This window comes from Malus domestica, chromosome 16 (genome assembly GCF_042453785.1).
Source record: "Malus domestica chromosome 16, GDT2T_hap1".
NCBI classification, from domain to species: domain Eukaryota; kingdom Viridiplantae; phylum Streptophyta; class Magnoliopsida; order Rosales; family Rosaceae; genus Malus; species Malus domestica.
The window spans coordinates 18,098,327-18,170,415 of NC_091676.1; the positions used below are offsets into that span (position 1 = coordinate 18,098,327).

General features: G+C 36.7%; 4 protein-coding genes and 1 long non-coding RNA gene across 6 annotated transcripts; 3 read left to right on the forward strand and 2 right to left on the reverse strand.

Moving 5' to 3' along the window:
• The first annotated feature begins 4,940 nt into the window (after positions 1 to 4,940).
• LOC139193031 (uncharacterized) lies at positions 4,941 to 5,486 on the forward strand. Its single transcript, XM_070815989.1, has one exon. It carries the CDS (start codon positions 4,941 to 4,943, stop codon positions 5,484 to 5,486), a length of 546 nt encoding a protein of 181 aa, XP_070672090.1.
• Positions 5,487 to 15,922: 10,436 nt separating this feature from the next.
• LOC139193032 (uncharacterized) lies at positions 15,923 to 17,128 on the reverse strand. The gene is made up of 3 exons (XM_070815990.1): positions 17,036 to 17,128; positions 16,565 to 16,630; positions 15,923 to 16,213 (listed from the first exon to the last, which is right to left on the reverse strand). Exons 1-3 carry the CDS (start codon positions 17,126 to 17,128, stop codon positions 15,923 to 15,925), a joined length of 450 nt encoding a protein of 149 aa, XP_070672091.1.
• Positions 17,129 to 30,520: 13,392 nt separating this feature from the next.
• Positions 30,521 to 32,133, reverse strand: LOC139193207 (uncharacterized). Its single transcript, XR_011577622.1, has 3 exons — positions 31,846 to 32,133; positions 31,590 to 31,710; positions 30,521 to 31,164 (listed from the first exon to the last, which is right to left on the reverse strand). It is a non-coding gene; the product is annotated as an uncharacterized lncRNA (long non-coding RNA).
• A 3,258-nt stretch (positions 32,134 to 35,391) lies between these two features.
• LOC103416863 (magnesium transporter MRS2-I-like) lies at positions 35,392 to 43,911 on the forward strand. Its single transcript, XM_008355076.4, has 11 exons — positions 35,392 to 35,787; positions 35,877 to 35,906; positions 36,268 to 36,421; positions 36,586 to 36,707; positions 37,174 to 37,248; positions 38,095 to 38,322; positions 38,404 to 38,448; positions 43,060 to 43,104; positions 43,181 to 43,210; positions 43,366 to 43,485; positions 43,571 to 43,911. The coding sequence occupies exons 1-11, from the start codon at positions 35,542 to 35,544 to the stop codon at positions 43,655 to 43,657; spliced, it is 1,182 nt and encodes a 393-aa protein (XP_008353298.3). The 5' UTR covers positions 35,392 to 35,541; the 3' UTR covers positions 43,658 to 43,911.
• A 5,946-nt stretch (positions 43,912 to 49,857) lies between these two features.
• Positions 49,858 to 59,331, forward strand: LOC103403976 (E3 ubiquitin protein ligase DRIP2-like). Of its 2 annotated transcripts, none has more exons than XM_008342828.4 (8): positions 49,858 to 50,247; positions 54,850 to 55,024; positions 55,831 to 55,930; positions 56,444 to 57,014; positions 57,101 to 57,546; positions 57,646 to 57,696; positions 58,206 to 58,278; positions 58,875 to 59,331. In XM_008342828.4, the coding sequence occupies exons 2-8, from the start codon at positions 54,910 to 54,912 to the stop codon at positions 59,049 to 59,051; spliced, it is 1,533 nt and encodes a 510-aa protein (XP_008341050.3). In that variant the 5' UTR covers positions 49,858 to 50,247; positions 54,850 to 54,909; the 3' UTR covers positions 59,052 to 59,331. The 2 variants fall into 2 exon arrangements, with proteins under 2 accessions (XP_008341050.3, XP_070671274.1); XM_070815173.1 differs by having other exon boundaries at positions 54,867 to 55,024.
• The last annotated feature ends 12,758 nt before the right edge of the window (positions 59,332 to 72,089 follow it).

Consider the following 72,089-nt stretch of genomic DNA (forward strand, 5'->3'; position numbering starts at 1 on the left):
AGTCGAATTTGGCCAGGAAAAACTTCAAATCGCCACGAACTTGCCAGCATCCTAAAATTTAGGTGTTCTTCAATTCGATCAATCCGTAACACCACCACTTTTAAAATTATTTCAGCTTTGTTACTGACCTCCAAAGAAGTGTTTTGGTGGTGGTGATTGAAGGTAAGTGTTTCAGAAATGGGTGGATTGCCGCCAAGGACTTTCTAGAATGATTTGAAACCCGTTGATCAAAAGTTAACCGTCGGTCAAAGGTCGATGGTAGGGTCCATAACCCTATGTAATCTGCAGCTTGGATTTCTAATATGTAACTTCCAAATATCCACATTATGCTTCTAGAATATCATACTAAAGTTTCATTACGATCCAACTGTTGAATCTCCGTTAATTGCAAATTCAAGTGGCAGTCAACGTTTTATTTTAGGATCTTACAAATCCAATTCAGGAAGATTCATTGTGGATTCCCGATCTGTAACTTTCTAATATCTTCAAATATTTCGTACTATAACGTATTAAAGTTTGGTGACGATCCAACAGTTTGATCGTCAATTCATATAAGGATCAAGTGGCGGTCTCTATCAAAACTATGTTCAAGCAATGAGATTTCATCAATCAGACTTCACATATAGAATTGGGGTATCAAATTTAAATCAAGTGGCGGTCTCTATCAAAACTATGTTCAAGCAATGAGATTTCATCAATCAGACTTCACATATAGAATTGGAGTATCAAATTTAGCCTAGGAAGGTAAAGGGTGCCTCAACCCACGCGTCGCCGCACTCGGCAGTCTGCCGCCCCAACTCGCCGGAAAAATAAACTATTTCTAAAAATTCTCAAAATTTACTGGAATGAAGATCTCAACGAGTATAGCAAGTTTCATACCTATGGCCAAGTCCAATTTGGCTGGGAAAAACTTCAAATTACCACGAACTTGTCTGAACCCTAGAATTTGGGTGTTCTTCAATTCGATCAATCCGTAACACCACTGCTCCTAAAACCATTTGAGCTTTGTTACTGACCTCCAGAGAAGTGTTTTGGTGGTGGTGATTGAAGGTAAGTGTTTCAGAAATGGGTGGATTGCCGCCAGGTTACTCACGAAGTCCATGGTTAAATCTTCATGAAATAAGAGCCAAAATGGTTCGGGTTTTGATGGAAAAAGGGTAGAGGGAAGGATCCTAGGATGATTCCAAGTGATGAGGAGTCTTAATTTACTGGAAAACCACAGAAAAATGCTTCGAAACTAGTGGCACCGTAGGTCGGGTTTTGGGTATATGGGTCAAGGGGATGGAGGTTTGGTTTGGGAGCCACTCGTCGCTTTCCTTTCCCTCCCTGATCCCCCCCTTGATTGGTTCCTCACTTCCCTCTCTACTTTGATTGGTCTTCCCCCTTCTTTCTTGATTGGGCAGCCAATGCCCTCATCTCTTTCCTCTGCTCTGATTCTGCTCCTTCCTGATACTCTCACTACCTTCAAATCTCACAAAAATAATTTAAAAATAATAATATAATAATTATGAGAAATATATAAAATAATAAACAGTAATCTTTACAAAAGTACTTTCAAATTTTTAGTTCCGTAAAACCTCCATTGTAGTTTCGATTTCAATTTTGCTTGCATTTATGTGTTCACACTGTCGAGTACTTTTGGAGTACGATAAAGGAATATTTCATACGTCTCACTATAAATTGGTTGACAAAAGTCAATACCCTCGCCTCTAGGGCATTCTCGTAAATTCATATTTTTAAAATTTATAAAATCATAGAACTAGGGACGGGTTGTCACATTGGAGGTTTCAAATTCCAAGTTTATTTCCAAGTGGATGTTTTAAATTTCTATATTTATGAATTCAAGGAAATTGGAGGTCTCAAATTCCAAGTTTATTTCCAAGTGGATGTTTTAAATTTCTATATTTATGAATTCAAGGAAATTGGAGGTCTCAAATTCCAAGTTTATTTCCAAGGAAATTGGTGCATGTCAATTTATATATTCAAATTTTTGTCAAAATTCCAAGTTTTTTCTCTAATCCAAACATAGTGTAAGATTATGTATGGTGAGGAATTCGTCAGTCTTAACGAATTGAGACCTAGTTAGTAAGTCATGGATCATAACGTATCATGAAAGAGGATTAAAAATGTACAATATGAACATAACAAAGGCATGCATGAAAGATTTGAAATGACTCATTCGAAGTATGAAAACCTGCAAATCTTGCCCACATGCTTTTGTGATGCTCAAATGGTGCAATTTTGTTTAGTACAACGATATATTTTACACTAAGGGGAGGGGAGAGTTTGGCTAAGCCACACAATGGACAACCTAATTTGGTATTGAATTCGCCATCCACGAGATTCAAACCTAAGACCTCTCACTTACAAGTGAAGAGAAATACCACCAAACCGTAGTACTAAGTGGCTCAAATGGTGCATTTTTAATTTCTCGTATTTAACATTTTGTAATCCATTCTTATTTACTTGGCATCAATCCCTTTATACTTGAAAATTCTTCAAACTTAGCCTCATGTTTTGATGAGGAACTTCCAAATTCCAAGGGGTTTATAAAATATGAGGAAGAAATGGATCACACAAAGTTAAGTAGAAGGGATTAAAAGTTGACCACATGAGCATTACAAAGATGCATGTGTAAGAAGGATCTATAAATGACTTCTTTCAAGTAGTCATTTGCAAATTTCTGTTACATACATTAGTAATGCACATGTTGTGCATTTCTTATCTCTTTCGTCTATCTATTTGTAATTCATTTCTTCTTTATTTTACTTAAATATCTTGAAATTTGAAAGTCTTTCGCTCAAAACTTCCAAAGTGAGGATTTACAAATAAAAGCTAAAACCCCCGATTTTGGTATAAAAAATGGATCGTATTGAAAACCCTTATTTTGAGGACCAAAAGAAGCTGTTAATTATAGGGTAACTAGGTCATTCAAATGCTATATATATTGAACGGCAACTTAGATGTAAAAGGATGGAATGGGTTGGTTAAAGGAAAGAGTTGAAAGACAGAAAAGTTATATAGGGAAAATGTTTAATACTACTTTTTTTTGTTTTTCAGAAGTTTGTAAGCCAGTTTGCTTGTTTTGATCTTCTTATAACAATTTTTCTCTAATCCTAGAAACAACTAATTAAGTTTCTGAAATCGGCCTCGTTTCTTTTCCCTCTAATCGTAGACAGTTTTGAAACCTGCTAAAAATCTTGCGAGTAAAATGTGTATTTAGTCATCTGCGCCGAAGCAGTCCTTATGGGACTACTCAAATATCAAAATCAGAGGACCAAATTCATTACGGAAATGGTTGGGCTTGCAAGCCCAATCATGTGCACCTATGTTCAGTGGGGATCTTCTATACTGATTACTGAGAGGTGTTAAGCATGTAGGGTCACCGTTCGACAAAATCATACGTCTAAAACTCAAAAACTTAGACACGGTATAAGAAGGTCGAAATATCATTGGACCACAATACAAAATCGCTATTTTAAGAAGTATTATACTAGCACGGTTTGGATCTGATTAATGGCACTAGTGAATTACACGATGGTGGTAAAAAATGCTCAAAAGTCTCTGTGAGTCATCCTGCCGTTGAAAAAATGGATTGCCGTGACAAAAGCACTAGTGAATCCATTTTTTTAAAATAAATAAATAAAATAAAATAAACTTGGAGTACATAGTTGTAAAAATATAGTTCATTGAATTAATAATTCACAATGAGTACAAAATATATAGGGCTTGACATAATCCATATGTGGAAGGAATCTTACAATAAATACAATAGTAAAATTGCACTCCTAAATCACGAAGAAGGTTCCGATTATTGATTCTATTCTAGCACTAGTTAGTATCCTCAAACTCTGTATGTTTCTCTTGATCAATGAATATCGTACTGTTTCATAAAACACTAGTCTGTATTTAAATATTATCCAATAACAAATATCTCATTCCACTACTTCTCTAATTACTATTTAATCTACACTATATATTAATACAATCCTCTTTGTCAACTAAAAGAGAGTGAAAAGACTATTTAGTCTTCTATCACAACAAAAAAGTAAGGGCAGCAACGTAGTTTCACAAAACAAAATTTTGCTACAAGTGATTTTAACATCTCTAATTTTAAAAAATTTTAAAAAATATCTCTCCTTCTCTCCCCACTCCCACGTTCTCTCTCTCTTCCTCCCTGATAAACTATAAGTCTCCAATCCATATCCTCAATGTTGTTTGTTGTGACTCCTTCACTCAAGTTACCTCTGCTGAGAGTTATCTGATATGCTCTCTTGTATTATCTCCTATCTTTGGGATTTATAGAATTGTTATTTGTATCAAGCACTACTTGTAACTTATTGATGTAAATCATCTCTATAAATACAAACTTACTATCTCTCTCAGATTTAACTGAGTTTAGTATCAATAACTCTTTTAGCCTTTTACAATCTTATGCTTGATTTCTCTTTCATGGTATCTAAGAGCTAAGAAAGTCTCACGACAACAACAATTTTTTTTCGACATGGCCTCCTCAACCTCTTCCTCCTCAGACTCATCCTATTTTTGCCCTACCCACTTCCGCTCTTCCTAATGTCTCCAATTTTTTGACGATCAAACTTGATCGTACAAATTATCCCCTTTGGCAGGCATAAATTCTACCCCTGCTTCGTAGTAAGAACCTAGTTCCATTTGTTGATGGCACTAGTCAATGTCGTTTGACGTTTCTCAAAGATACCTCAGGAAATCTCACTAATGATGTGAACCCAGCCTTTAAAGTTTGGATGCAGCAGGATGCCATGATTCTTTCATGGATCAACAGTTCTGTTCACCCCACAGTTTTGGCCTCTTTTATTGGCAAAACTAGTTCTCACTCCGCTTGGACTTCTCTTTGCGAGCGTTATGCTTTGACGTCCACTGGTTGTCATTTGCTCTCCGGAGTGACCTAATAAACACTCATCATGGTGATTCATCCATTGCTTATTTTTTTGGATCGAGTAAACTCTCTCGCTAACACCCTTTCCCTCTCGGGGTCTCCTGTTTCATACTTGGATTTAGTGGCTATCGTTCTCAATAACGCTGGTCCTGTGTATGAAAGCATAGTGTCGTTTGCTCAAGCTCGAGAAGATGCCATCTCCTATGGTGCTTTGGAAGCCTTGCTTCTCAGTACAGAACGTCAACAGAAAATGAGTCATGTCTTCCACGTTGATGCTGCTTCTACTGCCTTCATTACTGGACATGAAGGGTGTGGTTTTCAGGTCGGGGCTAGTCGTGGCCTTCAGCCTACTGGACATGGTTTTCAGGCTGCCGCTAGTCATGGTGGCCATGGTGGTCGTGGCATGTTTCGCCAACTAGAAGCTTGTGCTCCTAACAATGGCATCCTTGGTGCGGCTCCTCAGCAAAGGAATGCCTTTAATCCAAATAGACGTGTTCAGTGCCAAATCTGCCACAAGCCTAGTCATTCTGCTATTAATTGCTACAATCGTATGAACATGGCATACGAATGACGTGTTCCCGCTCCCAAACTTCAAGCTTTTACCACTGCTGCTCATGCCCATGACCCTCCACCCGTGGCTGCTCCCCAAGTTCAAAATTGGCTCTTTGACTCCGGAGCTAATGCCCATATTACAAATGACATGGCACATGTAGTTGAACCTCGAGATTACAATGGCTCTAATCATCTGAATGGTGTAGTTGGAGGCACGGGTTTGCTCATTTCTAAAATTGGTCACTCCAGTATTTGCACTCCCACAAATACCTTTAATTTTTCCAATACTTTATACTGTCCCAATGCCTCAACCAATGTCATTTCTATAAATCATTTTATCATTGACAACAACTGTTTAGTAACCTTATATCTCACCATAGGGAAGATCCTTTTGCAAGGCCAGAGTAAGAATAGGTTCTATCTTTTTCCAGTATTTCATCCAAACAACATCATGGCGTTTTTGCATTTTTTGGTGGTCGCGTGTCGGATACAGTGTAGCATTCTAGACTGGGCTATCCATCTAATTCTATTTTAAAGTTTTTAGTTGCTAAGAATAAATTGCCTATTCATGGTCCTGTGACTTCTGCTCTATGTCATTCTTGTCCTCAAACTTCCATTTTCGCTTTCTAGTTCAATTTCAAAATTTCCTTTAGAATTACTTCATTATGATGTATGGACTTCCCCATCTTACTCGATTGATGGTTATAAATATTATGTGGTTTTTATTGATGATTATTCACGTTACTCTTGGATATATCCTCTAAAACTTAAATCTGACGTGTTTAATATTTTTGTTTCTTTTCATAAACTAGTTGAAAATATGTTTAGTAGGAAAATAAAATCGTTTCAAACTGATGGAGGTGGAGAATATATGAGTCACATTTTTAAAAATTATTTAACATCTAAAGGCATTCATCATCGCTTTACATGCCCTTATCACCCTGAACAAAACGGACTTGCAGAATGTAAACATCGTTGGTTGAAATTGGCCTTATTCTACTTGCTCATGCATTAATCCCAACCATGTTTTGGGTAAAGGCTTTTCACGCTGCCAATTATTTGATTAATTGCTTACCCACCAAAGTTTTGCACAATGAATCGCCTTTTCAAAAATTATTCTCTACTCCTCCACAATATGATTTTTTAAAGGTTTTTGGTTGTGCATGTTTTCCATATCTTCGCCCATATATTCAAAATAAACTTCAATTTCGGTCTAAAAAAGGTATTTTCCTAGGATATTCTTTAAATTAGCAAGGTTATCGTTGTTTTGATCCCTCCACGGGCAAAATTTTCATGTCTCGCCATGTTATTTTTTATGAAAAATGTTTTCCTTACAAGGATATGCTTCTTACTCAGACACAAACTTCCACATCCACAAACGTGTTACCTTTTGACACTATGCTACCACCTTATCCCATAACTCTACCCCACCTCCACCTCTACCTAGTCTCCCTATCTCGGTCACCAATACCCCAACTACTCAACCTCCAGCCACATCACCTCAATCCCTACCTACTATTCCTATCTCGGCTTTCCACACACCTAATACCACAGACTCTCCTATTCTTTATACGACCCATCCTTATCCTTCTCCTACGACTATTGGGACCTCAACTACCGTGCCTGTGATGACTATTCCTCCATCTCATCCCATGATTACAAGGGCCAAAGATGGCATTCGAAAACCAAATCCTCGATATGCCTTAATTCCTGACACAACTACTTTGGTTGAGCCTTCAAGTTTTACACAGGCTAATAAATGTCCACAGTAGCATGGGGCAGTGGTTGAGAAGTTCACGGTATTACAATGAATTGGTACCTGGACACTTGTGCCATTTCAACCACATCTTAATGTTCTTCCAAATAAATGGGTCTATAGGATCAAACTCAACTCTGATGGGTCCATTGAACGGTTCAAAGTCCGTCTTGTTGCTAACAACTTCCACCAACAGGAGGGCATCGACTATGCAGAAACGTTCAGTCTCGTGGTTATGCACGCCATCATCAAATTAATTCTCTATGTTTCTTTTCACTATAATTTGTCCATTTGCCAGTTGAACGTACATAATGCGTTCTTACATGGTTCTCTCTTTGAAGATGTTTATATGCGCTAACCCTAGGGCTTTGTTTATCCGCAATTGCCTACTCATGTTTGCAAACGACAATGTTCTCTTATGGTCTCAAACATGCTCCACGAGCATGGTTTCATTGTTTTTCCAATTATCTCGAGGAACTCGGGTTTGTTGCCTCTCAAGCTAACTCATCTTTATTGACCTACTTTGATGGCACCACAATTATTTATCTGTTGATTTACATTATGACATTTTAGTTACTGGCAATAGCAGTTCACAGATTACAAAACAAATTGCTCAGCTTCATTTAATATTTTCCATGAAAGATCTTGGGCCCCTCCATTATTTTCTGGGTATGAAGGTTACTCGCACAGTTTCTGGCTTTCATTTAGCTTAGGCTAAATACATCAAGGACCTTCTCACATGCACAAACATGGCAGATAGGGGTGGGTTGGAAAAACTGAAAACCAAAAAAAAATCGGGCAAAAAATCGAACCGAGACAAAAAAAAACCGAACCGAACCAAATCTAATTGGTTCAATTTCAGTTTTTTAGGTTCGGAAACCAAATCAAACCAATATATGAAAATCATATATAAATCCTCAAAACCTAGTGGTGTGAGGATTCGAACCCCTTCCCTTCAGGTTGGGGATAGTTGCTTTAAGCAAACTTGACTGCTAGTTTTGTTTGCTATAATTGTACAAATATGTTACTTATACGGATTCTAAAATTTAATGCTTTATAAAAAAAAAAATTAAGTTTACAAACCCTACCCTAGCCGTCACTCGACTCACTCCCATTCTCAAACTCTCTATCTGTTCCCTCATCTGCCTTCTTCCTCAGTCTCTCTCTCTCCCCTTCCCATCTTCCTCCAAATCACTCTCTCTCCAGTCTTCTTATGTCCTTCTCACGGATTCCTTCTTCCAAACCATCATTTTCCCTCGTCCCTTTCGAATCGGAACCCCCTTCAAATTAGAAGTTTCTAACTGGATTTTCCGATCTCTCACAGGTAATTTTCAAATCAAAACAAATATGATTTGTATTGTGGTTTTTCTGAATTAAAATGGGTTTTTCTTTTAATTATTTTGTTGGGTTTTTGCATATTGTTCATATTTTGGGGTTTTCCATATTGTCTATTCATTTTCTCCATTAATTTCTAGTAACCCAACAAATCATTGGTGTTAGGATAAATAAATTATGCAATTTATTTTGACATGAAAGCAAAAAATTAATAAACCAGTGTAGTAATCCTACAAATTTTATGGAAAGGTGATATATTTATGTTTACTTTCATGTGTTTAAACATCCATTTCAAAAGACAGTTGATGGATCTCGTTTTAATTTACAAGCACACCTCTTCCATTGTTGTGGGAAACCATGGAATTCAAGTGGTTGTTGCTGGGCATCATTTCTGAAATGCAAGTGGGAACTGTGGGATAGCACCTCGTTCACATAAATAATTATAGATCCTCGTTGCAAATTTTTCTACAACTAGAATGTAAGATCCCACATCGCCCATGGATGAGGATCCTATAAGCCTTATATGTATATTCCTATCTCTACCTAGCACGAGGCCTTTTGGGAGCTCATTGGCTTCGGGTTCCATCGGAACTCCAAAGTTAAGCGAATTCGTGTGAGAGCAATCCCATGATGGGTGACCCACTAGGAAGTTCTTGTATAAGTTCCTAGAAACAAAACCATGAGGATGTGGTCGGGGCCCAAAGCGGACAATATCGTGCTACAGTGGAGTCGAGCCCGGGATGTGGTGGGGGCCCGGGCCGGGATGTGACAATTTGGTATCAAAGCCACTCCTTGGCCTAAAGTGTGCCGACGAGGACTTTAGGCCCCTAATGGGGGTAGATTGTAAGATCCTATATTGTCCAGGGGTGAGGATCATGTAAGCCTTATATATATTTTTCCATCTCTACCTAGCACGAGGCCTTTTAGGAGCTTATTGGCATTGGTTTCCATCGGAACTTCGAAGTTAAACAAGTTCGTGCGAGAGCAATCCCATGATGGGTGACCTACTGGGAAGTTCTCGTGTGAGTTCCCAGAAACAACACTGTGAGGGCGTGGTCGGGGCCCAAAGCGAACAATATCGTTCTACGGTGGAGTCGAGCCAGGGATTGGTGGAGGCCCAGGTCGAGATGTGACATAAAAGATTCACTAACCCTTATCATTTGTGACGTTTTGAACTGAATCAACAACAATGTTTTATTAGGAATTTTTTTGCTATTGAAAGGAAAGAAAAAATAAATAAAAAACAAAACCGAACCGAAAAAAATTGAAAAAAAATAGAATCAAACTCAACCGAATCGAAATTTCGATTCGGTTTCGGTTTTGGCAGAAAACCTAACCATTTCGAACTGAACCCAGCCCTAATGGCAGATTGTAAACTTATTCACACACCATCTTCTCCTAGCCGTCACCTTTTCTTGCACGACGAGGAACCTCTTTCTGATGTCACACAGTTTCACAGTGTTGTAAGTGCTCTTCAATATCTCTTCACTTGTCCTGACATTGCTTTCTCCGTCAACCAGGTTTGCCAGTTTATGCATTCTCCCATAACAGTACACTTGGCTGCTGTCAAATGCATTTTGCGTTACCTTAAGGGCATTCATGATCATGGCCTGCTCTATCGTCCGAGTTCTCTTTCTATTACTGCTTATGCCAACGCCGATTATGTCGGTGATCCTAATGATCGTCAATCCATAAGAGGCTACTATATTTTTCTCAGTTCTAATTTGATTTCCTAGAGCTCGAAGAAGTAACACGGCGTTTCTCGCTTAAGAACTGAAGCCAAGTATCGTTAACTAGCATATACTGCCGCTACTTTGTCATGGTTTCAAAACTTATTTCATGATCTTCATCTTTATCTTACACCACCTCAATTATGGTGTGATAATATAGGTGCTCTTGTCATGGCTTCCAATCCTGTCTATCAAGCACGAATGCGACTTGTCGAAGTTGATTATCATTATGTTCGTGAAAAGGTTACTCGAAAGGAAATTGTTGTGGGCTATGTTGCTTTTCCAGATCAGGTGGCTGACTTTCTCACAAGGGGTTTGTCTTCCACTCGGTTTCGTTTCCTTCTTTCCAAGCTTCCCGTTCTTTGTCGTCCGTTCAGCTTGCGAGGGCGTGATAAACTATAAGTCTCAAATCCATATCCTTAACATTGTTTGCTATGACTCCTTCACTCAAGTTACCTCTACTGAGAGTTATTTGATATACTCTCTTGTATTATCTCCTATCTTTGGGATTTATAGAATTGTTATTTGTATCAAACACTATTTGTAACTTATTGATGTAAATCATCTCTATAAATACAAATTTACTATCTCTCTCAGATTTAACTGAGTTGAGCATCAATAACTCTTTTAGCCCTTTACAATCTTATGCTTGATTATTTCTCTTTCACTCTCTCCTTCAATTTTAAAAACAAAAATAAAAAAATTTCACACCCACACACAAGTGTGTGAGCATATACTAGTTCTAATTAAGATTTGGGGGGACTACTCTAACAAAGGTCTTTGTCAATCCCGTATATAATACACACAACGACGCGAACAACAAAAATTGATACCATAACATGTCATATTAGCATTTGGACAATAATATAGCAACGATCTATCAATGCCACAACTAATCAATTCTTTAACAGTAAACACTAACCTACCTCTTCGTCTGTTTTTCCTCTGTTAAAACTGGTTGCGTGTCCTTCTCTAAGGGAAAGGATCCTCTCCAAATCCTGAAGTTTGGCTGCAAGCCTTGCCTCCAACACAACAGCGAAGCCATTGCAGCTTCATCTTCTTCCTCGAACAGGTCCGCAAAGCCACAATCTCAACTTGCCTCCACCTCCGCACCCTCTCAACCCCTCCCGCCGTCAACACCATCGCCGGGGATTCGATGCAAATGATGCGGTGGCCATTGCTGCCATCACAGCTTCTTCCTATTCCGATGGCGCCAAAACATTTTCTTGACCGTTCAATTTTCTTTTGAACAGTTAAGATTGAAGAATCCTCGGGATCCGGAGAAGATCCTATTCCCTTCCCTACTCTTGTCCTCCATTTTTTCTGGTGCGAAGAAAAGAATGTTGTGTCCAAATACAATTATAAAAGAAATAATAATTCTCTTTGATAAGAAAAAAAATTCATTTCTCTTTAGAAACAAATTATAATTTAGAAAAAAAAAAAAAAAAGCAATTTCAAGGAAAGCAAATTCTTATAGAAAAGTTTAGTGTAATATTTCATAAGGATCTTTGTTTGCATGTAAATTTCAAGTGCTTCTAACAATTACTTGTGTGAAATTGTTTCTGTAAGAGCTAAAATCACTTTTTGACAACTAAAAAGAATTCTGATGCACAATTCTCTATCCTCATTCATGATAGTGATGGAGAACGATGACAATGAAAATTTAGCAGTAATAAAAGAAAAGACCGAAAATGAAAATTAGAAGTCATAAAAGAAAATTAGTACAACGCTTATGAGCAAGAATATTTTCTTACAGAACGAGTCAAACAACAAAATTGGTTTTTACAACACTCCTAAACCACGCCCTAGATCTTCAACGAGCAAATTAAATTTCACTACAAATGGCTAATGTGCCTGCATATATAAGTGGAGCCCAAATAAATGGGTTTAGGCCTACCGGGCATTGTTTCCTTCTTTTTGTGAATACAAAGAATAATACTTGGGTATTGATAATATACTGAATTTGTGCTGTAATCAAAAGATGTTATGTGTGTTTTTTTACGGTCGAAATATTATGTGTGTTTAGAAGTTCAAGAAAAACTAAATATATAAATTACTATTGTAAACAATAAATTTAAAATATTATTCAACCAAATTACTAAATCAGTATTATCGCCAATTTCGCAATCTTCAACCAACTCTATTTTGGTCAAAAGAGCTTATTCTTCCCCGATTCCTGTTTTAGAGCTGAATCAAAATATAATTGCTCGCTCGAAGCGGAATTCAGGATATTTTTATCCAGGAACCTAAGCACGAATGTGCGCTGAGAAGTATCACACTCAAAAAAAAACTTTTTTTTTTAACAAATGATATTATTCACCCTAAAGGGGGAGCTGGTGGGCTTAGCCTCACAATAGGCTAGCAATAATATGGTTCAAATTTATCTTTGACAAGAATCGAACCTAAGATCTCTCACTCACAAGCACTGTTCTAAAAAGTTGTTCATAGATTCATTCTTTATCATATTTTCATGTAAAGAATTGATTATAAAAGAGCCTTATTACTTCATTTCCTTAATTTCAGCCAATCTGCACACTTAGAACGTTTTTGGTGATAATTCGACTTTCCGGAGGAGTTTATGTGCAAGGCCAATTGGAGAAGGAAGCTAAGAGGCTGAATCTTGTTGTTTCCGAATTTCATAATTTTCCATGGCGCCATATTTATTCCAGTTTTACAAATCAATCCCGCAGAAGTTGTTTTCCCGTCAGAACTGAGCAGATATAGGAGAATGATGATTTCAAGGCTTTCCCGATTTTTAATAGTAGCGTGCGATATATTCTTGGAAAGATAAGAGATAAAGCTACGTTTCTCATATTTTTACACAATTTTCTAGAAGATAAATCAACTCCAATTTGGCATGCAAGACAGGTGACGTATTCCCAAGTCAAGAAGGATTCTTTCCTAATTTGCGTTATTAATTGTTTAGGAGTTTGTTTTATTTTAGGAGAGTTTCTTGCAGACCTTTTAGGGTTTTTCTAGTATACATAAGGTGTCCTAAGCTCTCTCTAGAGCATCCTCTCGACATCACCCCACACCATACTACCATTCACCATCGCCGCAATTTGTGAAGAAGAGCTTAGGGATGTGATTTGCCATGGACTCCGGGTTCTATCTTTCTTTTATTTTTATTTCTATGTGTGACTAAGTTATTTTCTAAGGTTTATGATGAGGCCATGACATGAATATTTGCGAAGTACTTTGTTAATTATTATCCGATCATATGTTATGTTATATTCTTAATCTTTGTGTGTAATTTATTCTAGATTCGGATTCCTAATGACTGATCACCTTTAGGAATTTTGCATCTAGATATTTAGATAAATCTATGAGGATGACCAATCAATTAGGTTTATTGGTATTAAGATTAAGAAGATTAGACAAGCTAGTGAGGATGACCAATATCAAGGTAGTCCTACTTGGTTGACATGATTCTTCTACGCTTAATGGGTTTTTATGTGTTTGATTGTATGCCTAACCAATAGGATAAAACTATCATATAGAGATACAAGAATTGATGCCTATCCACAGATTAATTCATACCTTAGAAAGAACAACCTTTAACATTGGCATGGTAATTGGATAGTAGTTTGCTCTTGGAAAAGTAAATAAGATTGTTATTGGTGAATTCATGACCTTAGGTTTTCTTGTGTCGTGTGTGTTTATTTAAATCAACTGTCTTCACCTTTTTTTTTCTTGTTAATTTTAGTCTTAACCAATTACTCGATTATTCAATTCAATCTATCCTTTGTTTGTTTAATTAAGTCTAGTGTGATTAATTGGTTAAATTAGTGTTAAAGCAATCCCTGTGGGATCGACCTCGTAATTGCATATATTACTATAATTAATTCGTGCGCTTCCGAGTTTAATTTAGTTCAAACTAATCTATTATTTAGGTTAGTTTAAATATCCATCAAGTTTTTAGCGCCGTTGCCGAGGATTGCCCCTAATCCCAATTCAACTTGTTAATTGCGCTTTAATTAATTTTGTTTTTCATTCTCTATTTTTATTTTTGTAGTTATTGTTTTTTTTTTCCAAAGAGAAGAATATTATTAAAGACGAATGGAAATGTTCACATCAAAAGCCAGAGCATTAAACAACCATTCTGGTTCGAGAAAATCCCACATATGATAACCCCTCAGCCGCGTGGCATGACTTGCCACCAAATGCACAACCCCATTACAGGATCGAGGAGTAAAAAGAAACTTAACTGAACTCAATTGTTGCTTGAGATGATGAATATCCCAAATGACAGCCTCCATAGATGCCTCTGGTTGTGATACACTTGTTAACTTGTCCACCAAAACCTTAGAATCTGTCTCAAGTTGAACTAAGCCATAGTCTTTTTCCACACATGCCGACAAACCTGCACACTGCCTCTGCTTCCACCATCAAACTCGACTCACAAAACACTTTCCCCACTCCACCAGCTCCTTTAAAAATCCCGGCAAAATCTCTAGCAACCCACCCATACCCTCTCCTTCCCGTTTGCTTGCACCAAGAATCATCACAATTCACTTTAATTGTCTGAAAATAAGGCTTCACCCATGCCACCTGAGTCTCCTCACCCCCAACCTGACGTGAACGACTTGCAAGCCGTATGTGCTCTCGGTCTAACCCTTCAAGCTCTTCCTAATGTTGCTGCAATAATTCCAAAGCAACATTTGGCTCCACCATAGTAATCTCAAAAATCATTGGTTTCTACACTTCCATATCCTCCACAACCCATATACAACCCAACGCATGAGCTGGATCCCCTCCACTTCCTCACCACATTTCCTGCACAACCACTTCTAACATTCTAGGAAATTGTCCCCTTCTACCGATACCATATCCAACTGTAAAGGAGAACCAAACCAAAAGACCCGAGCATACGGGTATTTAAAAAAAAGATGTACCTGTGTTTCTCCCTTGTTCCCACAGATTGGACAATTTGTCTCTAAACGAACTTCACGTCGAAGCAAATTCATTCGAATAGCAAGTATATTTTTACAACTCTTCCAAATAAAATGCCTAGGCTTTGGACGAACCTGCAACTTCCATAAATCCGTCCAAACATGATCCCTAATATGCTCCCCACCTGACTGTCCCATACCCTTCCGGCCAATCTCTCCATTCTGATTCATCTTTTGAGCAATCCTATAACCTGATTTAACAGAGTAAAGTCCATTTGGTGTGTAGTGCCAAATGTGTCGATCCGGACACCCAAACTTGCTAAGAGGCATACTTAAGATAACACAGGCCCCTTCTTCATTAAAACACCTATCAATTATATCCTTTTTCCATAAACCACCAACGCCCACCAACTTCCTAACCATTTGTGGCATATCCACAGATCGAGAAATGGGAAGGAAGGTATGTGGGGTTGGCATCTATGGGTCTGTAGCAATCCGTATACTCCCACCATTTCCAACCCACCATCGGAACCCTTCTTTCAATATTTTCCGACCCTGTAAGATCCCTTTCCACCCCCACGACGTGCCTCTTCCCATAGGTGCCTCCAAAAAAGAGGAGGAATGAAAATATTTCACCCAGAGAACTTTAGGAAGGACATAATCTGGATTACAAATAATACGCCACCCAACCTTTGCTAACATGGCTAAGTTAAATGAGATAATTTCCTTAAAACTTAGCCCTTCATGCCACCCAATGAATCCCCTTTTGTGTTTTCTGATCCCGCCACCAGAAATGAGCAATGACTTGTTCAATTTCCCTTGCCAATTGAACAGGAAGTTGAAAACAAGACATGGTATAATCAGATAAGGCAGTAGCAACACTTTTAAGAAGCACCTCTTTCCCCACCACCAACAAGAATTGTTCCGCCCATTCATTAATTCTCTCCTCCAACTTATTCCGAATATCTTCGAACACCTTCTTCTTTGACACCCTAAAGTTTGCCTGAATACCTAGATACTTTCCGAAACTCTCCTGGTAAGTAATCCCCAACACCTCAGATAACCGGACTCTCAAAGCTAACGGGCAAGTAGAACTAAAAAATGCCGAACTCTTATCAAGATTAATGAACTACCCCAACCCTTCGACATATTTTTGGAGTATTCCATTAATATGTATTGCCTCCAATTTCGTAGCTTGGCAAAATAACACCGAATCATCCGTAAAAAACACATGAAATAGGGGTTCGGCCAAGTGATTAACCATCATCCCCCGAATATTCCCAACCCTCTCCTTATTTTGAATTAACACCGATATGCCTTCGACACAGATTAAAAATAGAAAGGGAGATAAGGGATCTTCCTGACGGAGCCCCCGACATAGTACTATATGACCCATGGCCTCCCCATTAATAATGACACTGTATGAGACGGTTTGCACACTCTCCATAATCTATTGACAGAAAACATCATCAAATCCCAATTTATGCAACATGGCATTCAGAAAAGGCCATTCAACACTATCATAAGCTTTTGCCATATCTAGCTTAAGTGTCATAAAAGTGATACCTTCCTCATTCCCTTGCTTCATGGAATGCAACAATTCATGAACCACCAATATATTATCTGATATTTGTCTTCCCGCTACGAATGCGGACTGGTTCTGGCTAATTACTTTAGGAGCAATTTCCTTCAATCTATTTGTCAGAACTTTAGAAGTAATCTTATACACCGCATTACACAAAGAAATCGACCGAAATTAGGCCATTTTACATGGACTATCCACTTTCGGAATAAGTACAATATTAGTATGGTTTACCTCCTTTGACATTCATCGAGTCTGGAAAAAGGTTTTAACCATGCCAATAACTCCACCGCCCATCGTTTCCCAATGGTGTTGAAAGAAACCAGCATTAAACTCATCTGGTCTAGGAGATTCAGCAGGGTACATTTGGTAGATAGCCAATCTCCATATCAGACACTGGATCACACAAAAAATTATTACCTAAACTCCCTACCTTATTCGGCACACATAAGATAATCTCATTAAAGTTAGAGACCCTAGCCTAAGAGAATAGAGAGTGGAAGTACTGCACTGCAACCTCGTGAATACAGTACCTATCCGTGGACCAAGATCCATCCTCCTCCTCCAACCCCTGAATTGCATTCCGCCTTCTCCGTTTCACAGTCTGAGCATGAAAGAATTTTGTATTCTTATCCCCCTCCTTCAACCATTGCACCCGAGATTTCGTCCGCCAATAAATTTCTTCATTTTAATTGCCTATGTAAGTTTTGCTTCCATCTCTCGAACTCGATTCCTATAAAAAATCAGTTATTGATATTCGTTCTGAATGGCATCCTTCAATTGGAAAATTTCATTTTGCTCGTTCCTTCCAGCCCTTTTTCGCCACCCTAACAAACCATTTTTGACCTTTTTCAACTTATTGACCAAATCATGGGTGGGAGACACACCATGACCACCATTCCACCCAAGGCACACCACCTTTGCACACTTTTCATCTTGATTCCACCTCACGTCATACATGAAGCGCTTCTTCCATCGAACTTGGCCCACCTGTATCGACAGTACCAACATGGCATGGTCAAACCCTTCCAAGACCACATGTTTGACTATAGCATTAGGGTAGCTTCTCACCCACTCATTCGTAGAAAGAGCCCTATCAATTCGCTCTTGAATAATGAAGCCATGACATGAATATTTGCGAAGTACTTTGTTAATTATTATCCGATCATATGACATGTTATATTCTTAATCTTTGTGTGTAATTTATTATAGATTCGGATTTCTAATGATTGATCACCTTTAAGAATGTTGCATCTAGATATTTAGATAAATCTATGAGGATAATCAATCAATTAGGTTTATTGGAATTAAGATTAAGAAGAGTAGACAAACTAGTGAGGATGACCAATATCAAGCTAGTCCTATCTGGTTGACATGATTATTCTACGCTTAATGGGTTTTTATGTGTTTAATTGTATGCCTAGCCAATAGGATAGAATTATCATATAGAGATACAAGAGTTGATGCTTGACCACAGATTAATTCATAGCTTAGAAAGAACAACCTTTAACATTGGTATGGTAATTGGATAGTAGTTGACTCTAGGAAAAGTAAATAAAATTGTTATTGATGAATTCATGACCTTAGGTTTTCTTGTGTCGTGTGTGTGTATTTAAATCAATTGTCTTCTCCTTGTTCTTCTCTTTTTTCTTGTTAATTTTAGTCTGTCTCCTCGATCTCGTCGTCTCCTTCCCGGTTTGCTAGAAGAATAGCAGTGAGAGAGAGATAGAGAGGGAGGGAGAGAGATAGAGAGTGAGGGAGGGAGGAAGAGAGAGAGAGAGAGAGAGAGAGAGATAGAAAGAGTTGTAGTCTTGTAGATGAGAATTATGTAATTGCAGAATGGGTGACGACGATAGTTGTAGATAGAGGTGCAACTCCGGCGGGTTGGGCGGGTTAAAAGGTCAACCCAACCCTAACCCAACTTTTACAATTCGGGTTTGGGTTTAATCAGGTTCGGGTTTACTTAGGTTGGTTTCAGGATGCCCAACTTTTTCAAGTTTTAATCGGGTTCATGCAAAGTTTGAATTAAAATACAAGAAATGCCAAAGCTAGTACCAAAAGAGAAGAAGAAAAAAAATATATAACACTTCATTGTCCAAATCTAGTACCCAACTCAAGTCTTGTCTTTCGAAGCTCCTGCAGAAAAACAAAGCTAGTACCCAACTCAAGTCTTGTCCTTCGAAGCTCCTGCAGAAAAAATCAAAGTATGGCTGCCAAAAAAACAATTGCTTTCTGCAACTCCATGCACTTTTCTATCATAATCTATTAAAAGTCACTAGTGAATCCTCCACAAAGGTGTAATGGTCATTGAGAAGCATGTTGCATAGCTCAACCCAATCGGGTTTGGTTAATCGGGTTGTGTTGGGTTTGACAAATGATTAACCCAACACAATCAATGAACGAGTTGAAATTAGGTTGTTTAGGTTTAAAGTTGAGTTGAACATGAGCGGGTTCGGGTTGGCCCAACCCAAGTTGCACCCCTAGTTGTAGAAGAAGTTTGTGCAATTACAGAGATGGATATGGCGACAATGGCTTTTAGCGATTACAACTTTAGACTTTAGCTAGCTTTAAGCTAGGGTTGTCGGTGCAATTTTGTTAACATAAGGAATGCAAGCCCAACCTTCTATTTAACAAATTTGAATGAAGGCCCAGCAATATGGGCTTAGAAAATGGCTTCGGTCGGGTGATATAGGGCTACGAGTGAATGATACTGCCTTCGGGTGATTTTGATACCACTACTAAGCGCACTATATGATATATGCTTTACAAAGGTTTTATGGCATGCTAGGGTTTTCAGAAAACCTATTACATATTATGCTAGATGAGTTTTCATAAACTTTGGGGGTTAGTACGTTGATGAATAATTGTTTTAGTATTACTTCTATATCAACTTGGTCCACTCATGCTTTATTTTGCGTCCCCTCAGGACTTAGAATCGAGACGTATAATCCTGGCGTTGAGGCACTCTCGCAGCGTATCTTCGAGTCCTCTCGATGTAGGACCCATTTCTTTGTTCATACATTCTTTATAATATTCCTTTTTCAATGTTTTGGTTTAGTTGTATGCTCTGAACACGTTCCACAATTGCATATTCATTATAATTAAAATTAAGATTTTTATTTATGTTCATTCTTTCTTCATAGTTCTAATGCATGTAAGTATGGCTTCGTCACCTTTGGATGTTGGCCAGCACGTGCCTACTCTAGTGTTTGGAGGATATCGGGGTCGGGCATGTCATAGGCCTCGCTTAGCCGCCTAGGCGCTAGGCTCCAGCTCACCGTCTGACTAGCGCCTAGCATCTTTTAGAACCTTGCTCACAAGTGAAGAGGAATATTACTAGACCGTAGTACTAAGTGGCCACTGAAAAATAAACTTAAAGTACACTAATCGGTACCAAGAATTATTCAATAACAAATATCTCCTTCCGTTGACTTCTCTAATTACTATTCTTTTTTTTTCAATTAAGATTTTGGGAAGACTACTCTACCAAAGGTCATTGTCAATGCATATAAGAGAAAGAAGGGTCCATGAAATATTCCAAGCCCTCAATGTCACACTCACTAGGGGCTGAAGTTGGCAAGGTCTCCTAACCAATCCAAGTTTGTTTTGGAGTGTGATGCTTCCCAAGTGGTCTCTTCCATCTCTAGTCCACAACAGGACTCCTCGCCTTCGGTTTGTTTGATTAAGGACGCTAAATCTTGGGCGTCGGAGTTGCAGGGATTGGATTTTCTGCCTATATCATGTCATTGTAACGGTGTTGCACACTAGTTAGCTAAGTTTGTTTGTCTATATAATTTGGTTTCAAGATCCTTGCAGTATTATTTAGAACGTCCTCATCCAAGATCTTAATTAAGTGTACTTCTGCACAAGTTTTAATAAACCCATTTTCGTTTCAACTCACAAAGAAAAAGAAGAAAAATGTCACACTGATTATATCTTAAATAGTGATATAACTGCTTCCAGGGTAAATGTTGTGTTCTTGTACCAAACTGGATCATTTTAATACGAGGTTTTATCACACCAAAAATATGAGGAGGGTGTCCATCCTTTGTTAAACCACAAAGCTTACATCGATATTATCCTAAATGTATCAATATAAGGTTCGTACGTTTTGTTATTGAGATATTATTATAATTGATATCCACACTTTATCGATCACTCTGAACTAAATAGAGAAAGAATATGTATCCTCATTATATCTTTCTTTGTACACACAAAGATGTTATGAACTCACCATAGTGCAAACATCTAGTGAATGTAGAGTCTTTATTTGTTAATGTTTGCTGGAATAGCAGAAAATACAGAATTATATAGGAGCATCTTCAATAAGTCCCCATTTTAGAGACTCCACCACCACTTTTGAGGGCTCAGTTAAGAACTTTAGAAGAATCTTAATGTCTCTAAAGAAATATTACCTCCAACAAAAAAGTTCATACAATATAAACCCTAAATTTGAGGTTTATATAATCTGCCATGCCTCATTCCTTATTGATATGTAATCACTAATCAATACCTTTGCTACAATTAGACAAACAAGAAACGACAAAGAAAGTGTTTTGGTCGGTTAGATTGCATTTGATAACAGAGACATGTTAAAAAGATTCTATCGTACAACTCTTCTGTCATCTTACATTTTAATGTAAATTTTGGAACTTTTAATATAAATTTTTTATATCAATATTATAAAATATTATAAAAAAATGAAATGAAAAAGAATTCATAGAAAAAGTACCACTCTTGAGAGAATGTCCTTCACATTTCTCCTGAAAACAAAGGTCCAAAAGGTGAGAATATTCTAATCTAATGGACTGCAGTGATCCATAAGAAAAACGAAGGACCAAAAATAATAAACAAATCTTTAGCCTTCCCCATTTATTATATTGTTTGCCTGTTCTTTTTTTTTCTTCACAATGATCCGAAACAAGATAACTGATACGACAAAATTACCTAGTCACCGTGTCTAAATTGTCCATCATCTAGAACCAAACACAGATTTGATATGCTCTTCAAAATGCCTTTGATGTCATTGATGATAACTGCCTCATCTTTTGTGAAAATTTTCTTTCACAAAAAATAACACACGCTTTTATATTTAAACATGTCTCTTATTCCAATTTCAAATTTGATGGTTAAAAATAAAAATGAATATATATAGAAGGAGAAAAAAGGGATGTAGTGATTTCCGTTTCCTTTTATTTTTATTTTTTTAGGTTGCGGTATTGCACTTTTTTGTCCTTGTAAATTGGTGCAATGAAGAATATTTCAACGCAAAAGGAAATATGCATTATGTTGTTCATGTTGTATGGATGAAAAAAATTAATATGGGAAACCAAATTCATGGGGACATAGAACAAACTAAACTTGTTAAAAGAAAGACAATTAAGATTGTTATTCATCAAGGCCCGTTTTAAGGGTGTATAAGTGGTGCAAAAAGAGGACCCCCAATTTACGATTTTATTTTATTCATATATGTGTGTGTGTGTGTCTGTATAACTGTCAATTTAGTTTCTGAATTATCATCTTAGTGAAAATTAGGTTCCTAAACGATCTTTTTTTCTTTCTTTTTTTTTTTCAGAAAAATCAATACTTGAATTATAAAAATATGTCAATTACATCTCTAACATTATATTTGAAGCTACTATATTGAATTTTTCGACAATTTAAGTCATGTTACTTGCATGCGATACATTTTGGAGGATAGATAGATACTTTTTCATAAAGAAATAGTGTATGAAGTTAACTTTGGAGGGTAAATTGGTAGGTTTTCATAAGAAATAGTGTAAGTTAACTTCGAAGAGTAAATTGGTCCTTAGATTTGTAACCTATATGAAATGTTAAAGGCTTACAGGCGAGAAAATGACGGTATTACACTCTAAAGTGTGTCAAGTGACTTAAGTTGACAAAAAATTGGATAAAATAGCTTTGAATATAATAATAGGGATGAAATTAGGAATTTTTAATGAATTTAGGGACTTATTTTATATAAAAAATAATAATTCAATGACCTAATTTTCACTGAGGTGATAGTTGAGGAACTAAATCGGCACTTCACCCTATATGTAAATGTGCAACAATTTACCAAATTAAAGCTCCCAGTGCAAGTGGTCTTGTGCTTCTTTTTATGTTTTATTTTAATTTTTTTAGTAATTAAAAATGGGTTAATCTTAGTTTACTACCCTAAAGTTTTATTAGTTTTGAACATTTTATATATCAAGTTTTTTTCATCTCAATTTGGTACCTTAAGTCATAATTCTGGTACACTTTCGTACATCTGATAAATTTTTGTCAGAACATCCGTTAACTGATGATGTGGCACTCACATGGATCATAATTGGACGCCACGTGTCAATCTAGCCCACGTGAACAGTAAAAAAAAAATTTAATTTAAAAACTTAAACCGAAATCTAAACCCTCCTCTCCCCCTCTCTCTCATCGACTCTTGTACTCGGATCTTCTCTGGAACATCCACTGCAGAGCCTTCAGATCTTCTCCCCCGTTCTCTCTCAATTTCAATCAATTCCCCTTGGTCTTCCTGGTCTCTTTCCTCCATGTCAAAATTTAATCAGAAATTACTATTCTGTTTGGTTCCTTCTTCCTCTTCCGCCCTTCTCGCCATTCTTCCATTAACGCAGGTCAAGGTCGACCCAGATTGCTAGGGCACTAACATTGGTATCACCCACTGATCCTGGACTTCCTTCCTCGTTTATGCCCCGTCACCATGCCACTCCCATGGATGATCATGTTTCCGCTCTGGAAACTACCATTACTAACCTTCCGACTATGATTATGGCAGCAGTCAACTCGTCCGTTCACTCTGCAGTCGCTAAAGCTTTCACAGCTCTGCTTCCATCAGCTCTCGAAACTCGCCTTCCGGTGTATTTCGAGCAATTTCACTGTGAGCTCGCTATCTGCAATGACCAAACCCGCTCTTCGATTCTAGGTTGTCCAAATCATCCACTTGATTCTGATTTGGACCAAATTCCACCCCCGCGTCCTCTTATTGACCCTGGCGGTGGTCAACCCTATCGGTCGTCATATACACCTTGGGTTGATTTTCACTTCTCTGAAGGTGACGACCCCCTCGCCTGGATCTATAAGGCCGATCAGTTTTTTACTTTTTACAACACTCCTGACGCACAAAAGGTACTCACTGCCTCCTTCCACCTTGATGGTGAATCTTTGCAATGGTTTAAACGGATGGATTATACTCGATCACTCTCTCGCTGGGAAGATTTCACCAAAGTCTTTTACCGTGAATTTCAGCCATCGAAATTTGACGATAGTGCAGAATCTCTGTTCAAACTGGGCCCAATAGGTACCCTTCATGAGTATATCTCTGAATTTTTGCGTTTGGCTAATCGTACATCTGATTTAGGTCCTATTTTACTTAAGAGTTTCTTCTTGGGGGGTCTCAAATGTGAATTGAAATATGATGTGAAACTCCATAAACCTACCAATGTACATGAGGCGATAGCCATTACAGTTTAGGTCGATACTAAACTTGCTAAGTTAAAATTGCATGTTCCTAGAGCCATTACTGCTGCTAAACATGTTCCCCCAGCTCTTACTTTCCACCATGTACCTCGCCTTGGTAATTTGCAGGTTAAGAAACTAACCCCAGCTAAAATTCAACAGAAGAGAGAAAAAGGGGAGTGTTGGTTTTGCAATGACAAATGGGTTCAAGGACACAAATGTGGGCTTAAGCAATCACTCATGTTGGATTTGGGGGACACAGTGTAATTTTGACGATGAGGGGAAACCACCAACCCCGAATTGCTTACTATGGTGATGAGTGAGTACGCTTTTTATGGTACTAGTGATAAGCCCACTCCTAGTACTATGAAAGTTGAGTGAACCATTAATGGCCACTCTATCAAAATCTTACTAGACTCGGGAAGCACCCATAACTTCATTGATTCCAAATTGCTTAAACATTGGGGACATCCAGTGCACTCCACTAAATCCTTTAAGGTTATGATTGCTGATGGTGGTAAAGTCAAGAGTTCAGGTTGCTGCAAGGCCTTTACTCTCTCACCTGGGGGTTATAATTGTTTGGTAGATTTGTATTCTATCCCTTTTGGTGGCTGTGATGTGGTTGGTTTTAGGGGTTCAATGGTTCTCTACAGCTAGTCTGGTTTTATGGGATTTCAATTTACTCACTATAGAGTTCACTCGCAGCAATCATACCTGCAAACTGTTCCATATGCCTTCTATTGCCCCATTAATTCGAAACGTCTCTCTTTAACAATTGGCAAAGGAACTTCTTAACTCCAATTTGGGATTGTTCTTGTATTCCATAGAGGGCATGAGGAATGAAGTCTCTGACCTTTCCCCATTCCAATAACAAGAACTCCAACATCTCATTGACTCATTTGCAAGCATCTTTGAAATCCCTTCAAAACTGGCCCATTCTCGAGTTTATGATCATGGCATTCCTTTGGTACCTAGAGCACAACCCTGAAACATTTGACCTTATCATTATGATCCCCTTCAGAAAATAGAAATTGAAAAGGCTGTGGAGGAATTACTTACTGCAGGGTTCATTCAGCCTAGTCACATTCCCTTCTCTTTCCCTGTCCTCTTAATGGAAAAGAAGGAGGGCACTTGGAGGATATGCATTGACTACAGGGAACTTAACACTCTTACTATTAAAGATAAGTACCATATTCCATTAATCGATGATCTCTTGGATGAGCTTTTTGGTGCTATTTATTTTCTAAGTTGGACCTCAGATCTGGATATCACCAGATCCTAGTGCACCTTGGAGATATTGAAAAGACTGTTTTTAAAACTCATGAAGGACATTATGAGTTCTTAGTAATGACATTTGGGCTTACTAATGCTCCAACTACCTTTCAAAATTTAATGAATGATCTGTTCAAACTATACCTCAGGAAATCTGTGTTAGTTTTCTTTAATAACCTTTTGATTTATCGCAAGAGTTGGACTAAACACTTAGCACATTTGAGGACTATTTTTTAGATCTTACAATAGCACCAGTTATATCTTAAGATGTCTAAATGTTCCCTAGGTCAACAAAGGGTAGAATATTTGGGGCACATTGTATCCAAGGATGAGGTTGAGGCTGACTCAACCAACTTGCACGCAATCCGAGACTGCACCAATTCCCAACCCAGAGGCATCACAATGTGGTTGCCGATGGATTGTCAAGGGTTCAAGGTGTTGCCCCACTCCAAGACCTTAATGCCACTAAGTCTATTGAATGTGCCTACATTTCTTACCCATATAGTGATTGGTTGGATGACCTAAGGAAGTTTAATGAAGGTGAAAAATGGATTTTGCAGAAGATACAGGAAGTGAGGGAAAGTGCTCATACTAATGTTGGTAGTTCTACCTTTGGTAAATTTTCCATTGAGAATGGATTTTTGTGTTATAAGAAACGGATTGTGCTAAGTCCTGATTCAGAATGGATATGCAAACTCATTAAGGAGTATTATTCTACCCCAGCTGCTGGACATCAAGGAGTGGTTAAAACATATCACAAATTGAACAAACAATTCTATTAGCAAGGAATGAAGAAGCACATTAGGCTATTCATTGCTACCTGTCACACTTGTCAACAAAATAAGTATGAGACAATGTCCCCTCCAAGTTTACTGCAACCCTTGCCTATACCAACCAAGGTTTGGGCTGATATAAGCATGGATTTCATAGTTGGCCTTCCACTATGCAAAGGAAAATCTGTGATTATGGTGGTGGTAGATAGGTTGTTGAAGTATTCCTATTTCATAGCCTTATCTCACCCTTACATTGCCTCCACTGTTGCCCAAATGTTCTTTGATCATGTCTTTAAATTGCATGGAATGACTCACTCCATAGTTAGTGATCAGGACCCCATCTTTATCAGTGCATTCTGGAAGGAATTTTTTAAGCTCCAGCAGTCTAAACTTTGTATGGGTTCGGGCTATCATCCTCAGAGTGGTGGACAAACTGAGGTGATGAATCGATGCCTCGAAACTTATCTCAGATGCTTTGTGGGGGAACAACCTCAAAAATGGGTCCAATGGCTTGCTTGGGGTGAATGGTGTTTTAATACATCTTGCCGAATGGTGTTTTAATACATCTTACCACACATCTTTGAGGTTTACTCGCTTTGAACTTGTGTATGGATACACTCCACCATATATCACTGCCTATGAACCAAGTACAACTAATGTGGATGCAGTGGAACAAGGCCTTTTGGAGAAGGATAGGGTGCTATCTGTGCTTCATTCAAACTTGGTAAAGGCCCAAGACAGAATGAAAATGCAAGCAGACAAGAGGAGGAGTGAAAGGCAATTTTCTGTTAAAGACTCAGTGTATTTGAAATTGATACCATATCAACTGCAATCATTGGCACCACACAGTTATCACAAGTTACAGCCGAGGTATTATGGACCCTATGAGGTGATAGAGAAGGTTGGTACAGTTGCATACAATTTGAGGCTCCCTGTGGAAAGAAAAATACATCCAGTATTCCATGTGAGTAATCTCAAGAGAGAATTGGGCTCCAATACTGTTTTGCAGCCTATACTCCCTCAGGTTTTGGATGATAGACTATCTTAGCCTTCTCCAAAGAAGATTCTAGCTCGAATGATCTATAAGAAGGGCAATTCAGCAGATGTTCAATTGCTGGTTCACTGGATTGATCAAGAAGAAGCCGATGCTACTTGGGAAGATTTTGATGAATTCTAAGCCAAGTTTCCAGAATTTTCTCTGTAAACCTTGTGGACAAGGTTCTTGAAGGGGGAGCTATTGTTATGTTCCTTGTAATTCTGATTACTCTAATCACAAGTGTCAGGATGAAATTGTAAGGGAATGGTTAATTGTAAGAGATTTTTGGGGTTTAATTATAATAGTAGTAAGTATAAGGAGTCATTTGAATAGACTTTGTCCTTTAGTGCTGAGCTAGCAGAGAGGTTGTTAAATTCCCCATGTTTGTGGTGGAAAAGGGATTATTGAAATTTAATCAAAAATTACTATTATGTTTGGTTCCTTCTTCCTCTTCCTCCCTTCTCTCCATTCTTCCATTAACGTAGTTCAAGGTCAACCCAAATTGCTGGGGTATTAACAGTGGCTTCGCCGCCACTAGTCATTAAAGCTAGTGTGGCAGTCTGTGTTTAACAACTTCAGGGCCTTTGGGGCTTATGGACCATTTGGGCAGCTGGAACACGGTTTTGATGCTCGAGACAAAGGAGCAACTCGCCATCGTTAACCGTGAAGCAGGCGGTAGTTTCGACACCTCACCTTCAACTCTGGCTTCTCCGGGAAAAACTACAGTTGCAGCAGCGTGGGGAGAAAAGGGAAAAGGGAAAGGGAAAGAAAATGGGGAGAAGTTTTGAGGCTCTTCAGCCACAATCTAGAGAGAGAAGGGGAATTTACAGAAAGAAATTGAGGAAGAAGAAGGGTTATGCGAAGATTATGAAGAATGGAGGTATAGGTGCGCCAGTAGGGTACTGGGTGAAGTTAGCTCTTGTGGGCGTTGAAGAGGTAAATGCGAAAAGGAGATAGGAGGTTTAGGTTTAGGTTTAGTTCTTTATCTTTTTAAATTTAAATTTAAATCTTTTTTTTTAATTTTTAATTTTAACGAATGTATGAAAGTGTCATAGAATTATGATTTTAGGTACCAGACTGGGACAAAAAAAACTTGATGAATGGAATGTTGAAAATCAAGAAACTTCATGATAGTAAACTAAAATTAACTCTTAAAAATAAGTTTCGAACCCAAAAATGTAGGGGATGCAAGTAGGTACCTAGCCACCACACCATGCGTTATTTATAATTCTTTTGAGTTATATTAGTTTATCAAAAAATAAAAAATGTATAAGAATATATATCAATCCATATATATTTTAGACCTAAGGGATATTCCTACTAGTAAGATTTTTTATTTTATTTTTTTGTCAAACAAGTGGTAAGATGTTCAGTCGACTCACTTGCCAATTGTGGGGCTCCAGATACGAGCACTACTACAATATTAGCTTTAAGTGTCGGATGATGGTGGTGGTTAACGAGACATTCTGTCAGATAAAAGATATCCAACACATAATTTAGTTAGTATCAGATAAAAGTCAATTTCTGTCGCATATAACCGACAGTAATTACTGTCGAATATTTACTGTCGGATTAAATCGACGCAAAATTCTTATAACCACCAGGAATTTTGAATATTTTTTAAAATATTTTTTTTATATTTTGGCGGTTTTGGATTTCATGGTGTCAGTTATAACCGAAAGAAATTTAGTACTTTATTATTTTAGTATTCTAGCCGTTATTATTTGAATTTTCTTCTAGTTAAAACCGACAGAAATTTAATAGTTTATTATTTTTATTCCAAAAGTTTTTCAGTTTCAGATTTCATTCTATTCATCTTCAACCCGCAATCTTCATTTTCAATCTTCAATCTTCAATCTTCATCTTCAATCTTCAATTTTCAATCATTTTCTACTCTTCATCATCAATCTTTTTGTTCTCTTCATCTCACAGTAAGTTTTTCATTTCTTTTGCTTTCATACTTTTTATTTATTTCTTCATCAAGTACTTCATCTTATTCTTCTCTTCATCTCATAGTAAGTTTTTCATTTTCTTTTGCTTCCATACTTTTATCTTCTATTTCTTTCTTCATCAAGCACTTAATGGCTTATTTTTATTTTATGATTTGATTTTGTAGGGGCTTTATTTAGGTGGTTAAGTACATAAAGAGTAGATCGACAACATAATTCTTCAATAGTTCAGGTTTTATTACTGAACTTCTTGATGTTTAAATTGTTTGTTTAACTAGTAAGATAAATTAGAAATATTTGTGTTCCATACTTTATTTGATTATTTATTTAGAGATTTTAATTTAACTAGTAATATAAATTAGGAATATTTGTGTTCCATTACTTTATTTGATTTACTTAAATTGTTATAAAGAAATGAGATAAATATTATTTGTAAATATTTATGTTAAATTGACAATATTTAATATAACATAAATTGGTAATATTAGTAATATAGGTATATATTATGTTAACTAATTAAATATTTCACTCTAAATGCTATGAGGATATACAAAACTTAAATTTAATAAATAATGAAGAGTGTAGATAAACATATTTTTGTTAACCTTTTATTGTTTTTTTAATTTGTTTTACTGTGATAGGTGTTGGAAATTAAATTGCAATTGTGATAGTTCGAGGTTGAAAGATAGGGATTGAAATTTCTAATAGTTATGCCTACATTATATGACACACCCTGATCCGGAGGATCCAGGTGTGCTGGCCGTCACGTGGGCGTGACGTAACCATAAGCACGACACGGAAGTGTAACAACAACATAAATCAGCAGAAATTCAAACCAAACTCAACATAACCACATACGGACATAACCGGACGAGTTTACAAGTAAACACATAAGTTCAGAGCATAGGTTATCTGCAGTCAAGTAGGACTAAAATAAGAATACATCACCCTCAGGTGAGTCCTACATGTCCCAAATCTGTCAGAAAGCCGGAAAGGACCTCGTGAGCCAACCATCGCTAAACTAGAACCTGGAGGGGCGCAAAACAAAATGAGTGGGTCAGTAAAACAAATTAGTTTTCCAAAACATTTTATTAAAACAGTTATATCCCCTCGCCGTAAAAACCTGTATACTTTCCCAGAAATATATAATCATATACAATCTCAACATTTAAATCTCAAAATCTTTAACATTTTCAAGAAAACATGCCATGACATAAATCAAAATATAAATCAGGTGAAATAAGGAATCAATCGGAGACCCTGCAGTTGGTCCTATACGATTAATTCAATAGCTCAAAATCCCACTAAGCCGGAGTCACCACAGTGACCTATACGGCCCTACTCTGCACATCACTCGGAACTACGTAAGGTAGTCTATACGATGAAAGGTGTAAAAATACGCTCTAGTGCTTCTCTCATCAATCATCAGCGCGCATAACTAAGGTCACCCACTAGTCGGAATCACGCCTAGTGATCTGTACGACTAGCATGTCGGAACCCTCACATGGTCTGTACGACATCCACCTACTTGGATCCAAGGCGAGCGTGCGGTGTGGTGAATAATATAAGCACTAACACCTAGGGTGCAGATTATGAGCTCAAACATCTCAACATCAATCAATTAAATGAATAATGAACTCACCTGACTTACCTGTGCCTCCACAGCACCATGCAACATGTATGCATCATATATCAATCATGTAATTCATATAACAATTCACATTTTCAAATAATTCTAGGCATGGCATGTTCAAAACATACTTTCATATAAAACATTTTTCTGGGAAAAACAGTAGTATATAGGTAATACGAAAACAAAACTGCCCACTCACTGATAAGTCGACGGGTCGTAACCCCCGTGGCGTCCCTGGATGCGGTCGTCCTCGGGATACGTCTCACCTATATGCGAAACAACTATAAAAACATTAATTTTAAGCATATCACCAATTTTTCGAAATAACTTCTCATACGATGCTCAATTTTTGGTATATGAATATACCACATCGACCTACTCGACGTCACGAGCGTCGGGAAATTTTTAGAAAAATTTTTGGAAGCCCCACGCGCCCCCACGCGCCACACGTGGCACGGGTCCACGCGCTGGCCACGCGCAGCACGTGCAGCACACGTGTCATCTTCCTCGCAGGGTCTCGCCGGACTGGTTCTCCGGTGGCCGGACTCCGGCCGAACTCCGGCCGATTTTCAAACTCACTATTCTCCTTCGTTTTTCACCCATTTTCTTCGTATTTTATACCAAATTGAAGCCCTAAGAGTGTACTATCACGTTGGACTAGTTTTAGGGCCTAAAAACTACGAAATCTCACCTTGCAAAACCAAGGATTTCAGCCAAACTTGAAACCTACGATCCCGACGTCCAAAACTCTCCAACGAACGTCCCCGAGCTTCCTTAGGACCTCCTAAAGCTCACCACAAGCTTGAAATCTCCTGAAACACAACATTTTACGTTCGCATGAACAGTACCTCAAAAATGGAGATTCGGGATCTACATGAAATCGAAGGTTTCACTTCCTAAAACTAGCACCAATGAACTCAGGACGTCAAAACGATGAAGATACATACCTTATTTGCCCCGATCCGTCAAGTTTTGAAGGGTTTTGGTGGTGGTCCGTACGATATGGGTGTGTGAGGGTGTGAGTTCGTGAGGGAGAGACAGAGACAGGGAAAGCACGGGGGAGGAGAGGGAGAGAGGAAGATCAGGTGTGGTCCAAAATAATCCACACCCTCCATTTCATCCTAACCAAACATACCACAAATCAATTTCCAATAAAATCCCATCCAACCAATGCTATTTTCAAAATAACGTTACGTACCTACGTACCTTAATGTCCAATAAGGGCAATTCTGTCATTTCACATTCCCGTCAAAAGTACCTCCGGGACGGGCTGTGACATTATAGGGATTGAAAGATTGTAGGCATCTTAGTTTCAATGTAATATTTGCTACCGTACAGTGGTAAAACATGGAAAAGAGTTGGTTGACAATATCGTGAAATTTGGAAGCGTATCCGGATGGAATTAATTTGTTTTTGGATCAAGCAGTTGCGAATGGTGTTGGCCCTGATAAGTTTAGATGTCCTTGCAAAAGATGTTGTAATCGATATACTTTTATAAGAAAAACTATTATCGAACATCTTGTGTTGTATGATATGGATAAAGATTACAAAAATGCTTCGTGGCGACATCATGGGGAATCTTTCATGGGAGAGCAAAATATGGGGATTGGAGAAGAAGGTGTTGGGCCATGTATTGAAACAGGAGATCGGTTGACTGGTATTCATGATGTTCTTAATGATTTATTTTTCCAACCATTAACGGAAGAAGGTATTGGGCCGTTTACTAAGCCCCTTTCTGGGGAAAGGCGTCCGAAAGAGGTCGAGACTTTTTTTAAGTTGCTTGAAGAGGCAGATCAAGATTTGTGGCCATGTTGTAAGGAATTTAAAAAATTGGAGGCAGTTGTAAGATTGTATCAGATTAAGTGTTTAGCAAGAATGCTGGATGGGATCTTCACCACATTACTCGAGTTAATTAAAAAAATGTTGCCTGATGGAGATTGTTTGCCTAAATCTTGTTATAAGGCAAAAAAACTTATAAATGACTTGGGTTTGACGTATGTGAAGATTGATGCATGTCCCAATAATTGCATAATTTATTGGAAAGAAACTGCAAAGTTGATCGCATGCTCAGTTTGTGGTGAATCAAGATATAAAAATGTCATTGAAGAGGATGGCTATAGAAAAAAAATCGCAGCTAAGGTTATGTGGTATTTTCCTTTAAAACCACGATTGCAGCGATTGTATATGTCGAAGCATACGGCTGAGCATATGAGGTGGCATGCAACTGAATGTCCTAAGGATGGGTTTATGAGACATCCTTCAGATTCTCCAGCATGGTAGCATTTGGATAATTTATATCTGGAGTTTGGATCAGAAATTCGAAATGTCTGATTGGGGTTGGCCAGCGATGGATTTAATCCTTTTGAAAAAATGAGGCAAGACCATAGCACATGGCCTGTGGTGCTTTCAGTTTACAATTTACCTCCCTGGATGTGTATGAAGGAACCGAATTTGTTGTTGTCTTTATTAATACCAGGATCACGCAGCCCCGATAAAGAGATTGATGTGTACATGCGTCCATTGATTGATGAGTTGAATGAGTTGTGGGAGGTGGGCACTCCTACTTATGATGCGTATTCCAACCAAAATTTTACGATGAAGGCTGCCGTCCTATGGACTATAAGTGATTTTTCGGCTTATGGAATATTATCAGGATGGAGTACACATGGATATAAAGCATGTCCACATTGCATGCATGATAAAGAATCTATTTACTTGCCGGCAAGTCATAAGATTTGCTATTTAGGGCATCGACGCTTTCTTCCTGCTGATCATAGGTTTCGAAGGCAAACCACATCTTTTAATGGTCGACGAGAGCATCGTAGTGCACCAAGGCAGTGGACTGGTTTACAATGTCTTGAAGAACTTTGTACTTTGAGATTTACTTTTGGAAAACCAAAGATACTTCGGTTAGGTTATTTTATATTTGACGCCTACTTTATATGTTATGGCGGATTCAAATGACATTATCGAACGTTATATTTGAATGCATATTACGTTTTGTTACGGGTTTTTGTTTATTTTATGCATTTATTGTTTTTTATATTTTATTCAATCAGACAAAAAAAAACCAAGGTCTATAATTTATTTAATTATTAATATTTGTCTGTCGGTTGTGACCGACAGGAGATTGTATATTTTTTTAATTTTTTAGAATGGGTGTGTCGGCTGTGACTGACAGAATGTTTATGTGAATCCGACAATAATTAATTAATTATTGTCGGTTGTTACCGCCAGAAATTGATAATATCCGAAATTAGTTTAGGATTGATTGTCGAATACATCCGACAGACACTCTGTCGGTTTTAATGCAGTTTCTGTCGGAAAATTTATTTCCTGACGCTGTCAAATCTTTCGGTTAGTGTATCCGTCACTGCACCCATTTTCTGTCGAATTTTGTATAATATCCGACAGTAAAAGCTGTTTTTTGACGGTTATAATAGCAACATTATTAAATGGTTTTGTAGTAGTGGAGTGAGCGAAAAGGGAGGAGGAAATTAAGAAATTGAGAAGCAATTGACTCAAAAAACTAATTAGCCCCCTTCTAGCCTAAAAAGGGCACCAATAAGTATGGAAATTTCTTGTTGAGTTATGTAGTGAAAAGCAAACTAACCTAGTTATAAGAAATGCATTTAACGGTGAACAACAATGCCACATTCACGAACAGACGGTGTCACCATAATAATTTTCCTAAACAATGTTCACAACTTTAATTTTAAGGTTCTAAAAGACTTTAGACACTAGTCGGACTGTAGGTTGAGGCCTAATGCCTAGACGGATTTAAGTAAATTTGTTATATATTGTATAAATAATTGTCTGCTTATACATAAAATGTACATAATTTTATTGGGATACATGAACTTTAAAATATAATGACATATAGATTATAAAGTATTAGCATAATGAAAATATGGGGAACATACATATAATTTGTGTTCATCTAAGTATTCAACAAGTCTCTTACAATTTATTGAAAAAATTAAAATGCAATATGAAAGTTAAATGATTTTCTATCTAAGTAAAAATCGCGATCTAGGCAGGTGTCTAGGTGGGTCTAGACGGGCTAGACAGGTGCCTAAGCAAGACTAGATGCACTTTTTTAATTTCAGATGTCTAGAACAATAGTCAACCGCCTAATACCTAAACGGGACCTAACGACATAGAAAGTAGAAAGTAGAAACAAAAGATCCGCAAGTTCAGAAATCCCGTAGTCCAATCTGCCTCCAACTCTCTTTCAAGTATGCCTTTCCTTTTTAAAGCAAACCTTTTTCTTGCTTGTCAAGTTCCCCCACTTCCTCCCCTAACAAACCGCACACGGCATCCCCCGTGAACCCTAAAACTCCCCCTTGTCTCCCAAAAGCACAACTGCCTGCCCCAATTCCAGATTCAAATCCCCAAATTGTAAAAGAAATATTAATAAAACATCAAATAATCATAAACGAATCACCGTCCCTGGCATTCTTCACGCCGAATCTTCAATGTCCATTAAAATTTTCGATGGTGCAAACTGAATCGGATTCAAATTGAGGTTTTGATTTGTAAGGGTTTTTTTTTTTTTAATTAATGTTCGATAGTGAGAGATGTGAGTGAAATCGGGTTGGCGCGGTTGGGTCTAGTCCGGTGGTTTCCAGGGATGGTCAGAAATGGCTCGAGAGGGGGAAATGGTGCCGGTGGACCCACATTTGGCGGTGGTGGCGGTGAAGAAGAAGTCCTCTCGGAGTTGGGTTTTATTGGACTGTAATGGAAAAGCTACAGTCTTGGACGTGGACAAGTATGCCATCATGCACAGAGTTCACATTCACGCTCGCGATCTTCGCATTGTCGACCCTTTGCTCTCTTACCCTTCCACCATTCTCGGCCGTGACATGGCCATAGTTCTCAATTTGGAGGTGGTGATCGTTTTCTTCTTTTCAATTTTTTATGTTTTTTTGTTATTGCTGATAAATTGAATTGGGTTTGTTTGCTTCTGGTTGTGCAGCATATTAAAGCAATAATCACTGCCGAAGAGGTTAGCCTCTCTCTCTCTCTCGATAAACTCGTTTTCTTTTATGACGGAGTTAATTTGTTTTGGGTTTTGAGGAATCACAGAGTTTGAATTGGATAGACATCAGCATTAATTTTGTACTTTGTTCCGCGGATAGAGATTGCTGATTTAAGAGAGAAACAGTAATTGTGTTGTATGAGTAACTGTTTGATACTCAAAATTAGTATTAATTGTTTTGGGGGGGAAGTAAGTAATTGGAGTAACTAGGTAGGTTGTGCAAATTCAGACTATATGTGGTGCTTTCTGTGTAGGCCGTCTTTATCTTCTAGGAAAAAGAAAAGTATATGTGGTGCTTTCTATGAGCTGGAGCTCTTTTATGGGACAGGTGCTGCTTCGGGATCCCTTGGATGAAAACGTTATTCCGGTTGTTGAAGAGCTTCAAAGACGGTTGCCTCCTGTTAATGCCACATGTGAAAGTCAAACAGACGGGAAAGAGTTCCCTGCTGGGCAAAATGATACTGAGGCGGGTGATGAAGATGGTATGACATTGATTTCAAATATTTTCATTGAAAATTGGCTTCTGTGACGGTCATCAGCGTTCTTGGAAATATACAAATGTTTGCATTCATCATTCTACACGTTAAAACTTTTGATTTGTGGTTTTATTCTATGATATCTGAATGATCTAGATTATGTAATGTAGAGTCTCCATTTGAGTTCCGGGCCTTGGAGGTAGCTTTGGAAGCAATTTGTAGTTTTCTTGCTGTACGTACGACAGAACTTGAGACTGCTGCTTATCCTGCTTTAGATGAACTTACGTCTAAGGTAGGACTTGAGTTTTCTCTTATTTTTGTTTTGTTTCTTTGTGTCGATTCTTTGGTTGCTGCCTGTCTCTGCTTCTTGTGGCCTTTGCAACTGAAATTTAAATAAACAAAGAAAATGAATGAATGAATTCACTGATAGTAGCGTTCAGGCATGTCCTTTGTCAGCATAGGCTATGTCGGAATATTTCCTACTTAAGTAGAGTATATAATGAAGTCTAGGATTGTCTACATTTTGGTGTGAAGTTGAGTCAAAGGAGAGATTCTGGATATTAACCTGAATATTTGGCTTGATAGAAATATTCGCTTGCATATTTGCCTGCATGATTTTGTAAGCTTAGCGTCTTTAGCTATGAGAGAATATTTCTCTCACTTGTCCTTATATTAAAGAAAATAATCTCTCAATTATATTTCTTCCTCTAGTTGGCACTTTTCTTATTTAGTAAAATATACACCCCTTCTGCCTGCAGATTAGCAGCCGCAATTTGGATAGGGTTCGTAAATTGAAGAGTGGAATGACGAGGTTGACTGCTCGGGTACAAAAGGTATATGAAAATTCTGTATAATGTGCATAAATGAATAGTAGTTCTTGCCCTTGTGAGGGTTATTGATTTAAATGCAATAAGTAGGAGATCATGATTCCCTTCCGCCTGAACCAACACTAACTGGTTATTGTGTTATAAGTCGCTTAGCATGTTAAAGCAAATGGATGAAAATCTAAAACGGTTATCAAGACAAAGGATTAACATATGTAAGTAAATCAGAATGCCGTATTAAGTATTTACCATTTTTGAATTTTTATCCAAGGGCTTAGAACATGGAAATATCTTCATATACTACAGACTAGTAAGTATTTGAGCTCTTCCCTATAGGTGACTATATATACATAATTACAAATTATGTAAGTATGTGTGTGCACGCTTGCGCACACACCGAGGTTCTTAGATGAGGTCCTTACATGTCTTTGGAAAAGTTCAGTTGTAGGACAGCTTTTTCTGTGAAGTACTGATAACAGGAAGTTTACTATCTGGGTTACTTACAGGACATGGGCGAAATCTAGTTACACTTGTACAGATCAGAGGGAAAATTTCACAATCAATGTAGAAACTTCTCAGTGAACATCCTGTGCTGAAAACTACTTCATACCTTGCAGTCTAAATTAGTTGAATAAAAAAGCAGTTTTTTTTTTTTTTTTTTTTTTTTTCTGTAAATCACATTTTTTCTGTTGTGTATCTCATATTGAATTTGCAGACTATGCTATTAAAATGATTTTGGCAGTGTGGAATTGAGAAAAAGTTTCTTAGTCAGAGTTTGATTGAAGACAACTTATCATTGTCCTCTTTATTCTTTACTTGTAAATCAAGGTTGGAAATTCTGTATTGCTTATTTAGGTGAGGGATGAGCTTGAACAGCTGCTGGACGATGACGATGATATGGCTGACCTTTACTTATCAAGAAAGCTGGCTGGTGCATCTTCACCAGTTAGTGACTCTGTTCCTGCCAATTGGTATCCTGCCTCCCCTACCCTAGGCTCAAAAATATCACGTGCAAGTAGAGCAACTATGATCACTGTTCGTGGAGATGAGAATGACGTTGAAGAACTTGAAATGTTACTTGAGGTAGGTAATAATGTTGCATACTTCTTGATTGCCTTCTTTTAGTGAAGCTATATGCTAAACTGGCAAGCAATACATTTGCAGGCTTATTTTATGCAGATTGATGGCACCTTGAACAAATTAGCCACGGTATTAGCTAGTTTAGAGGCAAACTTATATTTTTTTCAATGGCTTATGAGGAAAAATTAACCTTAGGATCTAGATTCATCCCACCCTTTCCCATGCCAATCAATATGTATACCACTAGAACGAGTCTCCCCCACACAAAGTGCAGTGAAGTACACCATAGTCACAAACTGTCCACGCCCCCAACGGAATTAGGTGGTCCTTAAACACAGTACACCATACATATTACCTTGAAAGGCACCCCTGGTAACAACGCTGCGAATTATGTATTACCATTGATTCCTAGGTCAGCTTGAAGGGCAAATCAAAAGCAGAGTTATGATGCTATCATGACTTTGACCTATCAAAGCAAAATTATCATGAGCGTGAACCTGCAGTTGAGTATGTATGAGGTAATCTGTACAAGCACGCTACTAAGGAAGCGGCACAGGAATTGCATGTCAAGAACTGATTTTTGATTAAGAGGAGAATGATATTGAGTCAACAAGTTAGGCCTGGCAAACGGGTCGTGTCTGTCGTGTTCGTGTCGTTTTCGTGTAACACCTGTTATCTTAATGGGTCGTGTCGTCTCACACCTGTTATCTTAACGGGTCCTTAACAGGTCAGGTCACTTTACCCAACGGGTAAAGTGACCCGACCCGTTATGACCCGTTATGACCTGTTAAAAAAAAATATTTTTTTCTTAAATTTGCACATACCGCACATTACCACATAAATATTACTTCAAAACATTAAAACATATTTGTCATTTAAGTACTACATCTACACTCGAAAATAAGAGCCTAATAAAAAAACATCCATACACTAGTCTATTACAAAATATAAAATGTGCAAGGATATGCAAAATAAAAGAGTCATAACCGTTAAATCGAAGTTAAATGTGCAAGGATATGCAAATCGAAGTTAAAATAACCGTTAAATCGTGATTTTTTGTTTTATAACCGTCGAAAAGTTTTGTCTCATTACTTGATCTCTAAATGTTTGTTTTTTGTGATTTTTGGCATATGCAATCTCGAAGCATATACAAACAAGTTTAACGGTTTGATCGTTGAAATTAGTCTCATAGAATTTGTATCCCATCAAAACGATAGATCCACTAACACTTAGAGTTTATTTATACTTTTATTAAGTATAAAATAAGATTTTGTGGTATCCACTTGTGTAAATATTTTAAATTGACGATCGAATTCATTCATTGTATTCGTATAGGGTCAACAAGTGTAGTTGTAAAAAATTATCAAAATCGAAGTTAAAATAACCGTTAAATCGTGATTTTTTGTTTTATAACCGTCGAAACGTTTTGTCTCATTACTTGATCTCTGAATGTTTGTTTTTTGTGATTTTTGGCATATGCGATCTCGAAGCATATAAAAACAAGATTGACGGTTGGATCATTAAAATTAGTTTCATAGATTTCGTATCTCATCCAAACGATAGATTCACTAACACTTAGAGTTTATTTATACTTTCATTAAGTATAACATAAGATTTTGTTGTATCCACTTGTGTAAATATTTTAAATTGACGATCGAATTCATTCATTGTATTCGTATAGGGTCAAAAAGTGTACTTGTAAAAAATCATCAAAATCGGAGTTAAAATAACCGTTAAATCGTGATTTTTTGTTTTATAATCGTCGAAAAGTTTTGTCTCATTACTTGATCTCTGAATGTTTGTTTTTTGTGATTTTTGGCGTATGCGATCTCGAAGCATATACAAACAAGTTTGACGGTTGGATCGTTGAAATTAGTTTCATAGAATTTGTATCCCATCAAAACGATAGATTCACTAACACTTAGAGTTTATTTATACTTTCATTAAGTATAACATAAGATTTTGTGGTATCCACTTGTGTAAATATTTTAAATTGATGATCGAATTCATTCATTGTATTCGTATAGGGTCAACAAGTGTACTTGTAAAAAATCATCAAAATCAAAGTTAAAATAACCGTTAAATCGTGATTTTTTGTTTTATAACCGTCGAAAAGTTTTGTCTCATTACTTGATCTCTGAATGTTTGTTTTTTGTGATTTTTGGCGTATGCGATCTCGAAGCATATACAAACAAGTTTGACGGTTTGATCGTTGAAATTAGTTTCATAGAATTCGTCTCCCATCAAAAAGATAGATTCACTAACACTTTGAGTTTATTTATACTTTCATTAAGTATAACATAAGATTTTGTGGTATCCAATTGTGTAATATTTTAAATTGACGATCGAATTCATTCATTGTATTCGTATAGGGTCAACAAGTGTAGTTGTAAAAAATCATCAAAATCGAAGTTAAAATAACCGTTAAATCGTGATTTTTTGTTTTATAACGGTCGAAAAGTTTTGTCTCATTACTTGATCTCTGAATGTTTATTTTTTGTGATTTTTGGCGTATGCGATCTCGAAGCATATACAAACAAGTTTGACGGTTTGATCGTTGAAATTAGTTTCATAGAATTCGTATCCCATCAAAACGATAGATTCACTAACACTTAGAATTTATTTATACTTTCATTTAGTATAACATAAGATTTTGTGGTATCTACTTGTGTAAATATTTTAAATTGACGATCGAATTCATTCATTGTATTCGTATAGGGTCAACAAGTGTACTTGTAAAAAATCATCAAAATCGAAGTTAAAATAACCGTTAAATCGTGATTTTTTGTTTTATAACGGTCGAAAAGTTTTGTCTCATTACTTGATCTCTGAATGTTTGTTTTTTGTGATTTTTGGCGTATGCGATCTCGAAGCATATACAAACAAGTTTGACGGTTTGATCGTTGAAATTAGTTTCATAGAATTTGTATCCCATCAAAACGATAGATTCACTAACACTTGAAGTTTATTTATACTTTCATTAAGTATAAAATAAGATTTTGTGGTATCCACTTGTGTAAATATTTTAAATTGACGATCGAATTCATTCATTGTATTCGTATATGGTCAACAAGTGTAGTTGTAAAAAATTATCAAAATCGAAGTTAAAATAACCGTTAAATCGTGATTTTTTGTTTTATAACCGTCGAAAAGTTTTATCTCGTTACTTGATCTCTGAATGTTTGTTTTTTGTGATTTTGGGCGTATGCGATCTCGAAGCATATACAAACAAGATTGATGGTTGGATCGTTGAAATTAGTTTCATAAAATTCGTATCCCATCAAAATGATAGATTCACTAACACTTAGAGTTTATTTATACTTTCATTAAGTATAACATAAGATTTTGTGGTATCCACTTGTGTAAATATTTTAAATTGACGATTGAATTCATTCATTGTATTCGTATAGGGTCAACAAGTGTAGTTGTAAAAAATCATCAAAATCGAAGTTAAAATAACCGTTAAATCGTGATTTTTTGTTTTATAACCGTCGAAAAGTTTTGTCTCATTACTTGATCTCTGAATGTTTGTTTTTTGTGATTTTTGGCGTATGCGATCTCGAAGCATATACAAACAAGTTTGACGGTTTGATCGTTGAAATTAGTTTCGTATATCCCATCAAGTTCAATGGTGTATATATATATATATATATATATATATTTATTATGTAGATTTAAATCTATTTATTTTGTACGTATAATTATTATAGTTTTTTTAGGGGTATAAAATTTAATTTAAAATTTAATATATATATATATAACTATTATAGTTAATATTTTGGGGGTATAATTATTATAGTATATATAATTATTATAGTATTTTTTAGGGTTATAAAATTATTAAATTAATATTCTGCTTATCGTGTATCGTGTTACCCACGTGTATACCCGAACCAACCCGTTATCTTAACAGGTGCTTATCGGGTTACCCAATAATACCCGATTCGTTATCGTGTCGACTCGAACACCTGTTAATTTCGGGTCGTGTCGTGTCGGGTTATCGGGTCGTGTCAGGAATTGTCAGGCCTACAACAAGTGAATCATTAATTTATGGCCGGTTTGGTATTGCTGTGCTTTAAAAAAAAAAATTGATTTTGCTGTGCTATGAGAATAAGAACTAAAGCAGCAGAGTTTAGTAAACTTATTTGTAAAAGTGTTTTTGGAAAAAAAAAGAAAAAAAAACAGTATTATAGTGTTTGGTAAACTTTTATCTCAAACAGCTATGACTGTGTAAATGACCAAAAAATGTATAATACTAGATGTGCCATTAATTTAATTTTCTTAACAAATAAAGGTGAATTACTAACTATACTTTATTTTTAAAAGAAAAATATTTATAAACTTTATCTTAAACATATAATCCAACATTTAACAAGAAATCATAGTCCAACATTCAACATATAATCCAACATTTATGCTGCTTCACGTTTTCAGCTTTTTTTTCGAAGCTCATTTTTGCTGCTTCAAGTTTTCAACTTTTTTTCATCCAAAACTGTGAAAATAAGTTGTTTTTTAAGTGTTTACCAAACACCTTTTTGAGCTCAGGTGTTTTTTACACTCACTTTTTATAAAAGCACCTCAGTACCAAACAAGTACTTAAATTCACTAAAATCATCTAAGGGTTTTCCATCTGGTCTTCATAGAAAAACTCTTGTAGACATCAAAACCTTCGATTAGTCCTTTCGCGTGGAATAGATTTTTTTTTATCAACATTAACTGCTTAAATCTGAACTTTTGCAGCTGCGTGAATATATTGATGATACAGAGGATTACATTAATATACAGGTGCTTAATTTATGAATCTTAAATTTTTATGATAATATGTTTATGTTTTTATCTGACTTATGGTTTCATTTTGCAGCTCGATAACCACAGGAATCAGCTGATTCAGGTGCTTTTTTGTCTTCTGATGTAGTGTATCATATTACTGTACTATGCTGGATTCTTTTTCGTTTAATCTCCTTTGTTCTCCTTTTGCTTTCTAAATCTGGAATATCTGTATTTTCTAAGATTACGGTTTATTTTCTTCACATTTCATGGTTGCAGCTTGAGCTTTTTCTTAGTTCCGGGACTGTATGCGTCTCCATGTTTTCTTTGGTGGCTGGAATTTTTGGCATGAATATTCCATATACGTGGAATGACGGTTACGGATACATGTTCAAATGGGTACGAAAAGTATTTATTTCTGCTGGTAATCCTTTCTAGTACAACGGTAAAAACATGTCAGAATTGAACATTTTTCAATTGACAGGTTTGCGTTGTCACGGGAATTTTCTGTGCTGTTGTTTTCGTAATAGTCATATCATATGCTCGCTCCAAGGGTCTGGTCGGATCTTGAACATCATTAAGGAGCCCTGCAATTGATCTTTTGAATCTTCTGAAAATAAATAGGTGTCGAGGATTTTTCCGCAAAGCTATGTGAAGGAGTTAAAATCTCTTGCTGAGTTTGGTGAATTTTTTTCCTTAAACACTGCCGATTATAGCTGCTACGGTTAAGGAGATTGCAAAGTTTTATAATTGTCAAACATAACAGGATTCCGTCACGAACGCAGACTGAAAAACGAGTCTACAGAATGATTCATATTTCTCGAATTTGGTCCATAATTCTTGTTCTGTTGCACCCAAGGTCTAAAATATCGATGATATCGGAAATATCGGTAGTCCAAAAATAAGAAAATTTCGATGGAAATATCGGAATATTATCAATATCGATAAAAATTAAATAAAAACCACGGAAATTGTATTAAAAACTTGGAAATTTTTATTGAAACTTTACAGAATGTTTATTTAGTTAATTATCTATTAGTTTATCTCAAAAAATTGGAAGGAAATGCATTGCATGATGGATTTAACTGATTTAAGTTGATTATATAGCGAGCTGACAAACATTGTGAGTGTAGAAAATATGTAGTAATTAATGAAAGAAGTTTAAACATACCATAATCATTTATATATAATGAATTAGTACAATATTTTACAGTTTATATATTGCATGGTAAGATACATGAGTGACTTGGTACCACATAGAGTTCCTATCAAGGTCTAAAATATCGATGATATCCAAAATATCGGTAGTCCAAAAACACGGAAATTTCGATTAAAATATCGGGATAATATCGATATTTTAGATTATGGTTGCACGTAAGTATTTTGATCAAACAGATATATAATGTTTAACTGTAATTAGCAACAATGTTATATGGAGTGATTAATGCATTCCACAAAACTGATCATTTCTCTGAAGAAATATAGGCACTATCAGCTGTAGTGTGACATGATCTGGCAATAGATTCGTATAATCTGTTCGGGCGGAGTTTTTGCTTGTGTGAATTTTCGAGTTCGCGGATTGTTTTGATCTCATTCTGCATTCGCAAATAGCCATATTAAACAATAAAACTAAATCGCAAAGTTCTTGCCACTTAATATTACGGTCTATTGGTATTCCTCTTCATTTGTAAGTGAGGGGCCTTAAGTTTAATTTTTACCAAATGCGAATTTGAACCATATTATTGCTAGTCTTTTTTGAGGCTAAACTCACCCCTCCCCCTTAGTGTAATATTGTTTCTTTATAAAAAATGGCAAGCCCTTAGGGCAACCCGTACAAGAAGAGCCAAGCAGAGAGTATGCCTAGCACGAGAACGAACTGGTCTAGCAATAGCATAAGGGGAAAAGTTAGAAATGAGTTAACACTCTCATTCTTGTCAATGTTTGGAAGTGAAATGCATCCTAAAATTTTGAAAATTCGGAATTATATTGAGGATGTAAGCTTTAACTATTCATAAGTACTGAAATATATGTGACCCAATCACCAAAGAAACATATGAGTTGTTCCATGAAAATTGACAGCAAGTGAGCACTAGTAATATAATGAGTAGGTTCTTTGGGCTTTTGGTTCGAGTTTTCCTATATCTTGGCTAATTTTAATCTTTCAGATTTTTTTATCATATCCCAAACTGAATATTTTGAAATCTGATAATTCTAAAAAATTTAGAGAAAAAAAATACATACATACTCCAAAAAAATTGAGATTAGCTCTCAAATAATCCTAAATATAACTTGAAACCCAAATGCCTTGAACCAAGAACAATATTGCTTTTTCAAGTGGTGAATTACATTGATGGTTAGTGTGAAGACAAAAATCAATCACATTAAATAGGAGAATGACACATGGACTATTAGTTGCTTATGGCGCATTTACCCTTGATGTTGTGAGTTGGGCTAGGCACGGGCCGAGCAGGGCCCAATTTTGAAGGGACCAGATCGGACCCGGGTTTAAAAGAATCAGGCTGGGCCGGGGCGGATATAACAAATTTTAATACAAGAACCGGACCTAACCTGGCCCGTTTGAAACGGGTTGGTTTGGACCGAGTCCACGGGTCTACGAGTCCATTTTCAATTTTTTTTTGTCAGGGACGACCTCGTTGATATCGTCTTCCTCAGCATAGAAGGGGATCGAGCTCCCTTATTTGTCCCTGTCTCTCTTGCTCATCTTTTCCAATCAGATATCGAGGTCCCTGTCTCTCGACTTCGATTGACGACGATGGCGTGAGGCTCCAGATTAGAATATGACTCAAATCAGATCGATGATAACGCAAGGCTCTAGATCGGTTCAATAGAGATCTGACGCAGTTGACACAATCAGTGTAGTCAATTCGAGGGGTGGGAGGGAGAAGAGAAAGAGGAATAAGTAGTGTCGTCGAGGAGGAGATAACGCTTAAACCAGAGATCTCGATGCTAGTGATAGGGTGGTGGCCATCGTTTGTGGCGGTGATGGGATGACGATGGATTAGTGGTATGGGTTTTCGGTGTTATCATCGATGGAGATAGAGATGAGTATGAAAGATGAGATTAGTGGCGGTGTTGTGGGACTCGGGAGGGAAGGAGACTGGGAGGAAGACAATCAAGAAGATTGGTCGTCGTGGTGGTCACCAGACTCTCGACAGTAGTGATGATGTTCTGGGTGGTGGAGAAAATGATTGACGAAGACGGAGAGTGTGGGTGGAAGGGAGGAGACTCAGGTTTGATTGAGACCTAGGGTAAAAACTAACGGTTAAGATTGGAAGATATTTTGATCTTCAATCTCCTTCGTCATTTACAATTACAAACGAGCCGGTCCAGGACCTCGTTTTTCTATATAGCTAGACTCGGCCTACCCCTAAAATGGTATCGCCCCACCCCACCTCATTTTCTCTTTTAATAAATTAGAACCGAGCCGTACCCGTGCCGACCCCTGGTTTCTATACCCGTTTACCCACCCTTAGTTGTGAGTATACCACATGTGAAACTTTAGTAAGCTAAGCATTTGCTTGCCCTATAGGTCTAAGGCCTTCAGGTTCAAGTACATATTAAATTGTATATTCTATGCCCATGATATCATCACTCCTCCCACTATGCCCTTTCCCAGCCCAAGGTGGCATGGGTCAGCTCATTGAAGTCTTGCTTGGGTGTCCTTTACCTCGGCGAGCCCATTTGCCAAAAATAGTGACTACCACCAAAGATTTTCCTCAAGTGGTATGTTCAGTGTCAAATCTCATCCCCAAACTTCACTATTTTAAATTTTAGGGTGAAGTGCTGATTTAGTCCCTAAACTATGACCTCAGTGAAAATTAGGTCTCTGAATTATTTTTTGATCAAATAAGTCCCTAAATTCATTAAAAATTGCTAATTTCATCCCTACTATTATATTCAAAGCTATTTTATCCAATTTTTCATCAACTTAAGTCACTTGACACACTTTAGAGTGTAATACCGTTATTTTCTCGCTTATAAGCCCTTAACATTTCATATAGGTTGTGAATCTAATGTCTAATTTACCCTTCAAAGTTAACTTACAGTATTTCTTATGAAAAACCACCAATTTACCCTCCAAAGTTAACTCCATACACTATTTCTTTATGAAAAGCTACCAATCTACCCTCCAATGTGTATAACATGCAAGTAGCGTGACTTAAATTGACAGAAAGTGAATATATTAGCTTTGAATATAATAATAGGGATGTAATTGATAGATTTTTATAATTCAATAACTAATTTTTTCTAAACAAAATAATTTTGGGACCTAATTTTCACTGAGGTGATAATTTAGGAACTAAATTGGCAGTTCATCCTAAATTTTATATTTCATATTTACATGCATTTATTTTATTATTATTTTCGTTAACTTTAGAATTTTAGTTGAATAGTTACAAAGTTTGAATTTCCGTAATTAAAAATTGAAATTTTGTAGACCAATCAGGGTCGTTTTTAGTATTTTCAAACAGGGCTCGATCGCACGAATGCGTGGACAAAAACCGTTTGTGAAACATAATTGCAACGAAGGAGAAATAAACAACCCTTGTGTTGAACCAACCCGAATGCGACTCGGTTCTGCAGAAATTTTCAAATGTTGATTCATGTCGTTTTTCAGCGAATCAAACATCAACACCATCAACAAAGTGTAGCTCTCAAACCCATATCACAACCCACCCAAAGTTTCCTTAGCATGGCTTCTTAAGGGGTGTTTCCAGACCGCTATTTCGTTGACTAGTAGCGGGCTTCTCACCATTTTTCGGTGAATCCGTTGAATGAAGATGGTCATCACCATTTGATTTAGACTCACCTCAACCTTGCTTCAAAACCCAGTCTCTGATCGTCCATCGAACGTTGAATAGTAGCGCCCCTTGGGTGCATAACTTAAAACCTACCAAGGCTTCTCCAACGGTTTTCACTGCCGTCCAACCATAGTTGAGAGTTGGCTCAGGTATAAGAAATTTCCCCTTGTCTTGTTCTACATGCTTGTGAAATTTGGTGATGTTTGGAGCTAGTCGGAAATTTGGTTTTCATTTGCCGAAAGTCACCCAAGTAAAGGTGCGTGTAGCGAGCCATAGCCAATGACCTGGCTTTGTTTTCCTAGGCTAATTTTGATGTCCTAAACTAAATTTTGATGGTCGTTCGATAGTTTACCCCTTTTGACGTTTGTTGTAGACGAAGATCCAATCGTTGGATTGTTATGAAATTTAGCATGTTGTTGTAAAATAGTAAGATGCCCTTAGAAATTGATAAACCCAAAGTCCGACGTGTGAATCTTCTGAATCAGAATAATTAGGGTTTATGACCTAGGCTGGGACCGCTTTGACTGAGGGTTGATGTTTGGTCAACATGTACCTGAATCATTCTTGGATATAGATTGAACTTAGCATTACTAGAGACTTGAAGAAGACTAGTGGATGTACCTTGGTCAGCGTGCAAGTAGCACACACCTTCCTAGGCCTCTATTAGAATTTTAGTAAAACCAGGATATAAAGGTACTTTGTGTATTGTTTTTCGTATGACTAGATACTTGTTTGATACATGAGACTGAAAATGTATGCGGTTTTTTATGTAAATCATGTTAGGTTGATGTATGATGTGTGATAATGATACTTCACCATGTAGCAGTGTGGTACATGGATGGTCTTGCCTAGTTAATCCACTTTGGGGGACCATAATATCATATGTATTCCTATAGTCATGCTTAGTTGAACCTTAATTGGGGACCACACTAATAGATGTAAAAGATGTATGCCTATGGTTCTGCTTGGTTTATGCATAAGGAAACCATACGCATTTTGAGGGTGACTTTGCTTGGTTAATCCGCATTGGGTAGGGGAAGGAGGGCACTGTCTAATGTTATTGAATATGGTTTTGCCTGGTTATTCCTCATTCCTCATTGTGGGACCACGCTATTAGTTGTATGCATATGGTTCTACTTGTTTAATTCGCATTGGGGGACCATACGCATTCTAGAGGTGGTTCTGTTGAGTTGGTCCAAAACCCTAATTGGATGGATGTTGAGTTGCTCTAGAGTCCTACTCACTTCATGGTTCTGTTGAGTTAGTTTGAACCCTATATTCCTCTAGATTTCTTTGAATTGGTCCAAAATCCCATTATTGATTCAGTTACGTTAAGTTGGTTTGAAACCCTATATTCTTAGGATTTCATTGAGTTGATTTGGAATCCTACTTTACTATGGTTTCTTTGAGTAGTCTAGAATCTAAAGATTCATTCATATTGAGTTCCATTGAGTTATTTTGGAACTCTATGTTTCCCTGCTAGATAAGGCCATACAAAATTTTGGAGTCATTGCAAATATAAGATGTTTATGGGGCTTAATGAAAAGGTGAACTATGAATAGCTCGATCATGTCTTAGGGTATAATACCTTGAAAATTTTAAAATATATGATTATGTAGTAATTTTTTATCGGAAAGTGAAATGAAGAAAATGTCCCTCGTTGATTAAACATAATTTTACGAGGACGTATTTTATTCTCGTATAATTTATTGTATTTCTTAGCATATTTGGATAGAGCTCGATCTCATGAATGCTTAGATGCAAACCGTTCGTGAAATGGAGTTATAATGAAGAAGTTATAAACGAGCAAAGTTAGGGGTGAAATGTTCATTTGACCATAATCTGGATTTCTCCATAAAATTATGAGGTGCCACGTGTGTGGCAGTGGCTGGGAGAGAAATGGGCACTGCCCAATCAAAAAAGAGAAAAAAAAAAAAGAGAAAGGGAAACCCATCATTTCCGTCGCCATGCAGACATGCACCAACCCTGACGGTTTCTGCCATTCTTTCCATCGATTCATCACCATCCATCACCTACAACCCCTTCCTCAACCTTCTCTCTTCCATTTTCACCCAAAATTCGAAGGAATTTGGGGGTACTTTGGTGATGAACCGACGGTGGGTGTTCCAAAGCCTCGGCGGCAATCCGCCCATTTTGGAAGGGATTTCCGTCAACCATCACCACCCTCAGGTTTCTATGGACTCCAGGAACATAGCCCAATCAACATTGGGGGCGGTTGAGCGACGGAATGGATGAATCGAAGTGCATTATTTTAGGGTTTTCCAGCAATTCTTGGTGATTTCAGGCCACTTTCCAGCAAAACTAGGCTTCAGCTCAGGTATGAAAATTTCTCCTCTCACTGAGATCTACTTATGTGTAAAATTTGAGAATTTTTGGAAATAGTTGAAATTTTCCGACAAGTAGGGGCGGCCGATCGCCACCCACAACGATGCGTGACCAGAGGGCCGTCAATGCTATTTTTAGGCTAAATTAGATGTCCTGAATTCAGTTTTGATATTCGTATGATGTAGGCTGATCGTTTGAACCTAAATTCACTATGCTACGTTGCTTGGTCAATATATGAATCGATGATCCGACCGTTGGATCGTCACCAAACTTTGAGGCATTATAATACATAATATTTGAGGACCTTAGGAACTTAGGGATGGGGAATCCGAAGTATGGATTTTCCCAAATTGGATTTGTAAATTCGTAAAATAAAACGTCGATGCCACTTGATTTCGTGATTGGCGGAGATCACACCGTAGGATCATAATGAAATTTTAGTATGTGGTTCTAGAAGCGTAATGTGAACTACGAATGACTTGATCCCTTAGTTTATGATACGTAGGCAGCCTACTCAGGATGTTAGATGCAGCCATAAATAAAACAAAATGATTATTATTTTTAGTGTGGTTAGTTAGAAATATAATTAACCATTATTTTTTTTGTGGCCTACCCGTGTGTTTGGCTTCTGAATTAGAAATTTCAGGATGTTACATAGGGTAAGTAGGCAGTTTAACCTAAAGGTTAGATGCAACCATGAAATAAAAGGAATTTATTAGTATTGCGTAATTCAGTTCATAAATTTAGTCAAGTCTCGAGATAAATTTTTCGGAGTGTGATAAGCATTTGTTGTATCGCTGCCGTTATTATCCTACTATCACATGTCGATCTGGACTTATATCGGGAATGGGGCGTGACATTTAGTAAGGTCTACACCATTCTAGTAGAACATTGAGGTCTGCCTACCATGATATGCAACCTTATTGTTAGGTTGCATACAAGGAGTCTCTCCTATATATAATGAAGTCATCCAATAAGATTGGTATTCGCTGCTTGCTATTCAAAACTCTCTCAAGTTCAGTTTCTCTCAGACTATTCTAACTTAGACATCAAAGACCCTTTGGTAGATACCTTCCCTATTTTTTTTGGGTGTTCGTTATTTAGTCTAACGGTGTTAACTGTTTTGTAAGTGTGATTTGGTAAATCTATCCTTTGCGAAAATTTGCATCCACAGTTAAGGCCTTCCTTTTCAACCCACTGCATCCTGGATTCAAACCCTTTCGCCTTCCCCTTAGTGTTAATTAGTGTAGAATATCGTTTGCAATGAAAAAACACTACTTCTTATTTTCTTTTTTTTATTCACCCGAGCGTCATTCACTAAATCTAAATTTAAGATTTCTTTCAACAAGGTGAAGATTGAAAATGACTAGTAAAGGACTCTATGTCAGTCATATCACTACTCTTTTTCACTCAAGTTATGATGTGTCTACAGGTATAATAGGGGATTGACAACAACGCAAATTGGTTATTAGAATCTAAGAAAAACAAGAGTATTTGTCATGGTTTTAATTACTGGCTTTATTACCTACCAAAACAATCACACGTAGCTTCAAACATATCCTGTGCTCCTGAAAAAAGAAAAAAAAAAGCGCTTATATACATTCACCAACTAGAGTAAACAAAATTGTAAACAAAAAAAAGACTGAAAAGATTGAGAGTTTTGAGAACAACGTAAATCATTTCTAGTTTGAAAGGATTCAGAGCGATGAGCAGAGCGTAAATCGTATCAAGACGTGAAGGCAAAAGGACGAAATTGATTCAAATTTAGGTAATCTATATCTTTTCCTCTTCATGTTTGTAGGTGTGTATCAAGAGTAAAAAAACATAGATATGGAAGATCGATTGTGAACTCGATTTGCATGTCCTCCATGACTCGTTTCTTGTTAACTTTCACATCCAAGTTTTGCATTGTTTTGTTTTGTCTGCAAGGCCATCAAAATATGATTTCCCCCCTTAAAAAAAAGAATTACAAAGATTTCTGGAAAAAAAAAAAAGAAGAGTAAATTCAATTACCTTTTTTTCTAAAGAAAAAAGAAAACATCGAATTTCGTTGATACAATTGATGTGCTACATATTACACTATTTTCCCTCACAAATTCTTCAAAATTCCTTAGAAAACTCGAGATCAGGCTATAGGCTCCCCATTGTTGAAGTTCAGTTAGATGATAATCACATCGGATTATTTGATCCATTGTTCCTATCACAAAACTTATTTTTCGTTTGCTGTATTTTAATAAATTCCTTATATATATTGATGTAATTCATTCCTTTAGAACAAAAGGGTTATGAATTTTAAGTATAATTAGCCAACACACAAAAATGTTTCTTTGTTCATGGTTAGTGAGGTGAATTAAGTCGAGAGGATTATCTCAGCCTTGAACCAGAGGCCAACAGATATGAGTCAGTGGGCTGCCACTTGGGCACACATTTGTCTGCATGTAACCAAAACGCTTGCATGATTCACATTTGCAGTCCATAACCGTCCCACTTTTGCATCCTAATCAATTTGTCTCTTTTTTCCTTTTCTTTTCCAAATGAGGTAAAAAAAAAAAATTTTGTTCACATAGATCATTTGTGTATATTGGCTAAAGTCCAATTTTACCCTCTTTACTCTCTATTTTAATCTTGCTGTACATTTCATGCTTTCAACATTTTTTTTTTTGCTTATTATTTAATTGACTTATTGGCATGAAATATTAAAGTTCAGGTTTTTGTTTGTTTGTTTTGCTAATGAGTTAGAAGTTGAGTAATGTGTTCTGTCATACTTTGTCATGTTACATTGTTGAAACTAACAATAAGTGTTGTATAAGTGGCACAAACATACAATTAAATGCGTAACTTCTATTATTTAGTTGATCACATAAGATGCTAAATTGTCTAATAATAAAAAAGAATTTTCATTAAACTGTCTAGAGCTACACAAGTCATTCAAATCTCTGATAGCTACTCTACCACAATGTAATCATATCCAATACACAATTCAGGTTGTGAAACACTTTTTATAAGTTTTTATTAAAATATAAAAGGAAACTATCTTCTATCACAGATAGTGATTTCCACACTTTCTTTTCTCTCTTAGTATTTATCGTTTTTCTTCTAAAAATTAGATTAAATAAATCAAAAGAGAATTAAGTGCATAATGAAAAAACTAGAGTGTGAAAATCAATACCTATATCAGTAGTGCCACTATTCTCAATCCCAACAAATTTTACAGAAATGCTACTACTCCTATCACTTTCCTTTAATTTCTTCAATAATTGAACAATTTTTTCATGGAATTAACAAAAGGATTTGGTTGAAGAATAGTTTCCCGGTACTGCAGGTAGGATAATATTGTTGTCTCTTTGCTGTGGATTAATTAGAGATTGAACAATATACATTAGGTATTCTTTTGGGTGGATACATCTTTGTTGGTGATACAATGAACCAAGTTTACTCCTCAAACACACAAACTAAACACACACAAATTAATATATAGGTTTTGAACAAATTAATATATAGGTTTGTTGGGGGAAAAGAAAATCCTGCATTTTTATGCTCGCTATTTTCATGAAAATCATGCATCTTTGTTTTCGATGTTCCACTTCCTTAGTCATTAGTGGACTGGAATTGCATGAAGCAATTAAATAAGGAAAAACAAAGACACAAAAAAGTTAAGATCAATGGAAAAAGAAACCTATATATTTAAATCAGAGAGACTTAAGTTAAGTCACATATTAAGACATAATTATAATTTTGTATTGAGCTCACTATTTACAAAACTAATACTGAATTTGAATTATATGTAAAGACAAATACCATCGCATAGTAGTGTGACATCCTGCATTCGTGAGAACTCAAGGGATCCGTGAATCGTGTCCATTTATCGTATATTGTATGGTAAAAAATTATTTTAAATCTTTTTATTTAAAATTAAACACAAACAGTACTTGACAAAAATTGACACAAACAATACGATGAATGGACACGATCCTTGGATCCCCAAAATCCTCTCTAAAAAAAATCGGAGAGGATCCTGTTGGCAAGGGAATACTTAATAGTGAAAATTGGACAACTGATGGGAAAAAATCCTATTTGGTTTTTGGTTCCGTTTGTAGAAAAAATAGGAAGTTTAGAAACAAAATAGAACTTTTGGGCGCAGTTTAAGCCCATAAACACCACCAGCGTATCTTACCATGGCGCCTTAGGATTTATTGTGCATATTTGTGTCTGTTTCATCAAACTCACGCATAGTTTTAGTTTTTCATGCGTGCGTTTGTGTTTATGTATTTTTGTTTTATGATTTTTGGGAGGAGGTGAGATTATAGCTGTTGTGCCTCGAACAGATCATCAATCTAACCCCAATCCCATTGTCCAAATCGAACAAGAACCCTCTTCGAATACTCCAAAATCTCTATCCACTCTGGTTTTTTTTTTTTTTCTTTTCCTTCTGTTTTTTTCTCGCCGACCGAACACGCCCCAATAGCTATCATCATTCATCACCACATAGAATCAGGAAACCCCGTACTGGGTTTTGTTTGCGTTCTCGATTTCTAGGTGATTCGATTCCTGTCTCTTGATTTTCTGGTCGAGAATATTGAAGGTGATGCACCAGGTGTACGTGAGTTACAGAATAATTAAAGAAAGAGAATAGCACTGGTTGTGTTCGTTGACGATGAGTGGTCAGGTGGTCAAGAGAAAGAGAAAGAAGATCGAAGATTGCATGAGATGTCCACTCTGCAACATGCACTTCTGCGAGGCCACTACCATATGTGAATGCCTTCATACATGTCAGTTCCCTTTCTCTCCCCTTCATGTTTCATCCAATATTATGTTTTTTATCTGATTTCATGTGTTTTCTTGACGCTCTCCCATTCTTTGATATAGGTTGTTTATTATCATGTTTTCATGATCTGGGTCTTTTTTCAATTTTGCATTTTGATTGTCCAAGTTTTTGTATAAAAACATAAGAACAAAACTGCACACATGGAGGAGTTTATGTACATTTTGGAGTGTCAGTAACAGTTCGCTTTAGGAATATGTCAAACTACTAATAATTGTTGGTATTTCCTTACATATGTGTGTAATGAACGACTTGGACTCTACCATAAATTAATTTAATTTCTGATTTAGTTTTTTTTCGTATTTTTCAACTACATATTGTTGCGAGCTTCCATCATGGTGGTCTATAAATTTATTGTAGTGTTAATATCTAGGTCAAGTTTCACTCTGCACTGGACAGGACAACCTACTAGCAAAGAGTTCTGGTTAATTTCCCAAATTTACTTGCAATAATACATACAAAGAATCACAATTTATATTTTCCCTCACATCTTAGACTTCTGCTGTTTCCTAAAGAACATGGTGTGGGCTAATTACATGTAGCATGCAAGAATCCACATATTGTGTTCGCCCATAAGATCTTTCATTGCTCATTCGTCCCATACCGTTTGGGTTTTGTCTAAATTTATCTGAATTATATGGAGTGAGCTGCATTATGTGTTTTATTTTACACGAGTCTCTCATTTAATCATCTGAGCTGCATATTAATTTTTCTTCTATCAATCTGACTCCTCTCTTTTTGTTTCAAGAACAGTTTGCAAGAAGTGCATATACTCAAAGATAGTAGATGAAGAGTTGGATTGCTGTCCACAATGCAATACTCATTTAGGGGTTGCCCCATTGGAAAAACTCAGGTATTTGAATTTGATCATCAATAATAGTCCTATGTTTATAAATGTTTAAATATCGGTTACAAATTCATGTTCTAACTTTATATCATGCTAGAAGAATAGTTAGACTGTAAACTGGATTATTAGGAGCAAACTTCCTTAGCACAAAAACAAAAGAGATTTGATGCACAAACTGCTCAATTAGTAGTATAGGCCCTGGACACCACATAAATTCAAAAGCCTAGTTTAACTAATCAAATTTCAAGCGTAGAACCATTTGTTCAGACCAACTGCTGTTTTCGGAAGGATAACTATGTGTCCTCAAAAAACAGTTGCAAAGCATAGTTTTTGTTTTTTTTCACTTCTGCTTTTTGTTACATTCAACGCGTGGTTACCTTTTTTTTAATTTCTTGATGACCACACATACAGAGGCAAGCAGGCTCACATTTGATGAAGAATTCATAGATCGCTGATATGGAAAGGATTATTGAGATCTGTGTTGGTTTATGCTTATCTTTTTTCTTTCCTTGTCTGCAGGCCAGACCGCATGTGGGATAATATAGTGGGCAATATCTTCCCTTCTGACAGAGAAAAGGTCAATGTACCTGAAGACAACAATGCGCAAGATACAACATCAAAGCCCCTTCCTTCCGAAAGAAAAATGGTTAAGGAACCTGCAGACTGCAATGCGCAGGATATGACTGCAGAGCTTCTTCCTTATGAAAGGAGAAAGATTAGGGCACCTGCAGACTTCGATGTGCAAGATATAACAGCAGAGCTGCTTCCTTCTGAAAGTAGAAAGTCGAAGACACCTGCAGACGACAATGTGCAAGATGTAGAGGCAGATCCCCTTCTGTCCGGAAGGAAAAAGGTTAAGGAACCTGCTGTGCCCTCAACTAAGGAGATATATCTCTCTTCATTGTTGAGAAATTCACCTCCAGGATCCGGTGGGTCTGAGATGAGTGGACAAAGAAGGTATCCTGCACGAAGGAGATTTCCTCTACAAGAGTCACTTTCGATTCAGGAGCCTGAAAAGAACGAGGATGTTTTCCATGAGAGACTTAAGTCACCTCAGACACTAAAAACGGTTTCACTATTTACCAAACAGGTAAAAGAGGGGAAAAAAATAATCGGTTCAACGCTTTTACTTGTCCATTTTTATCCTCTCAAACATTTTGGAATATGTTGATGCAGAACTCTGCTAAGGGAACATTGAAGCAGCACATGCTTAACAAGGGTGTGGTGGACAATTCTCAATCAGAGGATGTGAAACCTGAAATTTGGAAACCATTAAACCGACTGGTTGAAGCTGCAAGCAAGACAAGTCCTGATAAGATTAATCTGCAACTGCAACTTCCTATTTCCGAACCAATGTTGCCTGATGCGCTCAACAACGAAGCACGTGAGGTTAAGCCCGTTATAGAATATGGAAACAAATCCAAAGTCGGTGGCAGTGTGAATCAATCTAATCCTGCACCATCAGGTTTGGTGAGTTTTAGGAAACCACAACGCGGACGAAAAAGAAAACCAGCTGTACCTGACGGACTCAACATTCCAGCACAATCTGTGGTTGATGCAAATGATAAGTGTGACCGAATATTACGTCCAATTTGGTTCTCATTGTTTGCTTCCGAGCACCAGTGAGATTTTGTTCCCATTGCTTTAATCAAGAACTGATTTGATTCTTTTTTTCCTTTTTCATATATTGGGTTTAACAATTTTGAAATTGATTATTGCAGGGAAGGCTTTCCACCCTTGCCGCAGTTACCTTCATGTTACTTGAGAGTCAAGTAATTTTGATTAACCTTATGCCCTTCTATTTTCTTGCATTTACTGTTTGCCGATCCCTGCACCACAAATTTTTCAGTCTCGATGTAAAGTTCATGGCAATAGATCATATCTTACAAGCAAGAAGCAACTAGATTTTTCACTCTTCTTTCATGATATATATGCTCAACTCAATCTGTATCATTTTCCAGATGTCCAAAAAGAAATATTATTTCCATTTTCGATAGTTGGTACAAAACTTTGCTGCTTTTCCATGGACCGGCGTTATGAAAATTTTGCGACTTGTTTGATGAATGCATGCGCCATTATTCGTTCTCATGCCCCCTTTTCTTGGAGAACACTTGTGTACTTTACATGGCAGGAGCATCCAAAATTAATTCTGTGGGACAGAACTGACTGTTGGATGAAAATGCTCTCTTGCAATTTTCTGGCTATGTTTAGCGTAATTTATTCGTTTAATTTCTCGTAAGCGCAGATATTAACTTCAATTTTGTTTTTCGAAATTCCGTAGGGATGGTAGCTTTCCCGCTTCGTTCTTAAAAAAGTACCTGGTGAAAAAGCTGAATCTTAGCAGCGAGGATGAGGTAACATCATCTTTGTCCCTTTTCAGTTACTACTGTTTGTGCATGTATAAAACTTCAAACTTATGATGGTGAAGAAAAAGGGGACGGGAAGCGTTTTTTCATATATCGAAAATGAAGATTTCTTGTCCTGCGAAAACCAAATTCATCTGTTTTATTTCTTGAAATGGAAATAAGTGAATCAGAGATTACTCCTTTTGTTCATGAATTCATACTGTTCAATTGGGAATTTGGGTAACATGGGTGATAGTCTGCTTCAGTACATAAACTGCTGGCAAGCAGGAGAAATCGCTAAATTCGTGAATTGTTTCGTTCTGCTAATGACATTTGAAACTGATATTTTTGCGGTCAGAACTAGGTATAGTTGATTTATCTGATCACTTATTTCCCATTTCACTTGTCCATTATTGCCAACCCTAGTTTTTCTAGTAAGTTAACCGGACTTGATGATATTAGACGCTCAAAAACTCAGTCGATTTGGGTACTAAAAGCAGAACTATTTTTTGCTGCAGACAAGTAAATTATTTTTCTAATCAGACCTTTAAATTCATGAAGTATGCCTATATTTGATACTGAATTTCCCTTCATGCCTAATGCAGGTGGAGGTCACATTGCACGGAAAGCCAATACTTCCTACATTGGAGCTGCATAACTTAGTCGACTTGTGGTTACAGACAACAGCATCGGCATCTCAGAGGATACAGGCGACCGTAGGAAGCTCTGCAAAGGAATACGTGCTGCCCCTTACATACAGTCGAAAAATGCTGCTCCGTTAGACTAGCTTTAGCTATTCCTGTAGTCGTGGCCCTGTAAAGGTGATCAGTCCAGGCAGCCGCAGTCTGGGATGCCTTCACTGTGTTGTTCTCCGTACGCAAATTTCATTTGTTCTTTCTTTTCATCCCTGCTTGCACATGCTTTGCTTGCAGTGTGGTGTTCTCGGTACTTCTTACCCTAAGCAGGTTTTCGAGTTTTACTTGAACAGGACGTATTCTTTAGGATCGTAACTCTGTATCCTTGGTTTCTAAGTTTTTATAGAATTTTCTCATTGAAAAACAACAGATTTTCAAAACAGATTAAGCTGGTTTAAATTATAACTCTTGGAGAATGCAATTGGCAGACGTTTTGGAACGAAAGTTAGATTCACCAATCGAGAATACGATTGTGAATACTCTGTAATTGCTAAAACCGAGCCGCCCCAGCCCCCATGGACAAAAACTGATGAATAGTTTTTCTCAATTTTCACCACTAACGAAAAGGAATTAGCTTTGCATACATGATCACTCCGAAAATTGCAGTACACAACTTGCACGGTTTTACAATGCATGAACAGATACGGTTACCCATTTGTTCCACATTTACCATGAGAAAACACTGATATATACAAGTTTCTCCGTTGAAAGCACTAAGAAGATGATTTGAATCGGGAACGAAAGCTGAACAACAAGTAAGGTGCGTGAAACAATTGGAGACTTCAGAAGCAAGGCGCATCATCTCAACTGGATCTGCAATAATTGATTGCTAGTGATTGCGGTCGAATGTGTTTCCATAGTGTGAAGTAGGTCTCAAACTCTTGCATATCCTGGAAACAAATTCGATACTAATAACTAGCAATCAAGCAGGAGCAAATGATCAATTACACATAAGAATTCATATAAACAAAATGAATGTTTGGGTAAAAAGCACTCGGCTCGATTCAATCCTGATACAGAATTTTTCATAAATTATTTTCTCAAGAGAAAAATAATCATGTCACTGCCCTATGTACATGTGATATTGCCTAAAGCATACGACATAGACAGATCAATTCTCAAGAGCAGCGGTACTGCACAAATCGGTAGCTCGGTAGCTCCTCAATACGGATGGAGAGCGACAAAACAGAATGTAGCTGTCAAAGATGGATGATGCATCATTTAGACCCAAAACCGGAATGTAATAGGTAGAACGCTTGATGGAATTACTAGTACTAAACCACGCCCGTCAATATGAACGATGCTCACAACAGAAATAAACTTGGTTTCATCTCATCTCATCTCATCTCATGTCCCTAAAATTCAATGGATTAGACTTTAACAAGCAAAACTGTCCGCGGAATGCTCCGGGTTTACAACTCTAGTTATACACAATTACAACAATGTTTACAACTCTATTATCACATATATACAACCATATATATATATATATATATATATATATATATTTATATACAATCATATTTACACATATATACTAATCAGTATTTCTGTCAGAATTCTAGCGATTGAGGAGAGAACTAAGTGCGCACAACTAGAGGACATGAAGTTTTAGCGATTGACATTTAAGATAGTTGTATTTTAAAATAAATGATCAGATACACATATAAAACTGTCTGAAATGGGTTGCAGTTTTACCTCAGTTCCACCACAAAGAAGTTGGAATTCTCCATTGTCACCACCACTTCTCTCCCTGCTTTCCTTTGCCCAAAAATTGGAAAAAAAAATCCAATTTTCGAGCCATTTACTCTCACTAAATTGCAAAAAAAAGTTCAGAACTTTGAGGATAAAAAAGAAGGCATCTACAACTCAAATCTGCAAACATAGAAATAAGCAAAACTCATTTGAAAACCCACCATAAAAAACCAAACTTTATCCAAAAAAAACTCAAAAAAGTAACGGCCTATTTGGTATCTTATTCGAAAATTTTCATTTTTTCTCAAAACATTTCTTGAAAACAATTTTCTTTAAGACTTAAAAACTTGTTTGGTGTGAAATTTAAAAAAATTAAAATAGAAAACTTAAACTGAACAAAAAGATCCAAAAAGAAGGGTCACAAAGAGGAGAAAGGAGGAAAGAAAGTAAGAAATGATCGGAGGAAAAAAAGAAGAAGAGAGAGGACCAGAGGAGATAGAGAGGAAGAGGAGAGAGAACCGAGAGAATGAAAAAATTGGAAGAGAGACAACAAAGAAAAAGAAAACTAATGAAAATGGTTTGAAAACTTTGAGTTTTAACAATAAGGACAAAATAAAGGGTAAAATGAATAGTACCAATATTGACTTTTTAGTGTAAAAATGTGATTTTTTGTTAAAGTGAACAGTAATGGAAACTTTTCGTTAAAGTTCCCCAAAATAAAAGGAGAAGAGAGAGAAGAAAAGAGAAAGGTAGGTTTGGAGTGAGAGCGAAGGAAGTAAAGAAAAGAAATGAGTGAGTTTAAGTTTAAAAACTTAAATAATAGACTATATTTTTTAGTTTGTCTTGAATTCAGTTTTTGAAAACAGTCATACCAGACAAGTTTAAGGCCTAAAACTTGAAAATTATTTTTGAGTTTAAAAAGTCGAATTCAAGTAGAATACTAAAGAGGCCCTAAAGAACCCATTTGATAGCTCATAACTTTACACAAAATGCAACAAAGAAAAGACAAAAAAGAAAAAATAAACCCATCAAGCTCAACCCTTTAATTTAAACTCCAAAAAAAATTGAACACAACCCAATCGAATCATTAATCTTACCGTAATATACTCTTAATTACTTGCTGTTAACCCTTGTGTTTTCAAATTTCTCCTTTATCTCTTTGTTGTTCTGCATTATGTGCAATGTACTCCCGATTTCTCTTTGCTATCTTTGTCATTTCCGCTATCTACTTCTGATTTCGCTTTGCTTTCTCTATCATTTATGCAATTGGCTCCTCTATCTCATCAATGATCTGTTTTGGAAAATTCCCCACAAAAAACTCAAACCACTCACTGAGCGTCATCTTCTCCAAGTCACAACTCATATTAACATCTGCACCACACCCACTTTAGTCGCCACCCTTAACACCATTCCACTTCCATGTTCACCATTTTCACCACTCCCACTTCCACTTCCACCTTTTTCACCCTTTCCACTTCCATAATTGCCCCTACACCGTGAGAATGGTAACCCGGATAAGCTGCGAAGTTCATGTGAGTGACAATAATCTGACGTATGTGATAATCATAAAACATTTTCATTGATCACATTTTATAAACATCAATCATAAAATCAATCTTTATAAAATCATAAACACATTGAAAATCCCGAAGGAGTCGCACAAACATCCAATGACCTTTCTAAATAAAACCACAAAGGTTATCAAATTTTAGATACATAAACACATTGAAAACTAGGGCTAGAGCGACACAATTCGGTCGAAGCCTACATCTTCTAAGTTTCCGAAATCAACAAATCAACGAAGACAAAGGATGCAATTTTGGACCACTCAACGAAATCCAACAAGGACTAGGTTCTAGACCACTCAACCGAACCGAAGGGAAACGATATTCCAGAGTACTCAATGAAATCCGAACAGGATATGATTCTGGACTACTTAACGGAATCGCGGAGTAGGAGGATTCTGGACCACTCAACAAAATCCATATGGAGCAGAGAACCATACCACTCAATGAAACCCCAGTGGAACTCGGTTCTGGACTACTTAACAAAATTGAGTAGAATCCAAGGAACATAATTCAAAACAGCTTAGTGAAACAAAACATGACACAAGTTTGATTTAGCAGCTCCCCATGACAATGGGTTAACAGTACTCTACTGGCCCTCATGTTTCTCAAATCATTTCACATACGAATTTCAAATCACATTTCACAAACATTTTGAATATGCAAGTCAAATCACATTTCATAAAAGTAGATCGATGGCAAAATATAAAAGCAATTTAGTAGAAAACACATTTATAAATCCATGCCATATCCACCAAGTATAATAGCATGGGGATTCTCAGGGTGATAACCATACCACATATATTAAAGTCACTCACATGGAATCTGTGCTAATGCAATCTCAAACAATGATCAAGGTGCACACGTATAATAGTTGACTAGAACAAATCACAAGTTTCGTCTCAGCATTCTATTGATAAAACACATAACTTTACGTAGTACATGTCCTTTAGGACATTCTAGACGGATTCAGAACGCCATGACCAAAAGTTATCAAAGGTCAACATAGGGTCAACGACCCTACATGACTTGATCCAGAAGATCCGCACATCGAATTTCTTATTTGTGACTTCCTAAGGCTCTCATTATGGTTCTAGAACAACATACTAAAATTTTGTGCCAATCTGACAGTCGGATCTTTGCCAATTGCAAGTTTTAGTGGCAGCAACCTACGAAACTAGGTTCAAACAGTGGAATTTTTCTAAACGGTTGTCAAAACTGAATCAGGATTTTGAAATCAGCTGCAAATGACATTTTAGATTCTTCGGCTCCAGGCCGATGCCACATGTCGTTGAGGGCCAGCCACGCAACTCCATGAGTGCCACACTTCGACATTGGAAATATTCCAACGCTTAATGAAATATTCCTTCATCCCTTTCCTCAGCTCCGGTTTTTACGTTGCGGCCATCCAAACCCACCAGAATCTGAAGAAAATGGCCAGAATTCCTGGAAATTTTTTAAATCATCATATCTTCTTCATTTTTCAACCAAAATCGACAATCTTTATATGGAAATGAAGCTAGGGAAGAGGAGAACACATTCGTACCTATTTGGGAGCCAAAAGATGGCTAGAGGTGGTCTGAATTTTGTCGGGAAAAGTTGGCCTAGTCGGATCTCGTGATTTTTCGATTTTTCCTCGATTTTTCACGAAACCAAAGCCATCACTGGCTTCGTGCGGACAAGATGAACACGATGGTGAGGTTTGTTGATCAAGTTTCGCTAGAAAATTTTATGGTTAATGATGGTGTGACTCGACAAAGTGAGAGGGCGAGAGAGATGAGAGGAAATGAAAAAGAAATCATAGAAAAAAAAAGAGGAAAGGGTTATAGATTTTCTGGAAGTGGGCCCCACACCGGGACACAAAACAAGCCAAGTAAAGTGTGTCCATATAAATGTAAAATTACTAAAATACCCTTGATGTTCCAAGCTTCATAGAATCTTCGTTAGAACTCCAACTTATGTTCCATTTGCTCCCACGCGCTCATATCGATATGTACTATTAGGCGAGGCAGTTTCAGACATGACATGAAAATAACGGGTTTCGGGTCAACACGATAACTAATCGGGTCATTATCGAGTGACCCATTAATACATGTGGGTAACCCGTTTCGACCCGTTAAGAAAAAAATTATTTTGATAATTTTAAGGTTTAATTACTAAAAGATTTATTATAAAATACAATAGCCATATTAATATATACAATATATTCTATATTAAATATATAGCTTTGTATTATTATTCTATATAAGTAAAAAAAAAAAAAGTTTTAGTCATTATTTAGTTTTATTATGAGAGTTCCTTATGATCATTACTAGGATAAATTTTACTTAACATGTTGTTGTCCAAAATTAAAATAAACTAGAATAGTATTTGTATAGGCAAAAACTATTCCTCCATAAGTAGATAATGTAAAAAATTTGAGGGCAAAATTAATAAAATTATTAATAATTATTGTAGAAGTGTAAAAAATGTAAAAAAAAAAAATATATACAATCACTCATAGTGACAAGCTTTACAATTTTCATGAAGGGGGTCAGCTTCGAAATCCAACACTATAATCCATAAACCTTAAATTTATAGTTAACCATTGATTGTCATTTACACTTTGTTCTTCTTATTGAATTTCATTTTTTTAATTTTCTTTTTTGAAAACATGATCATCTGGCGGATGTAAGAAGATGAACGGTTCAGATCTTTGATATCATGTTTCGATATTTACGGTTAACTGAAATAAGAGTCAATGTCATATAGTTTGTAGAAACTTTATAAACATCAAGCAATATCAATGATCCAAACCGTTCATCTTCCTGCATCCTCTAATAGATCATGTTTTCAAAAAACAAAATCTAAAAAAATAAAATTTGATGAGAACAATGAAGCGTAAATGTAAACAACAATCAATGGTTAAATTTTGATCTATGATTTATATGATTATAATGGCGAATTTCGAAGTTAAACTCTTCTTGAAAGTTGTAAAGCTTGTCATTATGAGCGTTTATATATTTTTTACGCTTCTACATTAATTAAAAAACTATTAAAGACTTTACTTAATTAATTAAGCTATTAATTAATTTATACCCATTTTGTTTCAGAAGCAATGGATACTAGAGATTCAGATTCAGTAAACCTTAGTGATAAGGAGTCTGTGGAGATTATAATGGGAATAGAACGAGATCTTGGAAGCGAAAGTATAGACAATACAAATACGGGTCTTGCAAAGAAAAAGGCTAGAGCAATCAATTTAGGTAAGTGAAAATATACTTAAAAGAAAAATGCGTTTTTATGTTTTGGATGTGACAATATAGTATGTATATACTTATTTAGTATTATGTTTTTCATTTGATTATTTATTGGTTTAAAATATATTTTCTTTAACTGGTAACGGGTTGGATCATATTATTTGTTAATTGATAGGATTTTTACTACTCATGTGAATGCAATAAAAACCTCCTATTTTACTTGCAAGAATCACAAGGTTATTGTAATATAAACGGATTTCGCAATGTCATTCTCCACAGGGATTATTAAATAATTCGAAACAAACCAGATTTCAATTAATGATTGTAATGTAGAAATTTAGATGATTGATTTTATAACCTACTTGAAGTAAAAACGAATTTAATGAATTAAAATAGATAATCTGCAATATTCAAGCTAGAGAGAAGAAAACAGTTATGAAAAAATCAAATTGAGAAGGCACTAGGGTTCCACCATCACCTAGCAATCCTATGAATTTTTACCCATTATTTATGATCTATACATGCCACTTTGAAGGTTAGATTTTCCTAATTCATATTCTACTTGGAACCTCCAACATAGAACGTATATCTAACATGCAATCCGTCCGGACGTTCAGATCAAATCTAAACATGAAAGACTCATTATGCTTTATGAAAATCTTTTGAAAAACCATGCAATCCTTAAGACGTGATATTCATCCTAAGAGAAATTACAATTATTAATCACAAGAAGCCAACATCAATTTCAGGGAACCTTCCGACCAAAATTGCATCAAATTACTTTTCTAAAAATTCTAATGGTGATCAGGCATTAAAACAATTAGATAGTTTTTATCCCGGTGATTAACAATTCAAAGTACACATGCAATCAATCATAAGCAATTAAATAAAAATCACATATTCATGCTAAGGCTCAGGGCTTCACCCTAGCAATAGAAATTAGTTCCGCATATTCATAATTGAAATCATAGAAAAGATATTCAAGAAAAGGATTGAAAGCACCTTCAAGTAAAAAATCTTCAAAAACCTAACAATTCTCTCTGTGTCCAAAATTGCATAAAATAAAGCGTAGTCTAAAACTGTAGACGGCTAAGCAATATATTTGCCAAGTCACCCCAAAACCCTAGAAAACATAACCCTTAATTAAATGATAAAAATTCGTCTAAAATCTGAACAGCCACGTTTTGGCCCATAAGCTGCTCCAAAACTGGCCCAATATAGCTGGATTTAATGTTTGGAATATTCTGAACACTTTTCCAGAAGGCCACGAACCCATCCGATGTCATCTTGGGCTCCAAAAACGCAATTTAAGCCCAAACACGTCACTTTCCAGCACTGCGCACTGCTTCTTTATTTCATCGCCAGAAAATCACCGCTTGGTGGAAAAATCCCAAATTTTGATACGATCAAGCTAAGTGACTCATGAACGTCCTCCAACTGGAATTACTCCAAAATTCATCCATTTGGTCCTGTTTTGCTCCAGAGGAAGTCGAAAGTCCTATATTGAAAATACAATTCAAAGTATCAAAATTCTTCCAAAATATTAACCAAAATATACTAAGATTAGGGTAAAATATATAATATAAAATCTACTCATCATTAATATTATCGGATCGGGTCATTTTACCCTTTTATTTTAATAGGTGTTACACGACACGATCCGTTAAGATATCGGGTATAATAAGAAAAAGACACGAGCATGGAAAACACGACACAAATGTCAAGTCTATGTACTATACAAAATGCCAAGAATTGAGGCAAAACACAAAAGGATCAAATACACCCACATAGAACTGCGTGTCACAATCAGGGGCATTTTCATCCTTTTACTTATCGAAAAAAATTTACGCCACAAATATAACTCATCTTAACAATTACGAAATACGGTATTTAAATAGTGAAATTCCGGAAACGAGATTTCACATACTAAATAGAAATCTAGTAGTTTAACTCACCTTCATCCTAAAAATGTACCATCAAGGAAGTTCAACAGAGTGAAGTTAGTGCCACAATTCAGAGATCACTCAAACATACGCAATTGAAATTGAAAGACTTGTCCGCAATTCAATTAATCAAATTTTTGTGCAATTTCAAATAACCGAGATTGTTATATGTTTTCAATCGAAGTTCTACATCACCTCATCATTCTTTTTTGACGTATTCCCAAGCACCCATTCACTGCAAACGCCAGACCAAACAATGTAGGGAATATACCTTTTTTTGTTATTTCTATTTTATTATCGTTATTTTATAAGGAAACAAGCTCCAACAAAAAACTTACGGGCAATAAAAGGAGCCCAAAAATATTACTAATATATATTCATGTTTTATAATGTAAAATAAACCCTAAAATAAATTGCACAGGTCCTAAGCGTTAAGCTCCTTCACGCTTCCCGACTACCACCGAACGATTTTTGGAACATTAGGTCATTAATAAGTATAAAATGCGAGATAATGGAAACGATAACCACTCTTTATCTTTTCCTACACATTCTTATTTAATTCATTACTTGTTTTCATGTACTAGGCTCATTTTACATTCAGACTATTCTGCATACAAGACTAGGCTCTAGTACATGTAGAAGGAATGGTTGTGCTATATTTAGTACCCATGCCTGAATTTACCACACCAAAAATATAGTTTATAAACGAATAGTGTAGGGCTATAATTTTTCATCTCCAGTGGTGCAGAAGGTATATTTTTCATCAATCTTTAAACTCAAGTTTACTATCCAAACTATCATTATAAACCAATTTTTTTTCAAAATGTAAATTTATCTTTACACCCGTTTAAATCTCAAATTGAATAATTTAGTGAAGTTTCCACTCTCTATACTTGTATTCTTTATATCCATGTTCCCGTAATTCTATTTGAATAAGCATAAAGCACTATGACATGCTTTCGTTAATGTAATACAACAGTACGCCGTAGTTGATGTAATACAACACTATGGCGTGTAGAAATTAATATAATTTCTTGAGATGATGTGCCCCATTTCTGGAGCGACGTCAATATATGCATGGCGTCTCCTAAGGCTGCTTTGCTGATTTGTTTGTTCTTTGGTGTTTGTGTGATTTGTGAGCTTATTGAGAAAATAAGCTAATAATTTATGAAATTTGATTGTCGTCCAAAGCAAGATAGACGTATTTATCAAATATTTCGATAGTCGTCTGCGATGAGCTAGCAAAGACACCATTTTGAGGGCTTATCGAGTTGTACATGAATGATATCATGATCACATCTGAAACAAAAAAGAAATCAGACATGAACTTGATCAAGATAATGCAGTGCTATGACACAAATTGAAAAATTCCAATTTGGAGAGCATTAATATTATGTAGTCGTTATTGATGATTTTTCTAATTATTTATGGTTGTGTCCATTAAAATTAAAATCGGATGCATTTTCTACATTTGTAGCTTTTAAGAAATTGGTTGAAAATTTGTTTAACACCACTATCAAAACCTTTCAAACCGACAAAGGAGGTGAATATATGAACAATAAATTCAAAGTTTTCTTGACTCATCATGGAATTAACTATCGTTTTACATGCCCACATCATCCCGAACAAAATGGAGTTTTAGAATGAAAACATCTTCACATAGTTGAAACTGGGCTCACTCTTCTTGCTCACCCTCTTCGTTTCGGGATGAAGCTTTTCATACAACTAATTATTTGATTAATCGTTTGCCAACAAGGGTATTAAATGACGAGTCACCTTATCAAAGGCTTTTTCACAAACCTCCTCAATATGATTTTCTAAAGGTTTTTGGTTGTCCTGTTTTCCCTATCTTTGACCGTACAATGTAATAAGTTGCAATTTAAATCCAAATGTTGTGTTTTTCTTGGCTATTCATTAAATCAACAAGGTTATAGGTGTTTAGACATTTCTACAGGAAGAATTTTTTTGTCCCATCACGTTTGGTTTGATGAACAATGTTTCCCATACATAGAGTCCATTTCTACAAAGTCCTTGTCACTTCCCACATCTTCACTGAACACAGTATTAGATATAGGACCATCCCCAACTTTTCGCTTGCCGTCTCCTAATCCACCACCTACCAATCCTATCCAACCATCACATTTTGCCACACCTCCAACCCAATTACCCAACCTAAATCCTATATTATCACCGTTACCATCCCCTGCCACTCCCTCAAATATCTCTCCATTAGTCATGCCTATCCCTCACCCTACCCATAGCACTGCCAATCTAGGAATTCCCATACCCACGAACGCTAGTACGATCAATTCTTCCTCCTTAACTCAGACAACAATACAACCGGCTCACTCCATGATCACACGTGCTAAAGAAGGAATCCACAAACCCAATCCCAAATATGTTTTTCTTTCCACTGTAACTAATGATGTGGTTGAGCCTACTTGTTTTACATATGCTAATAAATATCCACAGTGGCGACAGGCTATGGCAGAAGAGTTCAATGCTCTTCAACGTACTGGCACATGGTCCTTGGTGCCATTTCATTCATCTATGAACGTCCTGCCTAATAAATGGGTGTATAAGATTAAGCGGCATTCTGATGGCTCCATACAGAGGTTCAAAGCTCATCTTGTGGCTAATGGTTTTCACCAGCAAGAAGGTATCGACTACAGTGAGACGTTCAGTCCCGTTGTCACTCTTGCTACAATCAGACTTCTTCTTTCCATTGCTCTTCATTATCATTGGCCCATCTGCCAACTTGACGTTCAGAATGGCTTTCTACATAGTTCTTTGGCAAAAGAGGTTTATATGAGATAGCCTTTAGGTTTTGTTGATCCTCAATTCCCTTCACATGTTTGTCGCTTACAGGCGTCTATGGCAGATTCATCACTCTTTACTTTCTTCAATTGTTCAACCATTATTTATTTGTTGATTTACGTTGATGATATTCTTGTTATGCACAATTCCAGTCATATTTCTCAGTTAATTCACCAACTTGGCCAAATATTTTCTACGAATGATCTTGGCCCCTTACATTATTTTTTGGGAATGGAAATTAAGAGGACACCTGATGCCATGTACCTTTCTCAGTCAAAGTACATTCTCAACCTACGTAAGAAGACTCAATTGACTGATGTGTGGATGCAAATTTCTTCCTCCTCGATCTTGGACGATTTTGCACCTACAAAACAATTAACACCTTAGGTTAAGGCCAAGAGCCTCACGCGCCCACGATGAATGGGGGGGGCTTTGGCCGAAGAACCTCCGATGCCAAAGTTAGAATTTAGAGAAAGAGTGTTTAGAGAATTTTGGGATTTTTGCCAAAGTGTTGGAATTAGCTTTTTGGTGAGAATGGGAGTATATTTATAGGGATAGGAGGTGGCTAGGGTTTTTAGGTTTAATTTAGGTTTAATTAGCCAATTTATTATGATAAATTTGCTAATTAAACATAAAGGGAATAAATGGATGGTTATAGAATCAATTAGCTAGCTTAATTGGGGTAGTAAAGTGGGAAAAGATAGGGAAGATAGAAAGCTTAAGGGGATGGCCGGCCATGTGATGTTTTAGGGTTGAATTGGTTGTATTTTGTGGTTATTTGGATATAATGGATGGTTTAATTGAGAATTAATGGGTTAATTAGGCAATAAACCCATTAATTAGCCAATTAACATAATTTAAAAGGAATGTGTTTGGGAATTACCTTGTAGAAAGGATTTGATGAGATGGACTTTGAATTGTTACCTATTATGGGCACTTCTGTCTTGGTTGAAAGAGGGTTGCCCGCTGCTTGCACGTAGGAACCTCATTGTACTGCAAGGGTATTTTTTTCCTTTTTGTCCAAAAAAACCACGTGTCACCTTGTGAATATTTTTGGCTCCACAAATGCCCCCACACCTGTTGGGCTGCTCGCAGAAAAGGGCGGCATGTGTAGAGATTTTCTTGCTTTAGGAAACTTAGGACTGCTTCCTATTTTGATGTAGATTCTCTCTTTAATATGAAATTAGATCCTTCTAGGAAAGGGAAATAAATTTCTCTCAAAGCCTATTTAAGTCCACCTTAAGTGGGTTATTAAATCAACTTTGGAGAGCGATTTATTCTACCCTACAAGAGAGAGATAGCTTAGAGGATATTTGTTCCCCCTCCTCTAGCAATCTTCTACATCTTGCCCGTGCAAAGGACCGTCTTTCGTTGCTTTCTTCGTCTTCTTCGTGCCGCACCAATGTAAGAAAAATTTAATTTTTCTTGCCTTATTCTTAGATAGTGCTATTGCGGGGTAGCCGTTGGGGTGGTGCGGCATGTCGGCTGGCAGGGGCCAGGAGCTGGCTCGGCATGAGCTGAGGAGATGTCGTGGCAGGGACCACTGCTTAGGCAGCTTGGCTTGGCTTGAGCCAAGGGCAGCTTGTGCAGCTGGGGTCGAGGATTGTGGCGCTAGGGCACAGTGTTAGGCGAGCCGCATGGCTCATGTCCTTTGGGCTCTTGGACCTGACTCGGGCCAGGCTGGCGATTGAGAGAAATAAGGAGATTGCGGGTCTCATGGGCTGCTGGAATGTTGGGCATGCAGGCCTTCTACCTGCTGGAATGCTTTGTTGAGCTCCCATGCTGAGTACCATGAATGTCGTTGGCTTCTTAGTCTTCTTTGCTGAAAGAAAGGTGGGCTGCTCCAAAAAGATGAGGTAAAGAGGA

Excerpts from the sequence above, each read along its gene's own strand:
- LOC139193031 (XM_070815989.1), top strand. The coding sequence starts at position 4,941 with ATGGTGATTCATCCATTGCTTATTTTTTTGGATCGAGTAAACTCTCTC.
- LOC139193032 (XM_070815990.1), bottom strand. The coding sequence starts at position 17,128 with ATGTACCCTGCTGAATCTCCTAGACCAGATGAGTTTAATGCTGGTTTC. Across the intron at positions 16,631-17,035 it reads GCGGTGGAGTTATTGGCATG|ATTATGGAGAGTGTGCAAAC; the intron begins GTTAAAACCTTT and ends TTCTGTCAATAG. Across the intron at positions 16,214-16,564 it reads GGGAGGCCATGGGTCATATA|GAGAGTTTCGGAAAGTATCT; the intron begins GTACTATGTCGG and ends ATTACTTACCAG.
- LOC103416863 (XM_008355076.4), top strand. The coding sequence starts at position 35,542 with ATGGCTCGAGAGGGGGAAATGGTGCCGGTGGACCCACATTTGGCGGTG. Across the intron at positions 35,788-35,876 it reads CCATAGTTCTCAATTTGGAG|CATATTAAAGCAATAATCAC; the intron begins GTGGTGATCGTT and ends CTGGTTGTGCAG. Across the intron at positions 43,105-43,180 it reads AGGATTACATTAATATACAG|CTCGATAACCACAGGAATCA; the intron begins GTGCTTAATTTA and ends TTCATTTTGCAG.
- LOC103403976 (XM_008342828.4), top strand. The coding sequence starts at position 54,910 with ATGAGTGGTCAGGTGGTCAAGAGAAAGAGAAAGAAGATCGAAGATTGC. Across the intron at positions 55,931-56,443 it reads GCCCCATTGGAAAAACTCAG|GCCAGACCGCATGTGGGATA; the intron begins GTATTTGAATTT and ends CCTTGTCTGCAG. Across the intron at positions 58,279-58,874 it reads ATCTTAGCAGCGAGGATGAG|GTGGAGGTCACATTGCACGG; the intron begins GTAACATCATCT and ends TGCCTAATGCAG.